Here is a 72,089-nt window from a genome sequence, read left to right on the forward strand (position 1 = left end):
TTTCCAATATGTCGAAACATAACTTAGGCCTATTCTCCGGACTCTTTACCCGTAAGGGCGGAAATCACTTTTAAAACACGGGGGGACACAATTGCCTGGCGGCCCGATGACAAGTTTGCATGACAACTAACAATTTTATCTCCTCCCATCAAAAGTTTCTTTATTTATGTATTTGTTAGTTTGTGAAAAGTTTACGTGCAGTGTTTTCCCTCTCTCTCACCTCCAAGGATAGTGCTTCTGTTTACCTTTATTTGCTTCAGTTTTTTCCAGTGTTATTTATCATGTTGTAGCTATTGAAAGATTTAAACGGCTAACCTAGAGAGAGAGAGAGAGAGAGAGAGAGAGAGAAAACAACACACATAGACTTTTCACAAACAAACAAAAACATACATAAATAAACTTTTAATAAACTAACAAAAATAAATATAAACATACTTAATTTTTTTAAATTTCATATAACATCCCTAAATTGTGGGTAAAAATAACTGAATAACATGTGTGAATGAGGGGCTACACCTGCAAACCATCTCGACCGCCGGGTCCCTTAATGATCCTCCAATATCTGTTTAAATCTTTCCCATCCACCAATACATCAAAAGTTCACAAAGGGTCTGAAGGAGGGTCGAGACCCGAAACATCCCATTTTCCTTCTTTACATAGATGCTGTGTTCCTCCAGCATTTTTTGTCTGCTTCCAAAGCTCAAATAGTAATTATACCCGCATCAGACAGTTTTAAGAAATTCTCCCGTGAATTTTATTCAAAGGAATGCGTCAGGAATACTTGAAGGTCAAAACACAATTATATTTACTGAGGAATGCATATCGATGTATTGGTTGGTGACACATCAAACTAACAGTGTTAATACGACAGTTAACACATCGTTTTTGTCTCAGAGAAATGAAGTGATAAACGACTCCAATCGTTCTTCAGTACTCATTAAACCCGAGAGCTTTTTATAAATGTAAAATTCCAAGGCGGTTTTGGTTTTGCTGCAATCTATTTTGTGTATTGTATGAGGAATGGATGAGCGTTTATCATTACCAAAGGATGACATTTAATTGTTTTCAGATTCTGAGCCAGCTGACCATGCATGCGGCCCCGACTCCGCAGAGCCCGGTCGGATGGGAACTGATTGCAAAATACATGTTTCACAAAACATGGGGGGGAATGTCCCCCACCTCTCAAAACATGGAGGGTATATGTCCCCCCCCCTGTCGCCCACCCTGGGATTTCCGTCCATGCTTCCCGCCCACCACGGAAGGAAGCTAGCACTACACTCTTCCCAATTACGGCAGAGCTAACTGTAATTACCGTATCATGCGTACGTACGTATGCGTTCATCAGGGGTCTCCAAAATATGGCCCGTGGGCCACATATGGCCCACCATGAGATTTTATCCGGACCGCGGCAAACTCAGCACAGAACGGAGCATGTGTCAGTTAGGCGTCGAGTCGATTCGAGTCGGGAGCGCGGCGGCCCAGAGCTGCTCATAGTGTTGTTACCGGATAGGTCCCTTTAATTGTCAGAACCAAGACATCTGCAGGGCTGCCGTGAAGAAAGGTGTAATGTTGGGGGACGGGGGGTTGTTCAGCGGTGGCAAAATTGGTCGACGGCACGTTATAACGTGCGATTGATCCTCTCTGCCCTATCTGCCCTCTCTCTCTGCCCTATCTCTCTGCCCTCTCTCTCTACCCTCACTCTCTGCCCTCTCTCTCCGCCCTCTCTCTCCCCTCTGTGCCCTCTCCCTTTGTGTCCCCCCCATGTTTTAAAAGCGATTTCTACCCATGCTTAGTACGGGTGTCAGAGATGATGGGGAAAAGGCAGGAGAACACTTATGATCGGAGCAGAATTAGGCCATTTAGCCCATCAAGGCTACTCCGCCATTCAATCATGGCTGATCTATCTCTTCCTCTCAACCCCAATTCTCCTGCCTTCTCCCCATCACCTCTGACACCCGGACTAGAGCCAGGATTAGGCACTAAAAAACACTAAAATAGGCTGGCAAAAAGTAATAATAAAATTACAAAAAGGCATGAAAAAGGCATTTATTGACAATAGCCATAAAAAGGCATGTATTTCCGCCACCAAAATATGGTTAAAATTGATAATATAAAGGTATACTATATTAAATTACCGAAGTTGCCTAGTTGCACATAATTACCAGCATTGTTTTCAAATTATCTGGTGTTAAACTATCTTCTGTCAGACAGAATGTGCTTCAGTTGTGAAAAACGTCTTTCTACCTCAGCTGAGGTCACTAGTGCATACCAGAAACAAGCTACAGACTCTATATTCATGTTGATATCTTGTGCATTACAACTACCTTTGAGAACTTAAGCTATGTTTTGTATTTCTTCAAGATCATTGTTAGCTAAAATCACTCTCTCACATTTTCCTTGTATGTCTCTACCTACATCGCCAGGAATTTTACCAAAATCGTCAGTTATTTTGTTGAAAACCTGCAAGTTATTCACTAATGTTTCGCAACGTTTCTCAAGGGAAGTGATAGCTTGTGGGAAGTTTGCAAAATTGGAAGCAATAAACACAAGATCGCGATGGAGGGAATTTTTCTGCATGATTTCACTGACAATCCGGACTGGAGCAGATTCTTCTTCTTCAAAACAGTTGACAATTTCTTTTATCTTTTCAAAATTTGCAGCATAGTAGAGTACAGCAGAGAGCCATGTACTCCACCTAGTAAAAATGGGCTGAAGAGGTAGCGGAATCTCAGGTGCCATTTCCTTGAACAACTGCACATGTGATGGTGCTTTGAGGAAGATTTTCTTGACATTGAAAACTAGGCAATCGACATTTGGAAACAAGCTATTTATGTGCTTTGCAATTCTATGAAGTCCTTGAGCTAAACATGTCAAATGCAACATTTTGGGAATAAAACTTTAAGAGCATGAACAGCTTTTTTCATGTACAGAGCTGCATCAGTCACAAACAGAAGAACATTCTTGTGTTTTATACCTTCTGCCCAAAGTACAGCAAGTGAAGAGGTAAACAACTGAGCAATAGTTGAGCTGATTGACTTCTCCAATACTTCCTATGTCAACAAATACTCCTTTGATGGTTGACCTGCCTCCAGTGTACCGATGACCACATTGGCAACATATCTCCCCACAGGTAGACAAATATGCTGGAGAAACTCATCTAAGGCAGCATCTATGGAGTGAAGGAAATAGGCGATGTTTTGTGTCGAGACCTTTCTTCAGACTCCATAGATGCTGCCTCACCCATTGCGTTTCTCCAGCATTTTTGTCTACCTTTGATTTTCCGGCATCTGCAGTTCCTTCTTAAATATCTCCCCACAGCATCAGTTGTCTCATCTATTGAGATCCAGATTTTGTTGCATGCAACTTCATCTCTAATTTTCTGCACAACAATGTTGAAGTTGCTGTTAACATAATTTTTTGTAATGATGACTCGCTTGGTATAAGTTCCTCTGTGTATTTCTCGAAAAAACCTCTGAGAGATTTGTTTTCCAATTTCCACAATGGAATTCCAGCATCAATGAATGCCCTGCACAAATCACTCGAAAACTCAGATTTGAGACTGGAGCCAGCAGTAAATGTAGTGAGGAGACAAGCTTTGGTATTTCGCTTGGGTAGCCTACACCCCAACATTGACTTCTCTAATTTTAGATAGTCCTTGTCTTCTCCCTCCTCCCCCTCCGCCTTCTCAGCTCTCCTTCTAGTCCTACTGTCTTCGCCTCTTCCTTTCCTTTTCCCGCCCCACCCCCCACATCAGTTTGAAGAAGGGTCTCGACCCGAAATGCCACCTATTCCTTCTCTCCATAGATTCTTCCTCACCCGCTGTTTCTCCAGCATTTGTCGTCTACTTCTGATTTTTCCAGCATCTGCAGTTCTTTTTTAAATAGATCTTGGAGAAGACTGAACCAGCGGGCAGCGGCATGAATGAATGAACGACCAACGGTGGCGCCCCTGGTTTTGCCCGGTGATAGAAGTTTTCATATGTTATACTATGTTAACACGTTAAAAAAACATTAATATTAATGTGTTAACATAGAAAACATCATTGTAATCACGGTACAACTAGAGAAAATAGTTCAACCTTTTAGCAAAAAGGCTGATTTAGGCACTCGTTCGTGAAAAAGGCATTATCCTGGTGAAATCATCAAAAAAGGCATAAAAAGGCAACGGCATTTATGGCAAAATCCTGGTTCTAAACATCACAAATCCACTTCTGGGATCTGCACGCAGAGTTGCTTGACTACAACACCATAGACTGGTTAGAATACTCAGAGTATTTTTTTCCAGAGTAGAAATGTCAAATATTAGATGTCAAGGCTTTAAGATGAGAGTGGGAAAGTTTAAAGAATATATATGAGGCAAGTTCTTGTTTTCACAGAGTGTTAGGTTCCTGGAACACATAGCCGGGGGAAGTGGTGGAGGCAGATCTGAGTGGTAGTTAATAGTCATTTAGACAAAGACATTAACAAGTAGAGAATGGTGAGACCATGTGCAGGCAGATGGGAATAGTTTAAATTGGCATCATGTTCGACACAGATATGGTGGGTTAAAGAACCTTTCCCTCTGCTGTACTGTTCTATGCTTGTGTGAAACACTTGATCAGAGTACAACGTTTTAAGAAAGGAGGAGATAGGATGAGAGCTTGGACAGGGGGTGGGAGGGGGGAGTGGTGGAAAGAGTGGGGAGGGCGAAAGTGGGGGTAATGAGAGGTGCTTGTTAAAGGCATGACCATCAATAGCTGACTGAAAGCAATGAGGAATGTACGAGAGGCCAGCATGTAAGTGTTTTCAGACAATTTTTAGGATGATCAATCCAACGAGGAATGAATCTTCATAAGTTATAGGAGCAAAATTCGGCCATTCGGCCCATCAGGTCCACTTGGCCATTCAATCATGGCTGATATATCTTTCCCTCTCAACCCCATTCTCCTGCCTTCTCCCATAATCCCTGACACCCGTAGTAATCAAGAATCTGTCAATCTCCGCCTTCAAAATATCCATTGACTTGGCCTCCACAGCCTTTTGGGGCAATGAATTCCACAGATTCACCACACTCTGACTAAATAAATTCCTCCTCATCTCTTTTCTAAAGGTACTACGGCCTCTGGTCCTAGACTCTCTCATTGGTGGAAACACCCTCTCCACATCCACTCTATCCAGGCCTTTCAACATTAGAATGGGAAGTTTTATATGAAGCGACCGTATGTCGGGCAGAGAGGAGATGTGTAGCGAGTAACCAAATTTTGCAAGCAACAATATCATCCTGAAATCTGAATTTATTCATATTGGTAAATGTATTTCTAACAAGCAGTGGAAGAGGAAGCCAACTCTAAAGAAAACCACATCTGCTTATTTTGGAGGGATTATTTTTAATTGCTAACTCTTGAGTCTTTCTTGATGCATGTGAGTTAAGTACTATTGACAAAAAGGCAGGTGAACTACATTTATGATGAGAGTGCAGAAATTTAAGGATGCCTCTGAACAAGAAATTGTGCAATCTGTCGAGTAACATATTTCAGAAGAGGGAGATTACAATATAAATGTCGGTACGAATTTCTGTTTTATCCTGTACACTTTTGCATTTTCACTGAAAAGGAAGTAATGAGGTTATAAACTAGCATTCTCAATTTTCCACTTTTGCCAGAAAGTTTCTCTCTGCCCCGTCCAAAACCGGTTACAAGTTTGACCACGGTCCGCAGGTTTTCAGTTTAGTTTAGTTTATAGATACAGCATGGTAACAGGCCCTTCGGCCAACCGAATCCGTGCCGACCATCAATCCCCCAAACACTGGGTGGCCCGGTGGCACAGCGGTAGAGTTGCTGCCTTACAGCACAAAAAAACTCAGGTTCAACCCTGACTAAAGTTGGTGTCTGTACATAGTTTGTACGTTCTCCCTGTGACCAAATGGGCTTTTTCCGGGTGCTCCGGTTTCCTCCCACACTCCAAAGACGTACAGGATTGTAGGTTAATTGTCTTTGGTAAAAATGATAACAAATTTCCCCAGTATGTAGGTTAGTGCTGGTGTACGGGATGATCACTGATCGGCTTGGAATCAGTTGTCCGAAGGGCCCGTTTTCACACTATATCGCGAAAGGCTAAAGAAAAAGATTAAAGACTGGTTCTATCCTACATACTTGGGATAATTTGCAGCAGCCAATTAACCCGGATATTTTTATAGTTTCCTGTAATCAGTATATATATTTGTTCTTCTATTTCCTACTGGTTTTTGGAGGGCCCATTATATCATCCCGTCAGCATGATCGTGCCTTTGTTTATTGTGAACTCTACCCGCTGTGAATAAACTACCCACAGTGGATTAATCCTCTAGTACGTCCTCTCTAAGTGTCACTGTGAACTTCTCCCTAATCAGTAATGCATTTCCTCCACCTCATAGCCAAACTTCCTGCTTGATCAGGAACCATCAGCACAGGAGCACCTCAAGGCTGGGTGTTCAGCCCCGTACTCTGTACCCATTAATGTGTGGCCGGACACAGTTCCAATTCCATCTTCAAATCTGCCGACGACACCACCGTAGTTGAACCAATTATGGATGATGATGAGTCAGAGTATTGGGGAAGATCGATCAACTGGCCAAATGGTGCCAAGAAACAGACCCGCATCACCGTGGCCATACTCTCATCTCCCTGTACCATCAGGAAGAAAGTACAGGAGCCTGAAGGCTGTTACCTCCAAGTTGAAGAACAGCCTCTTTCCATCAACCATCAAGTTCTTGAACCACCCTGTACAACCCTACTTCAGCATCAGGGGTGACTACAATGATTTGCCCTCAGTACGTCTGAAACTTGCATCTGTGACCATCGTCGATGCATCCAGAGAGAATGGTGAAAACTACTCTGGTGGTTTGCCTACAGTTTGAGAGTAAATTTTCAGTGGTTTCCACTGCCCACTTTCCCCATGACTTCCTCTTTACACTCCACGCATTTGTGATGAAACAATCTTGTGGGGAAGTTGTAGAGGTCAGTCGCTTCTAAAACAGCAACGGGAACATCGGGTCTGAATGAACAAAAGTCTAATCCTTGCAAACCAAGTTTGCAACATGTTTGCACTGATATTCTCCACCTTGACTCTGTTCCTCTGTGCAGTGGGTAAGTACAGTCCCAGGATGGGTCGCCCAGTCTGGGTTAGTTTCATCTGCTTTCAAGTTCAATTTGCATATTGCAGTGATGTGTATCTACTATTTTACAGTTGAATATTTCTGTTTAAAATTGAGATGTTTTGTGTTCTCGGTTGCCTGTGAGAAGGACACTGAAGTGTACTGCTCTGGGATTCATACCAAGCATGGATATCAATAGGTTTCACTGCTTTGCTAATCAAGGTTTAGAAGTCATCTGAGGCTGTTCTGATTCATTTCTGAGCAAATTATTTATATGAAATGTCAGAAGATAGGAAGCACATGTACATTCGCAACCCATATCTAAACAAAATGCATTAAACAAATGCAAGAAAGAGTGCAAGAATTAAACAGCCAGATGTAATGGAGGGAAGAAAAGTAATGAGATGTGTGAATGGGGATATGATAACGAGACGAGAATGTTTATTTTTCATATGCGGCGGAAGTGGACTGGAGCAATTAAACCCTTACTTACTCGCCTTAGGCACATTAATCTTTTCGGAGTTTGTACGTTCTCTGTGTGACGATGTGGGATTTCTCCAAGTGCTTTGTTTTCTTCCTACACTCCAAAAACATACACGTTTGTACATTAATTGGATTTGGTAAAATTGTAAATTGTTTCTAGTGTGCGGGATAATGCAGAGGATGCAATAGATGAGGATGGAGGAGGTGCAGGTGAACCTCTGTCGCACCTGGAACGACTGCTGGGTCCTTGAATGGAATCGAGGGGGTAGGTAAAGCGACAAGTGTAGCATCTCTTGCGGTTGGTGCAGGAGTGAAGGGAAGAATTGACCAGGGAGTTACGGAGGGAGTGGTCTTTGTGTAAAGCAGACAGGGGTGGAGACGGGAAGATGTGGCTGGTGATGGGGTCACGTTGGAGGTGGCGAAAATGATGGAGGACTGTTTGTTGTATGTGATGGCTTGTGGGGTGAAAGGTTAGGACTAGGGGGACTCTGCCCTTGTTGCGAGTGGGGGGATGGGGAGAGAGAGCCATGTTACGGGGTATTGAAGACACCCTAGTGAGAGCCTCATCTATAGTAGGGAAGAGGAACCCCAGTTCCCTGAAGAATGAGGACATTTCCGATGCCGTGGTGTGGAACACCTCATCCTGGGAGCAGATGAGGCGTAGACAGAGGAATTGGTAGTAGGGGATGGAGTCCTTACAGGAAGCAGGGTGGGAAGAAGTGCAGTCCAGATAGCCATGGGAGTCAGTATGTTTATAGTGGATGGCGGTCAGAAGTCTATCATCTGCGATGGAGATAGTGAGGTCAAGAAATGGTACGGAAGTGTCAGAAATGGTCCAGGTGTATTTGAGTGCCGGATGGAAGTTAGTGGTGAAGCGGATGAAGTCAGTGAGTTGTGTGTGGGTGCAGGAGGTAGCACCAATGCAATCGTTGATGTAGCGGAGGTAGAGGTCGGGGATGGGGCCCGGGTACACCTCGAACAAGGATTGTTCGACGTACCCTACAAAGAGGCAGGCATAGCTGGGGCCCATGCGCGTGCCCATAGCTATGCCTTGTATTTGGAGGAAATGGGAGGAGTTAAACGAAAAGTTAGTAAGGGTAAGGACCAGCTCCGCTATGCGGAGGAGAGTGTCTGTAGACGGGGATTGATTGGTTCTCTGGTCGAGGAAGAACCGGAGGGCTTTGAGACCATCCTGGTGGGGGATGGAGGTATGGAGTGACTGGACATCCATGGTGAAGATGAGGGGATGGGGGCCTAGAAAATGGAATGCCCGGAGACGACGGAGAGTGCCTGAGGTGGCTTGAACATAGGTAGGGAGGGATTTAACCAGGGGGGATATGATGAAGTCGAGGTATGTTCCTTTTTCTTGCTGATGCTGAGAGCAAAATTCTTGTTCTGACACCACTCAACTAAATTATCGATCTCCCTCCATTACCCTGACTCAGCATTAGACATTACTCATCCAAGGATGGTGGTATCATCATAGAATTTAAAGATGGCTTTGTAGCTGCAGCTGGCTACACAGTCACGGGTATACAGAGGGTAGAGCAGGGGTTTGAACACACAGCCTTGAGGTGCCCCTGTGCTGATGGAGCAGAGACCCAGATCCCTCAGTTTGGACAGGATAATGGTGTTGAACGCTGTGCCTCAGTCAATGAACAATAACCTGACGTATATATTTACATTAAATCCAGTGTGAAGAATATCAGATCCAATGACAAAAAAAATTATAAATCTATTAGGAGAGAGAATATTGCCCAGGGAGAAATGTTGTCCCAATAAAGAGATACAGGCAAAAGACTGCAGAGGCAGGATGGATAATAACACAAAAGCCAGGAACACTCAGCAGCTCAGAGCTGCGGGTGGGGAGAGAAACCGAGTTAGTTTCAGGCAGATTATCATTCATCATCATTCAATAAGGTTAAACCCAGGCAAGATTTTCAAATAGATCATGAGAAGAAATTCTGTATTCCACAACAAAAACTGACAGATTTTAACATAATCATCATCATCATCATCGGCAGTCACTCAAAACGAGAATGACTGGCCTCTCCTCTCCACAGGGTCGTCTACATGTGGGTCTGCAGATGTCTGTAGAGGCCGATCCGCGATCCACACGCCTTGGTGCAACGTAGGGCAGTGGAGACTGGCGGTGGTTGGTAGTCGTCGAGCCCCCTTCTCTCTCTCCTTACGGTGCTGTCACTTTGTCTCTGCGACACGGCGTAGTTCCATTTCGTGCAGCTCCTTCAAGCATGGATTTCCTCCTGGAACGCCTGCCAGGGCCGGCCTTAAGCCAATTGGGCCAATTGCTCCCAATTGTGCCCCGCGCCTAAGGGGGCCCCGCACTTACGTAATCTACTCTCGGCTTGGGTAGATCTACCCTGGGTGGAGGGGGGAGAGAGGGGTGGAGAGAGAATAGAGGGGTGGAGGAGGAAGAAAGGGGTAGATGGGGAGGGGGGCATGAGGGGGAATGGTAAAGGGGGAGAGGGGGAGATGGGTCGTTCCCTCACGGTCCCAAGGCAGTTCTCCCGTCCCTCCAGTCGCCGTGCTTCATACACACAGCCCCGGCTTCACCCTTCTCTCTCCCCGGAAAGACGCAGTGAACAATACAGGGAAGGCTGGGCCGGGGGTTGGAGCAACATTTACAAACCTCGGCCTCAGCTCACACCCGTTCGCCCGGACCCCGGCATCCACTCCCGCCACCGGCCCTCTCCCTCCCTTCTCTCCTTCGCTTCCCTCCCTCCCTTCCATATAACCATATAACCATACTAGACTAAGTGGGACCCGTTGGGGCGCTAGTATGAACCATTTTAGAACCAATAGACACTTTTTTTTTTGCAAGCTTTAGAACCAATAGATATTTTTTTGCAAGCATTTTAGAACCAATAGACATTTTTGAGTAGACATGTGTTCGGTGTTATTCACAGCTCAGAGAAACTTGACCCTCTGCCTTCCTCCATCTTGAAGAGACTGTGAGGCACACCACTTCCTGGTTTTATAGTCCCTCCCCCCTGCCGCCAGCAGGGGCAGCAGAGAAATGGGGAATTTTGTAAAAACATTAATATGTCTGTCATGTTTCATCGACGGGAAAAATCCTCGGCACACATGTGGCGGAGGGTGGCTCTGAGCGAGGTGGCCAAAAATGACGGCCGTAGGTGGCGGCGTTCTCTCGGAAATCGCAGCACAGATGGCCAAAACCGGTCAAGAACAGAGATTTAGTAATATAGATAACAATTACAGCACGGAAACAGGCCATCTCGTCCCTTCAAGTGCGTGCTGAACACTTATTTTCCCCTAGTCCCATCTACCTGCAATCAGACCATAACCCTCCATTCATTTCCCATCAATATACCTGTCCAATTTATTTTTAAATGATAAAATCGAACCTGCCTCCACCACTTCCACTGGAAGCTCATTCCACACAGCTACCACTCTCTGAGTAAAGAAGTTCCCCCTTGTATTACCCCTAAACTTCTGTCCCTTAATTCTCAAGTCATGACCTCTTCCCTTCTTCCTTCCCTCCCTTCTCTCCTTCCCTTCCCTCCCTCCGTTCCCTTTTTCCCTCCCTCCCTCCTTCCTCTCCCTCTTTTTCCTTCTCTCCTTCCATCCCTCCCTTCTCCTTCCCTCCCTCTCTCCCTTCTTTCTCTCCTTTCCTCCCTCCCTTCTCTCCTTCCACCCTTCTCTCCCTCACTCCCTTCTCTCCTTCCCTCCCACACACACACATAACGCACGGACAACTAACACACACACATCACACACAGACACACACACACACACACACACACACACACACACACACACACACACACACACACACACACACACACACACACACACACATCACGCACAGACACACAGACACACACACACACACACACACACACACACACACACACACACACACACACACACACACACACACACACACTCACACACACACACACACACACACACACACACACACACACACACACACACACACACACACACACACACACACACACACCTGCTAGGATGGGGTAGAAGCCCAAAGGGTAGAATGGGGCTGAAGCCCAAAATGTAATGCCTGGACTGGTTTTTCGCCAATAGTTATTGGTTTTCCAGGATCGAGTTAATTACATTACTTTTTTTTTCATTTCACAGTTAATAAAACAAGTGGTATTGTAACTATGTACTTTGCAGAGGTGATCTACACATTTTGTTTGTTACTTGTAGGCTTACATGTATGCAATTTTACATTAAAATGTAGCTTAGATCTGTTTGGTCCATTAATTCGCATGCACTTTTTATGCACCCTTTTGATTACTTTCCATTCTACCATAGAGATATAAAGTCTATAATAGACTGTATTTATATTTCTATGATTCTACAGACCTTGGCTGGGAACCTGGGGCTCACCAAAATAGTTCCCAATTGGGCCCCGCACCTCCTAAGGCCGGCCCTGACGCCTGTCCAGTGCAATATGCTCCTAGTTGCTCTGAATTTCTTCAGACTGTTCTTGATGACTTCCTCAGACTGTTCTAGAACATACAGAGTAATGAGTCATAGAGCCATACAGCACGGGAACAGGGCGTGTAGGGAGGAACTGCAGATGCTGGTTTAAACTGAAGATAGACACAACATGCTGGAGTAACTCAACGGGTCAGGCAACATCTCTGGAGAAAAATAATAGGTGAAGTTTTGGGTCGAGACCCTTCTTCAGATTGAGAGTTAGGGGAATGGGAAATTAGGGATATAGATGGTGATATGGAGAGATGTAGAACTAGGATCAGTCTAACCCATCTGTGCTGACCAAGATGCCTTATCTAAGCTAGTCACATTTGGCCATGTTTGCTCACATCCGTCAAACCCTTTCCTATATGTGTTTGTCCAAATGCCTTATAAATGTTGAATTGCACATGACTCAACCACTTCCTCTGTCAGCATGTTCCATGTACAAAACACCACCTACAGGCCCTCTAAACCTATCCTCTCTTGTTTTTGATTACCCTCCCCTGGGAAAAAAAGACTGTGTGCTTTCATCCTATCTATGTCCCTCATGATTCTGTACACGTCAATAAGATCACCCCTCAGGAATAAGGAAATCCCCATGTGGAATAAAGTCCTTGTTTACCCGACCTCTCCTTATAACACAGTCTCTCGAGTCCTGGCGACCTCCTTGTAAATAATTTCTTTACTTTTTCCAGCTTAACATAAGTTATACAAAATAAATTATTTAGAAGAAACATTGATGGACAAACAATTACCCAAGACCTGATCCTTTCCTGCCCAGGATATGAAAATAAATAAGCAAGCCAGTTGCAGACACATTATAATTTTCCAAACTTTTCTACATTCGGTAATTATACTCCTGGGTTGGAAAATTAAAATGGCCCTGTGTAAATGTTGTGTTATCCTTGTACTTGTACTGAAGCCCTATAACAAAACAGTTACCACACCGTACGTGCGTGTTTGCTTTCAGTAACTGATGTTTAGATGCATCAAAGATCCTTTCTAATCAGCATTTCCCAATCCAAGACAACTAAGAAATTGACGATTCTGCAAACGTGCAATAAAACCACCAAATGCTGGAAACCCTCAGCAGGTCTGTCTGCATCTGTGGAAAGAGAGACAGTACACATTTCAAGCTGCGATCTTTGCTCAGAACTGGGAAAGATAAAATGTAATAATAAGGAACCGCAGATGCTGGTTTATACCAAATATAGACACAAGATGCCGTAGTAACTCGAGTAGGCCAGGCAGAATCTCGGGGAAAAATTGGAAAGGTGACATTTCAGGTCAGAAGAAGGGTCCTGACCCAAGACCACCTGAGATGCTCCAGCAATTTGTTCTATCTTAAGAGAAAAAAAAGTTTGTTTTATGTCGTAGAGAATGCGAGGGTGGGATGGAAAGGCCAAAGAGAATATCTCTGATGTGGAAAGACCAAATTGGTTGATGCAACAAGTTGGAAAGAGATGGTGCTTCCTTGTCTATATATGTGTTGCTGATAGCTGGGCAGGCTGTGCTAATGGAGAGAGAAAAAACTAAGACAAAGTCACAATTGGATGATGGCAGAAATGGAGGGCACTTGCAGAACTTGCTGCTTACCCTGACTGATTCTACACCTTGCTTTTCTAAGCAAATGTCCTTCATCATAATTGCTCCGTGGGAAAGCTCATTAATAATATGGGGCTGACGGGGATGGGAGATGAGGACAAGAGGAACCCTATCCTTGTTCTGGGAGGATGGAGATGGAAAGAGAGCAGAAGTGTGAGACTTGTCAGCAGTCACAGTCTTTTTCACAAACTGAGAGGAAAGCGATAGAGAGCTTGGTAATATGGTGTGAAGAACGCAACTTCCCCCTCATGATCTGTAATGGTGATTAAACATTTGTCGATATTGCCTCCATTTAATTTACAGGAAGGATTTCATCAGGTTCCGAATATGTGAGCTCACAAAATATGAGGTGACTTTGAAAGATAAGAGACAGAGAGGTTGCATAATTGGCAGGGCGTGTCAATCCTTAGGGGCCTGCACTTTTAACCTGATGGGGGAATTCAGAGTTATATATAAAAGCAGAATCAGCTGCTGTAGACTGAATGAATAGCCCAATATTCTGAAAACATTTGTCAGTGAGACTGCGACAGAAATGAGAGAAATTAGTCAATAGATCAGACAGTGACCTGATGAAGTACAGCCATGTTCACAGACACTACTGAATTAGGCAGTGGTGCAAGTTACCAAGACACAAACAGAGTCATTGAGTGCCAGACTGTGGAAGATGGAATTTATTGAGGGAAAATCTAATTTAGATCCATCAACATCAATGCATTTTATCAAAAGGCTATTTTATGACATTGTTAGCTGGTATATACTTATTAATTATTTAGGTGTCCCTATATCATGCCACTGTTGCCTTTACTCACGGCCAACCTCAAACAGCTGACTTACTTTACTGAATCTTCCAGTGTTTATTCCACAACTCCTTAGCTTCCTTGACTTCCTCCACAGTAAGTACCGATGAGAAATATTAATTTAGGACCTCATACACCGCTTAAGAATCCAAGTATAGATGACTACATTGCTCCTTAAATGGACATATTCTCTCCCTCTTTACTCTTTTGCTCTACATTTACTGTACTTACAGAATCTTTTAGGATTCTCATTTACTTACCTGCCAAAGCTATCCCACGTCCTTTTCTTGAACTCTAAATTCCCCTCTTGTGTACTAGTCCTTAAACTCATCAAGGGATTTGCTTAATCCCAAACTAACCACAATTCATGCACATTGTAGGTGTCCCTCTATTCCCTGCCTGTTGATGTGTCTTTCTGAATTCCTCTGAAACATTCTCTCATATCTACTTTCACCATTTACCTCAGCAGTACCACCCAGCAGTACCACCCTGTGTAAAAAAAAATTACCTTGTAAATCTCCTTTGAACTTTTGCCCTCCCACCCTTAAAGCTTTGTCCTCTAATATTTGATGTTTTCATTCTCGAAAAGGGCTGTTCATCTACTCTATCTACACTTCTCATCATTTTATAAACTATCAGGTCAACCCTCAGCCCCCAATGCCCCAGAGAAAACAAAACATGATGTCCTCCTTATAGCTGATACACAGACAGATCCAGGTGAACCTTTCCTGCTCCTTGACCAAAGCCTCCTCGTCTGTCCTGTAATAGAGCGACCTGAAGTACACACAATACTAAATGAGGCCTCACTGGCTTTATAAAGCTGCAACATGACTTGTCAACTTTCATACTCAACACTACCACCAATGAAGGCAAGTCGGTATGGGTTTAGTATTGTCATGTGTGCTGAGATATAGTGAAAAGCTTTGTTTCCAGACAAATCACAATTTCCATGAGTATAAGTAAGTAAGTAAGTTTATTGGCCAAGTTTTCACATACAAGGAATTTGCCTTGGTGCTCCGCCCACGTAACAACATGACATACAGTGACAGTTACGAATGACTCAGAAAACACTAAACATTAATAATTGATGATATATTAATTATAAAACACCATTGATCAAGCATGTGAACCAACAAAATACCAGATCAAAGGGAGGCCACAGATTTTTGGCTGTTGAGTAGAGCTCATGGATAAAATCTGTTTTTATGTTAGTGTAGAAATAGCAGGGGCTATGACAGAAATATTTCAAATGTCATTAGAGACGGGAATAGTGCCGGTGGATTGGCGTACTGCGCATGTTGTTCCATTGTTTAAAAAGGGGTTAAGAGTAAACCTAGCAATTATAGACCTGTTAGTTTGACGTCAGTGGTGGGTAAATTAATGGAAAGGATACTTAGAGATAATATATATAAGCATCTGGATAAACAGGGTCTGATTAGGAACAGTCAACATGGATTTGTGCCTGGAGGGTCATGTTTGACTAATCTTCTTGAATTTTTTGAAGAGGTTACTCGGGAAATTGATGAGGGTAAAGCAGTGGATGTTGTATATATGGACTTCAGTAAGGCCTTTGACAAGGTTCCTCATGGAAGGTTGGTTATGAAGGTTCAATGGTTGGGTATTAATGGTGGAGTAGCAAGATGGATTCAACAGTGGCTGAATGGGAGATGCCAGAGAGTAATGGTGGATGGTTGTTTGTCAGGTTGGAGGCCAGTGACTAGTCGGGTGCCACAGGGATCTGTGTTGGGTCCACTGTTGTTTGTCATGTACATCAATGATCTGGATGATGGTGTGGTACATTGGATTAGTAAGTATGCAGATGATACTAAGATAGGTGGGGTTGTGGATAATGAAGTAGATTTTCAAAGTCTACAGAGAGATTTATGCCAGTTGGAAGAGTGAGCTGAAGAACTCAGAGAGTGGTGGCTGTGTGGAATGAGCTTCCAGTGAAGGTGGTGGAGGCAGGTTCGTTTTTATCATTTAAAAATAAATTGTATAGTTATATGGACGGGAAAGGAATGGAGGGTTATGGTCTGAGCGCAGGTATATGGGACTAGGGGAGAATACGTGTTCGGCACGTACTAGAAGGGTCGAGATGGCCTGTTTCCGTGCTGTAATTGTTATATGGTTATATGGTTATATGTCTGGCTGTGGCAGCTTTGACAGTCCGGAGTCACCTTCCAGAGGGAAGTGATTCAAAGAGTTTGTGGCCAGGGTGAGATCAATGGGTCAGAGATGATCTTGCCCGCTCGCTTCCTGGCTCTTGCAGTGTACAGTTCATCAATGGAGGGAAGGTTGCAGCCAATAACCTTCTCAGCTGACGGGACGATTCGCCGCAGCCTCCAGGTGTCATGCTTGGTGGCTGAGCCAATCCAGACCATGATGGAGAAGGTGAGACCAGACTCTACGATGGCCGTGTAGAATTGGACCTTCGTTGCCTGTGGCAGATTGTGCTTCCTCAGCTGCCGTAGGAAGTACATCATGTTGTGCCTTTTTGAATGTGGAGTCGATGGTAGCCCAGTCATACACAAGTACAACAGGTAGTGTAAAGAGAAAATTACCAGAGAACAGAATATAATGTTACAGCATGATAGCATTACAGTTATGGAGTCATACCGACCAACTTGCCCATGCCAACCAACATGCCCCGTCTAAACTAGTCCCACCTGCCTCTGTTTGGCCCATATTCCTCTATACATCCTATTCAAGTGCTTGTCCAAATAATTTTGAAACATTGTGATAAAGACAGCTACCTCCTCTGGCAGCTCCTTCCATACACCTACCACCCTTTGTGAAAAAACATTGCCCCTCGGGTTCCTGGTAAATCTTTCCCACCTCACCTTAAATCTATGTCCTCTGATTCTTGAAGTTACAGAGAAAAAAAATCTTAAAATCGGCAATGAGATAATTTGGAAGATTGGGCCGACACCCCAGCTTAAGGGAGATCTCTTCAGTAGTCTGATAACAGTGGTGAAGAGCTTGTTCCTGAATCTGGTGGTATGTAGTTTCAAGCTTTTATATCTTCTGCCCGAAGAGAGAGGGAAGAAGAGGGAATAACTGAGGTAAAAAAGATCCTTGACTATGTTAGCTGCCTTCCCAAGGCAGCATGAAGTGTAGTTGTAGTCAATGGGAGAGGGTGGCTGAATTGTAATAAACTGTAATCCACAACTCCACAATATCTTGCCATCTTGGGTAGACGATGCCAAACCAAGCTGTGATGCATCTTGCTAGGATGCTTTCCACAATTCCAGCAAATCTTTAATGCAGTGCCTAATATTTGTGTCTCAATGGACACAAAAAGCTGGAGTTACTCAGCGGGTCATGCAGCATCTCTGGAGAAAAGGAATAGGTGATGTTTTTTAGGATTGAGACGCTTCTTTGGTCTGAAGATATGTCTCAACCCAAAATGGCACCAAATTTTCCAAAGATACTGCCTGACCTGCTGAGTTACTACAGCTTCATAAAGACACAAGTGTGCAGATGCTGGTTTACACCAAAGATAGACACAAAAAGCTGTGGAATTCTCTGCCTCAGAGGTCGGTGGAGGCCGGTTCTCTGGATACGTTCAAGAGAGAGCTTGATAGGACTCTAGAAGATAGCGGAGTCAGGGGATACGGAGAGAAGGCAGGAACCCGGGTACTGATTGGGGATGATAAGCCCAGATCACATTGAATGGCGGTGCTGGCTCGATGGGCTGAATGGCCTCCTCCTGCACCTATTGTCTATTGCTTTTTTGAGGCAGTGATTCCTGTAACTTCCTTTGATGGTGGGGAGGTCAGAACCCACGATGGACTGGGCAGCAGTCACCAGTTTATGCAATCTTCTTCACTCCTGGGTGTTTGAGTGGCCGAACCCTGATGCAACCAGTCAATATGTTCTCAACTGTATATCTGTAGAAGTTCAAGAGTTAAAATGGACTTGCAAGTTACTTTTTCTAACTATTAAGCAATGAGGAACACTTGAAAAATGTTTCAAAATATGAATTGTAAAAGGCAGGTCTCTTTCTTTCGGTAACTCGGGTGCTAGGAAAAGTTTAAACATTCTCTAAGTGTGGGGGAAATTCAGGAGAAATCGTGGCAGAATGTCCACATTTGTGCCCATCAACCAGATTGTTTATAGGAGTGCAGGATAGATGTCAAGAGTCAAGAGTGTTTTATTGTCACATGTCCCAGATAGAACAACATTCTTTATTTCATCAGCACAACAGAATATGTAAACATAGTATACTGTAAACAACATAATAAACGAGAAAAAGGGTTCAGTGTGTGTATATATACATATATATCTGAAGAAAGATCTCGACCTGAAAAATCACCCATTCCTTCTCTCCACGGATGCTGCCTGCCCCACTGAGTTACTGCAGCTTTTTGTGTATATAATGCCATGCAATGCGTTCGCTTATGTTCTCGGCTGGTTTCGACAAGATACTGTAAATACTAGCCTGTTGGATCCTGCACTCTTTGCAGAGCACAATGAAGTCGGCTGACTAATTGACTGTGCGGATTGCTACTCAATTGCCAACAGTATGGGATGGGGGGATTTTGCCCATCTAAATAGTGGTCGATTAGGAAAAGGGGAGATGCAATGAGACCTGGGTGTCATGGTACACCAGTCATTGAAAGTAGGCATGCAGGTGCAGCAGGCAGTGAAGAAAGGGAATGGTATGTTAGCATTCATAGCAAAAGGATTTGAGTATAAGAGCAGGGAGGTTCTACTGCAGTTGTACAGAATCATGGTGAGACCACACCTGGAGTATTGCGTACAGTTTTGGTCTCCTAATCTGAGGAAAGACATTCTTGCCTCAGAGGGAGTACAGAGAAGGTTCACCAGAGTGATTCCTGAGATGGTAGGACTTTCATATGAAGAAAGACTGGATAGACTCGGCTTGTACTCGTTAGAAATTAGAAGTTTGAGGGGGGATATTATAGAGTCTTACAAAAGAGGTTGGACTGGCTAGATGCAGGAAGATTATTCCCGATGTTGAGGAAGTCCAGAACAAGGGGTCACAGTTTAAGGATAAGGGGATGTCTTTTAGAACCAAGATGAGAAATCATTTTTTACACAGAGCGGTGAATCTGTGGAATTCTTTGCCACAGAAGATAGTTGAGGCCTGTTCATTGGCTATATTTAAGAGGGAGTTAGATGTGGCCCTTAATGAATTTCTGAAATTGGGCGGCATGGTGGTGCAGCGGTGGAGTTGCTGCCTTACAGCGCTTGCAGCGCCAGAGACCCGGGTTTGATCCCGAGAGCGGGTACTGCCTGTACAGAGTTTGTACGTTCTCCACATTACTGTGTGGGTTTTCTCAGAGATCTTCGATTTCCTCCCACACTCCAAAGGTGTACAGGTTTGTAGGTTAATTGGCTTGGTTTAAGTGTTTATTTAGGATAGTGTTAATGTGCAGGGATCGCTGGTCGGTGCGGACTCAGTGGGCTGAAGGGACTGTTTCCGCTCTGTATCTCTAAACTACACTAAACTCTGCCTCAGGGAGTTGTAGAAGCTAGACCATTTAAAGTACTTAAGGTGGAGGTAGACAACCTTTTGAGGGATCGGGAGGATCGAGGTCGATTGTGCACAGAGGATGAGATGACTTCTGGGCAGATCAGCCATGATCATATTGAATGGTGATAGAAGCTTGAGGGGCCTGGTTAGGAATTACCTATTTCTCTTTGTTGAGGGATCAAAACACAGTGAACCAAAATTAAAAATAATTGTAGAAGCATTAGAGGCATGATGTGGGTAAATAATTAGCAGAGAGTGGGAGGGGTTGAGAACTAGCTGCTTGAGTGAAACAGGATGACGGATGCTGAGAGGTTTTCTGAATGAAAGGCTCTGTGGATTGGTTGTCCCCAGCCTCTTGCTTCTTGTGAGCTTTAGAAATGATTCTTTTGATTTGAACATAAAATACCAAATTTATGAATCTTGCAGATAATATCAAAAATTGGCAGTGTTACTGATAGTGAAAAAGAATGTTTGCTGCCACTGGAGGGCAGCACTAGATTGTCCATTGATTGGGTGGCATGTGGAATTCAATCCAGAGAAGTGTGAAGTGATCAATGGACACAGCATGCTGCAGTAACTCAGTGGGTCAGGCAGCATCTCTGGAGAAAAGGATAGGTGCCATTTTGGGTCGAGACCCTTCTTCAGACCAACTTCAGACCTTCTTCGTGTCTGAAGAAGGGTCTCGACCCAAAATGACATCTGTTCCTTTTCTCCAGAGATGATTCCTGACCTGCTGAGTTACCACAACATTTTGTGTCTATCTTTAGTGTAAACCAGCTTATGCAGCTCCTTCTTACACTCTTTATCTGTTCCACTGCGAAATCTCCTCAAGGTAGGCCTATTTCGAAGAGGTTCTCCTCTGATGGGAGTTCTGCAACACCCTTTCCCGCTGCTACTCCTCTGTGGCTGAAGAAGGGTCTCGACCTGAAACGTCACCTATTCCTTTTTTCCAGAGTTGCTGGGTTACTCCAGTATTTTGTGTCTACCTTCGGTGTAAACCAGCATTTACAGTTCCCTCCTATACACAGTGAAGTGAGAGATTTTGGGCAGGTCCAACTTGGTTAGCTCCTTGTAGCTGAACCCCCTGATGGCATCTGGGCATTCTGGATCAGAGCACACCACCACTCCTTTGGGATTGGCATTAGAGAGCAAGTGGAAGGTCCTGAAAAGATAAAACTATTGTTTAAAATCAGTGGTGAGTAAAGGTAACTCTGGCATGAATGATAGATTGGGATACATGAATAATTAATTTACATATACCATCAAACGATGTTCAAAATAACTGGGATGACGCGTTAAGAAGATACAGTGGTTTGATATTGATGGATCTAAAATATATGGCGACATATTTTCCCTCAATAAATTCCATCTTCCATAGTCTGGCCACTCAATGCCTCTGCCTGTATCTTTGTAATTTGCACGACATCCTCTGCTTCCTAATTCAGTCGTGTCTGTAAACATGGAACATCACGTGAACAAGTGTGAAAATCATCCGGTCACTGTCTAAACTATGAACTGAGTTTCACTCGCCACTTTGCTGTCTGACCCGCTAAATGCTTCCAGGATTTTCCTTCAGATCTGATTTTGCTTTTATATATAACTCTGAATTCTCCCATTTGGTTAAAAGTGCAGATCCCTAAGGATTACCAAGGATTGCCATTTGACACACTCAGCGAATCATGGAACTTCTCTGTCTCTTGTTTTACAAAATTACCTCATATTTTGTGTGCTCACATTGTTGGAACCTAATGAAATCCTTTCTGCAAATTAAATGGAGGCAATATCCACAAAAGTTTCCTCATCATCACTGACAATGAGGGAGGAGTTGTCGTCTTCAAGCCATATTACTGAGCTCTCTATCTCCTTCCCCTATGTCCGTGAAAAAGACTGTGATTGCTGACAAGACTCTCAACTGTTCATGTGCCAAGTCTCACAATTCTGCTCTCAATCCCTCTCCGTCCACCCAGAACAAGGATAGGGTTCCCCTTGTCCTCATCTCCCACCTCTGTCAGTTCCACATTGTTAATGAGGGTTTTCCCACAGAGCAGTTGTGGCAAAGGACATTGGGTTAGAATAGCAATGTCCCACTAGTCACAGACCTCCAGCCAGTATATCTTCCTTCCACACCCCTGTGTCTTCTATGATTAAGCCATTTCTGAATGCATATGACCAAGTCATCGTGAATTCCAGACATCTTACATTTCTGGATCAGCTTACCATGCGAGAACTTATCAAAAGCCTTACTAAAATCCATGTCTACAACATCCACTGCCTAACCTTCATCAATTAATAGTGCAACTCCTCCAGTACATTTACCTCCCTCTCTACCACAGGTGAAACATCAAAAACCTGGAACATTAAGCTGCAAGTTATGACCTGTTTGATAGCTTGATATAAATAAATATCATATCATAAGTGATAGGAGCAGAATTAGGTCATTCAGCCCATCAAGTCTACTCCACCACACAATCATGGCTGATCTATCTCTCCCTCCCAACCCCATTCTCCTGCCTTCTCCCCATAACATCTGACACCCGTACTAATCAATATTGTTATCTGGATGAGAAAACAGGAGAGACACTTGGTTATAAAGAGAGCAAAAGACTACTTTAAATATAAATTAGGAGAGGAAAGGGGCAAGAAAAAATATCACTGACAGTCAAAATTAAGAAGCATCCCAAGGATTGAACAATTGTATTAGAGTAAGAGGGTAACCAGGGAAAGAGTAGGAGCCAAGGAAAGTGAGGGCTGTTGCAAAGAACAATGGAGACCCGGCATGGGTGGATTGCATTGAGGGACAGTGGGCGAACAATGTGGGAACTTTAATTTTAAAATCCTCTTCTGCGTTTGTTTGTTTTGTTTGTTCGTTCGTTCTGGTTAAGGCGCTGTGCACACGGCAGCCAGCCAACAGTTGCTTGTCTTTTTCTTTTTTTCACTTTTAATTTCAAGTATTTGTGTACCTTGTGTGTTGTGACTGTTGGCAGAACAATTTCCCTCCGGGGATGAATAAAATGTTATCGTTTCGTATCGTAAAACTGCTGCCAGATGCTGAGAAGTTTTGTATCATCTGACCGACAGGAGAGGGGACAAGTAGGAATGACAGGGGAGTGAATGGTCTTTCTCTATGTTGGTTGCTTTCCCGAGGCAGCGTGGAGTGTAGGGTAGAGTAATTGTCAAACTAGGCTGTGATGTAATCAACAGGATGCTTTATGCGGTCCATGTGTAGACATTTGTAAGAGCTGTTGGAAGCATGTTGAATTTCCTTAGTCTTCTTTATCTGACTCTGCAACAGAATCTTACATATACTAGATGAATGGTACTAGAACTGCCAGCTTTGTTCCTGATTTACTGCTCAGTTTAACACAGTGTGTACAGTCAACAAGCACTTACATGGAGCAGGATTTAACCTTTGATATTCAGTGTTTGTACTTTTGAGCTGTTGCTTTTACCAAAGGTATTGTTTGTCATTTCAGTGCAGAGTGAAAGAGCGAAGCTCAGGAGAAAACAAAAGAGTTTACAAATTGAGGATACATGTGCAGAACATTCATGAATATCCAAGAGCTTTCATGCTGCCTTTTGTTTCAAATTATTTTTGTGGTCATCATCTGTTCTGATCTTTGGTTGTTATTACCCACAGGTCTAACGGCAAACAGATCCCTGATCCAATCCCCATGAGCTCTGGTGGTGCGTGAAGGTGAAACAGTGGAGATACGGTGTGTCCTGAACAGCACCAATGTGAATGACATTGTGAAATCATTCCACGTTCACTGGTACAACTCACGTAATGGAAGAATCAAACTTAGTCTTTATGACAATGGCGTCACTTACAGGTCACCGGGCTTCTCCGATCGATTTCAGCTTTCCAGGAACAACACCAGTAACAGCTACTCACTGACCATCAGAGAGGTGAAGATTGCCGACTCTGCTAATTACATCTGTGGCCTTTGGGGGACTTTATTTGGAAATGGAACCAAGCTGAATGTAACCAGTGAGTATTTAAATTGGTTCTATTTCCAATCCTAACATCGTGAGGAATCTTGATGTCATGTTGTCAGTTTTACAGAGACAGACATCATTAGAAGTTCACACTGCAAAATGGAGAATGAAAATAGGCCAAAAATATTTTTTAACTGAATAATGCAGATCACTCATCACTGCGTTCTGAGATCAGGATGGAGAATGTAATCCGGCATTGCCAGAGACGTACACATAGTGTGAACAGATGAATGTAAAGAAATTACAGTATAGGTAGGTTAGTTTCTTCATTTATAATCACTTTGCTTGAGTTTACTTTATTGTCACGTCTACCGAGGTACAGTGAAAAGCTTTTGTTGCCTGCTAACCAGTCAGCGGAAAGACAATGCATGATTACAATCGAGCCATTCACAGTTTATGCACAGGCACTATTAGTTGCACCATCTGCCACACTGAGATCAATAACTCGATGATCAACATGGGCTCAGTGAGTGAAGGACCTGTCTCCATGCTGCATCTCTACACTAAAGTAAACTAAACATTACCACCTCAATGATCTATCTCCATACCCTCTTATTCCTCCAATATACAGAGATCTGCTTATCTCCGTGTAGCAACAAAGGACTAAATAAACGACTAAACAAAGCTAAATGAAAAATGAAATCCCCATTGTGAGGCAACACCTCCCAACACTGGAGAGAGAGAGTGAAAGATAATCGTGAACAGGGAGAAAGTTGCAATCAGCTGCAATCATGATTTTAATATCAGATACTAACCAAGTTAGCATCACTTTTACATGAGGTTATCTAATGACAAAGGATGAATGTATTTTAAGTTGAAACACATAAAGTATTTAGCAACTCCAACATTATTGTTCATCTGTTGATATTTTCCCTTTCAAGTTGCAAATCCTCCGATCCTGATCCAATTCCCGAGGCTGGAGCGTGTCACTGAGGGTCACACGGCACGGTTACATTGCTCCATGGAGAACGCTGAAGTGGGAAACACTGATGTTCACTGGTACCGAGAACTACCCGGGCAGGACATGGAGTGGGTTTTAACACACGAGGCAGGAGGCAGCGTACGAAGGAGACCAGGCTTCACTGAGCGGTTCCAGCCGTTCAAAGACGCCTCCAACAGCAGCTTCATCCTGACGGTCACAAACGTGACGCTCAATGACTCTGCCGTCTATTACTGCACAGTGTGGGGAGATATCAGAGGGAACGGAACCCAGCTCAGCGTAGCCAGTGAGTACAAATTATATTTGGTTTTATTCACCTATGTGTAACTATATTGGGTGTAATTCACTTTCCTTTAATTGGCACATGTGCAGGAATTACTGAAAGATTAAGGAGATCATACTGGAGCCCTGATTCTGGAGACCAATACATTGTGGTCCCTCACGAATGGTGTGAGCACTGATATGGTAACTGATGTCAGATCTGGGTTGTGGGAAATAAATTTCAATGTGCAGTGTGTTCTTCATTGTAGAGAAAACTAGAAATAGTGTTCAGTGCTCAGTGTAATAGCAGGGCACTGCTCACAGCTGTTTGAGTTAAGGCACAGGAGAGCAGTACTACAACTTGTCATGGCTTTAGATTAACCAATGCTGCCTCCTTATTCCAATGGTTCAATGGTTCTTTATTTGTCACATGTGCAACTGAGCAGTGAAATTCTTTTTGCATATATTACACATGCTGCGCAACCATGTTTTGGCGTCATGATTATTCAAAGTGCAACGTCCGGTCAGCCCACAGCTCGTTGTACTGGAGTAGTTCCCACAAACCAACGTCGCCATTCCTCTCCTTGCCCGGCCATCTTTGTGTCCCGGGGGTGCCTCCAGCAGCCTATCTGGGGGAAATGGAGACATTTCCCTGGTTCAACCTCGCACCGGCCCTTGCTCCTTGTGTCTGACGTCTCCAGCTCTCTCCCGGTCATGCCAACCGATGAGCCTTTTGACAGGTTCCCAGTCCCGCCGACTGGCGAACCTTCGGGCTTGTTTTCAACCAACCAGGAATCACTGATACTTGTACCACTCACAGCGCAGAGGCAGCAATAACAACAACGCTGTCACTTGAGCCAAGGCCAGGGGTCTGGGACTGGCTGAGAAGAAACAGGTTACACGTTGATCACCTGTGTTCATGCCCTCCCTCAGGCTGACAGTTCATTGTTGTCTGGATCTGAGTCTTTGCTCATCTGCATTGTGTTGATGCGAGCCCCTAATCCATGTTAAATAGAGTGAAGCACGGTTGAAATTCCCCCTCAATATAATTTCCATGTTCCAGTAAAGTAGATAACTCATTGCACCATCGGCAGTAAAGGAAAGATAAGAATCCGACACAAAGGCAGAAGAATAGGGTCGTTGTAAGAACGGAGTCAACGTGGATGTATGAAATGGACATCATGGGTGAGAAATATTTTAAAGCTCACGTTGTTAGATGTTTGTAACTACCAAAGTAGAGTTGTGTTTGTCAATGAGCCATATGGAGATGGTAGCTGTAGACAAGATCGACCATTATTCATCACAAGCAGACACATAGATGGGAGAATCTCTTGGTTAAATCTCCTGGAGAAACTGGAATGAACAGCAGGTATTCAAGCTGAGAGGATGTGACTAGTGAGAGGTGGTGCAGGGTTTGGTGCTGGGACCCTCACTGTTCACAATCGAGGATGAGGAGACCAAGTATAACATATCCAGGTTAGTTAGTAGGTGATGCAACATGTGAGGAGGCTGCAGGGGGCACAGACAAGTATAAAGAGTAGGACAAGCCAGATGGGCTATAACTTGGAAAAATATAATCATTCACTTCTATAAGAAAAACAGACATGCAAAGTATTTTTTTGAATGTTGTGAGACTGTAATGTCAGAAGAATCTGGGTGTTCCCATACACAAAATAACTTAAAATCAACATGTAGATAGAATGAGCAGTTTAGAAGGCAAACAATATATTGAATTACAAAAGGCACAAGCTGTTGGAGTAACTTAAAAGGTCAGCCAGAAAGTCCGGAGAACATAGATAAATCTGACATCCTCAATAATCTTACTCTTCAATTATCCTGAGCCTCCCTGGGAAGTATGTGATGGTATTCAAATTTTAGAAACTGTTACACACTAAATGCTGGAGAAATATGATGCTTTCCATTGAGCTCCATGTATACTCACACAGTGTGAAAGATACATCTTCTAGATGCACTGGGACGCATCCTCAGTGATGTGACCTGGGGTCATTGGGTGTTTCAGGTCTCACAACATCAGGCACCCTTGGCCAGGCGTCCCAGCCGGGGTTGATCAGGCCTCGACTTGCGTCCAAGCAGCAACCACCGACGGATCAGCCCTCTTAATCCAAAGCCACCTAGTGGCTTTCTCTGCGGCTTCGCTTGCGGATTGAATGTCCCTCTTTTTTGCCAGCCCCGTAAAGCCCAACTGGTTGAGGACTTTGCAGAGTGAGCGTCCTGCAAAGCCTCTACAGCCCACATCTATGGGCTCATAGTATGTCTTCCAGCAACTGTCCTGGCACATCTCCACCAGTTCCTGGTACTTTGCGCATTTCCTCTCATTAGCCTCTTCAATACACTCTTCCCAGGGCACTGACAGCTCCAGAATGATCAGCTGTTTTGTCACTTCGGAGGTGATGATCACGTCTGGCCGGAGTGATGTTGCTGTGATGTGCTGTGGAAATTTCAGCTGTTTGCCCTGATCGACGTGCAGCTCCCAGTCAGTGGCTGTGTAGAGGAGGCCCGTCCTTGTTTTTGGTTGTGGTCGAGGCTTTTCTCCAGCCTTGACAAAACTGATTGATTTCTTCGGGGTGTGGTGGTGTTTGCAGTTACCAATGGCAGTGGCAATTTTCTCAGCAACCACCTTGAGCACCTGCTCATGGCGCCACCGATAGCGACCTTCCCCAAGGGACTTTGGGCAGCTGCTGAGGAGATGTTCTAATGATCCTCTTCCAGAGCAACATGGGCAGGAATGTGTCTCGCTCTTGCCCCAGACGTGGAGGTTTGCTGGGCTTGGTAGGGCATCATAGACAGCTTAGACAAGGAACTGGACACGCTGGAAGTCTGCCTGCATGGTGTTTGACCAGGTAATCCTGCGCTGCGGTAAGCTCTCCCACCCTGTCCACGCTCACTGCTGCCTGAGCCCCACCGTCCTGCTCACACGCTCTTCGTCCACACCTGCTCGAACCTCTTCCTGAGCCATGAGCAACAGTTACATTCTGACCATCACCAATGTCTCCATCAATGACACTGCTGTCTACAACTGCAGTGTGTGGAGTTACATCTATGGAGCAGGATCCCAGCTCAATGTGACTGGTAAGTCATTGTTTGCCTACACTGACGATAACAGCAGCTCACACTTCAACCTTCACCGTATCAACTCACCGACACATGGGAATTCTGTGACCACTCCCAGTAAAACAGAGAGTGGGGAAGTTATCCATGGCGCGTAAAGTGCAAAAGCTAGGAAATAGAAAAGTGTGTGAAAGTACAAGGGAACAAAAATCAAAAGTGTAAATAGCCTCTGCAAATGGTTTGTGGATGAAAAAGGATTACCCTTAGGGTTTGAGTTGTCAGAGATGGAAGATATTACCAACTAATAGCATAAAGTCAAATAGTCATAGAGCGTGGAAACAGGCTCTTCTGCCCAACTTGCCCACACCGGCCAACATGTCCCAGCTACACTAGAATAGAATAGAATAGAATTGAATGCCTTTTATTGTCATTCAAACAGCTTGGATTGAACAAAATTGCAGTCCCACCTGCCTGTGTTTGGCCCATATCCCTCCTGAAACAAATCAGAATAAGGAGAGAAAGAGGATAACTTGAGTTTTTAAAAGGAATAGGTTAGCCCATGAAATGCAAAAGATGTATAAGCACATGGGAGAAGAAATATTATGAAATGCTTGGGAAAAAACCATGCTTGAGTTTTAGAGTTTGAGTTTAGTTTATTGTCACGTGTACCAAGGTACAGTAAAAGGCTTTTGCGGGCTAACCAGTCAGTGGAAAGACAATACATAATAACAATAGAGCCATCCACAGATACACGATAAAGGGAGTAACGTGAGTGACGTTTAGTGTTAGATAAAGCCAGTGAAGTCCGATCAAAGATAGTCCACTGATCTGCAATGTAGATATTAGTTCCAGAGGAACTCAGCAGGTCAGCCAACATCTGGGAAAGTAAATGGACAGTGTTACAGGTCAAGACCTCTTCAGACTGATGGAGTAGCATAGAGCTGGTGGAAAGACGGGAGGGAGTAGGGGTGGGGCAAGAGCTTGCAAGTGACAGGTAGACTCAGATATGGAAGGGTTGATTGTTAGATGAATGATGTGCAGGAGGGATAGGGGAAGATATTAACGAAAACTGGAGGTGATCAGCAGAGAAGACAAAAAATTACAAATAATTAATTCTGATAAGAAAAGATGTGAAATAAAATGTAGAACCCGAGTGCGGATGGTGAGGTAGTTCTGAACCGGAAGGTGGAGGAGATGTGGCAGATATAGGAACCCAGAGGGGCTAGTGGTGGGTAATGAATAGCAAGTGGAAAGACAGGTATGTGTGAGAGTTTATTTTTTATCTGCACCTTCTTTGTAGCTTGTGCCTTCTGAAAGTCCAAATGCACATCAGCTAGTTTTCCCTTATCTGTGCTGCTAACTACAATCTCAAAAAATTAGCTGATTTGTTGAATATGATTTCCTTTAGAAAAACCTTTTGACTCCACCCAATCCTGATATATTCCAAAAGCTCCACTTACTTAATAATAAATTAATAATAGATTACAGCTCTTCCCTCATCCACGCTTCTACACATGAGTCCGCTGTCATTCTGGGTCCCAACCCCATGTCTCACTAGTTTAAAATCTCTTGAGTAGCACGAGCAAATCTCTCCACAAACCCATTCAGAACTTTGTTTAGCCCCATGCACAGGTTATATAATATTGCAGGATCACTGAACTCAGTAACATTGCTCTGGTTTTAAGTATCACAAGGGCCCATTCCTGTGCTGTGCACACATATGGCCCTAATCAAAATGACTCAATTTTGCATGATTTAGTATGACTAATTCAATTCTACAAATTTAGTGTTAGATTCTGTGCGCTCTTCAAGCATGGTTGTGCTGAGTGTTTTTTTTTAAGAAGACATATTTTCCCATTAAAGATGCAAATCCTTCGATCCTGATCCAATTCCCGAGGCTGGAGCGTGTCACTGAGGATGACACGGCACGGTTACGGTGTCCCATGGAGAACATAGGAAATAGGTGCAGGAGGAGGCCATTTGGCCCTTCGAGCCTGCACCGCCATTCATTGGGACCTTGGCTGAACATCCACAATCAATAACCCGTGCCTGTCTTTTCCCCATATCCCTTGATTCCGCTAGCCCCTAGAGATCTAACTCTCTTTTAAATTAATCCAGTGAATTGGCCTCTACTGCCTTCTGTGGCAGAGAATTCCACAAATTCACAACTCTCTGGGTGAAAAAACTTTTTCTCATCTCAGTTATAAATGGCCTCCCCATTATTATTAGACTGTGGCCCCTGGTTCTGGACTCCCCCAACATTGGGAACATTTTTTCCCGCATCCAGTCGTTTAGTAAATCTAGTAAATTTTATCCAGTCCTTTTATAATTTTATACGTTTCTAATAGCAAGGATGTCCTTCCTCAAATTAGTAGACCAAAACTACACACAATATTTCAGATGTGGTCTCACCAGGGCCCTATACAACTGCAGAAGGACCTCTACTGAAGTGGGAAACACTGACGTCCACTGGTACCGATAACTACCCGGGCAGGACATGGAGTGGGTTTTAACACACGAGGCTGGAGGCAGCGTACGAAGGAGACCAGGCTTCACTGAGCGGTTCCAGCTGTTCAAAGACGCCTCCAACAACAGCTTCATCCTGACGGTCACAAACGTGACGCTCAATGACTCTGCCGTCTATTACTGCACAGTGTGGGGAGATATCAGTGGGAACGGGATCCAGATGATTGTCATTAGTAAGTTCAGTTTACACAATACTAAACGATCTCCGTTAGTGTAGATATAGAGCATGCCAGGGGTGGGGTAGCGGTTTTGAGCATTTATTTTCATTTCAGTTTACAATATTTACAATATTAAAAACTTTAAAGTATTGAATCTTGTAATTTTCATAGTCATACAGCGTGAAAACAGGCCCTTCGGCCCAACTTGCCCATACCGATTCATTTTCATGTATTTATTTATGCTTTTTAATGAATTGGATAGACAAATACACATCTGATGGCTATTTGTGGAACATCACGTTTCTGCCCGAGCTCCTAACTCCAAACTTACAGTCACACTTCACCTTATTGTGTTTGCCTGAATCTGACCCCACCATTTTTTGCTCTGGAACATGGCCCCATCTTTCAACCAAGCACATTATAACCTTCCAGGGACAAAAATTAATTAAATAATTTCCTATTGAAGTTGCTCCTCCCACACCCTTTTTTCAGTTACACCACTACACCTTCTAGTAAAACTGTCAACATTCCTTCATTGGTAGCGGCATCTATCTATCTATATCACCTACCTACCTACCTACCTACTCTACCTACCTACATACCTACTTACCTCTCTCTAAAACTCTCATCTTCTTTGTTTGTTTGTTCCCGAAATACAGACAAAACAGTACACGACAGCGCGACAATTTTGGGCCCACCTTACTCACCGTTGACCTGCGGTGTGCAGCAGCATGTTTTGTTCAGATTTATGTAATATTTTAAAAGTTTTGATTTATTAAACTTTAATAAACCTGGCATTTGCGCTCCCATTTGCCGGCCGCGCCTGCGTAGTTGGGGGAGGGTCACCGTGACTCGCGTCACAACAGGGATCTCTGACGTCACAACGGGAACCCATCAGCCATGCCGCTGCAGTTGGGGGCTGTGGGTGAGTGGTGGAATATTGCGTTGGGGGATGGGGACCCAACAGGTCCGCGCTTGGTCTAGTATGTAGTAGTATAACTCTCGTCTTGTATGTATGTATATTTGTTTGTTTGTATGTTTTGTTGTATGTATGTATCTATCAAAACATGGGGGACACACAATTTCTTGGTGGCCGCACGCCAGCTCACATGCGCGAGGCTTCGGCCGTTGGCCCTGTGCACGATAACATCGGGAGCTGACCTGGTTGGTGACCAACTCCAAACTCCAGCAACAGCAGCTTCATCAGCCCCGAATCGTGGGGCTTGAATCGGCCCGTTCGCGGGGCCTTTCATCGCCCGAGGCCGATTTCAATCCGCGCCGGGTGATGAAAGGCACCGCGAACGGGCCGATTAATGCTCCGCTCTATGATCTTTGCTCCACGAGGACGTCTCCCTCCTCCAATCACCGCGCTTTATACTCAGCCCCACCCCCCTACTTCCGCCTATGACCAACACCTCCTCCTCCAATCATCGCGCTGAATCATCATGCCCCCCCCCCCCCCATTGCCTGCTGACCGGCATCTCTCTAGTCCAATCGGCGCCCTCGAACATCAGTCCCACCCCCTCTGTCTTGCGGAAAGCGGAGATTTTTAGTAGATTTTTTTTTAAACTGAATTTCAAAATCTGGATTACAAACCATGTCCCCCACCTCTCAAAACATGGAGGGGGCGTGTGTCCCCACGTCTCCCCGGGATTTCCACCCATGAAAACAGTACACAATAGCACAACAATTTTAGGCCCAACTTACTCACTATTCGCCGGGAGTGTGTTGTAGCGATTTACGTTTGATTTGACAAAGTATTTCCCTTTAAAAACTTACATTTTCTTTCTACCGCTCAGGCCCGCTACACTCCCACTTGCCGGCCCCGTTAGCCATATGCTTCCTATTTTCTCTTTATCCAACCCTCTGCATCCTTGGTTCCCTATTCTTGTTACTCTTGACAATCGCCCTTACACAAATATGTTGACCTTGAGTTCTTGTTTTTTCTCCTTTGAATGCAGATTTGGACTTACAGATAAGTAAATTTGCCAGGTCCTGGCTTAATGTTGTGAAATTGGCCCTCCCCCAAAGTAAACCCCCTATTCCAATCTATCTCTGTCATTTTATGTAACCATTTAAAAAATATACAGATTTTTGGTCAATGGGGCAGCACAGTGGCGCAGCGGTAGAGTTCCTGCCTTATCGTGCCAGAGACCCCTGTTCAATCCTGACTAGGGGTGCTGTCTGTACATAGTTTATGTGTTTACCCTGTGACCACCAGAAGGCCAGGCAGCATCTGTGGAGAAAGAAAAACAGAATTAAAACATTTCTGTGAGAAGGAAGGAATGGGTAGTACAAAGGAAATATCTCTGATTGAATTCAATGCGTTGAATTGTAAGCATATTAGGCTTCCTTGACTATGAGATGGGTTGTTAACAGTGTGCTCAAGGCCACATCTAGCAGGACAAACTGAGCTAAAATGATGATGGGAAGAAACAATAAGTTACCCTAAGAGATGCCACTGAAATGTCTTCCTTCATCCTGAACAATGGCTTCTCCTCTACTGGAGTGGACAAAGTCCTTAAAGTCATCTTATTGATTTTCCCGTATCTATGCTCTCACTCCTCCTCTTTCCAGGAATGGATAAGAACATAGTTCCCTTGCTCCTTACCTTCCACCCAGGAACCTGCCATATTTATCCGATCATTCTTTGCATTTTTCACCAGATCCACCGTCCCCACGTCGTCCGTCCCCAGCAACCACTCGCACTCATACGCTGTGTGTCTCCATGCAAAAACACAGGAGAAGCAACACTTGACTTTTCACCTCTTCCCTTCCCACCGTCCAGGGACACAAATAGCCTTTCCAGGTTAAGCAGTGAATGACTTGCACTTTTTCCAAACGGATGTACTGCATTTGGTGTTCTCCGCGTGGTCTCTTCCACACGGAGGAAATTAAACATAGTTGACACAAAGTGCTGGAGTAACTCAGCGGGTCAGGCAGCATTTCTGGTGAAAAAATATGGGTGACGTTTCAGGTCAGAAACGTTTTTCAGACAATGTAACACTGCAGGGTGTAAACATGGGTTCTAACCCGATACATCACCCATCCTTTTTATCCAGAGATGCTGCCTGACCCGCTGAGTAACTCCAGCACTTTGTGCCTGTCTTCAGCATAAACCAGCATCTGCAGTTCCTTTCTACACAGATGGAGTGAATGCTTTATGGAGTATTTCCACTCCATCTACAGGAGTGACCTTGAGCTTCCTGTTGTCACCACTTTAATCCCCCTCCACTGCTACCCTGACCTCTCTAGGTGTCACCTCCGCACTGTTACAACGGGACCCAATTCAAGCTTGCTGACATTTAATGATTTCTAAATTAATGCTTATTTGGTTCTTTAGGAAGTATTCCAATAATTGGCCAGGTAAACTCACTGGCTTGTGAACACTCGGTGCTCCCCTTCCTTCATTTATCACAGTACATTTATATCAGAATGGTCAATGAAGGTTGAAGGAACAGGGTGCCTCAGGGGACTGTGCTTCATTCAGTGGCCAGTTGGGTCAGCTGGTAGACGTGAGTTGAATAGCAACATTCCATTAGTAATTGGATAAATTCCAGTGAGAACCTATTGCAGGACGGGGAAATAAGTGAGTTAGGATCAGTGGACCACTTTTTCAAAGAGGTGGCACAGAACGATGGGCCAAGTGGCTTCCTTCTGCACTGACATTACTTTTCCCTGATGTTTACCCAATGATGTGATTTCTTTGCAGTTTCTCAAATGAAGGAGAATCAAGTTGTGGTGATGTATCTTGCCTGGATCATTCTACCTTTGGTGCTGGGAGTTCTTGCTGTTACTGGAGCCATTTGCCTCATCAGACGCAGAGCTTCTGGAAGCCACCAGTCCTGTATGTTTAACTAAATAATTCAGTCTGATCTGATTGCTGTGTGGTTAGTGAAATCGTAAGGGCTGGTCATTGTCAAAAAGTCGTAATTATGCTGTTGGGTAGCAAAGTGGGATTCACAGCTCCGGGGCTGCTCATTGTGAGACCTTGTTCTCTATTTCACAGCCCAGTCCGGAGCGGATGATGATCAGACTCCAGGAGCAGATTATGAAAACATATCTGTGGCAAGAAATGTCCCGGTGAGTTCTGATAGTTTTCTGGGATAAGCAGACCTGTGCTGGGATCCCTCTCCCTGATGGTGTGCTATTAACTTCCCATCAGGTATTTACTCCACTAGCTTTGTGGATCATTGTAGGCTGTGGGCTGAGCATAAAAAAAGATGTCCAGAAATCAACTTTCGTGACCCATGTCTCGGAACTACATGAAATTTTGCACAGATTTAGATAAAATATATTTGAGAAGTCATAACTCGTCAGTGCCAAAAGTTGCACATTAATTAATTAAACTAATTAGAAAATGAGATCAAAAAGTATATATATATACTATACTAAGTGGTATCTATTGGGTCCCATGTTCACACGAGGGGGCTGGTCCCCCGATGCAATATTCCACCTCTCCACCAATTCCAATATTGGTGGCCAGTGAAGGGGGGATCTGGAGAGCTGGTATGGGTGTTGTTTTCTGCAGGGACTACTGGTCTCCAGAGGGCTAGTATGGACATTGTGGGCCAAATGTATCCTTGGGGTGGCAGCTCAGTCCCTCAAGCCTGATGTGCTGGCAGCTCACTCATGGCTGGTGGGCTGGCAGTTGACTCGCGGCTATTCCTTGAAATTCCATTTCAAGCAGAGTGCAAGGCCACCAAATTCAAATCCATATTCCTACCATTTCAAGCAGGGTGCAAGGCCACCAAATTCAAGTGCAGTTTCTTACCACTTCAAGCAGGATGCAAGGCCACCAAATTCATGTTCAGTTTCCTACTTCTTCAAGCAGGGTGCAAGGCCACCGAATTCAAGTGCAGTTTCCAACCACTTCAAGCAGGGTGCAAGGCCACCAAATTCAAGTGCAGTTTCATACCATTCAAGGAGGGTGCAAGGCCACCAAATTCAAATGCAGTTTCATACCTTCATGCAGGGTGCAACAACACCACATTCAAATGCCGTTTCATACCATTTCAAGCTAGATGAAACCACCATAAAAACACCTTAAAACACCACACAGTTCAGTAGACATTCAGTGTGTTCAGTTGATTCACAGCTCAGACAGATATGTGACCTCTCCCTCCCCATCTTGCAGAGACTGAGCCACACCCACACTTCCGGGTTTTATAATCCCTCCCCCCAGTGTGGGTGTGGCCTTCATGGCGTGAATAGCGTTTTACCTAAAATCAATATAGTGCAAACAGGAAGTTGTCAAGTTTAGACAAACAACCCTTTGCAGTGCCTTTTCACTTCAACCCAAAACCCGCCCAAACAACCATTAGCAGTGCATTTTCACTTCAACCAAAACAACCATTTGCAGTGCATTTTTACTTCAACCCAAACAACCATTTGCAGTGCATTTTTACTTCAACCCAAACCCATTTGCAGTGCATTTTTACTTCAACCCAAACAACCATTTGCAGTGCATTTTTACTTCAACCCAACCCACCCCACCCCCCCCCCAAACAACCCTTTGCAGTGTCTTTTCACTTCAACCCAAAACCCCCCCAAACAACCATTAGCAGTGCATTTTCACTTCAACCCAAACAACCATTAGCAGTGCATTTTTTACTTCAACCCAAACAACCATTAGCAGTGCATTTTTACTTCAACCCAAACAACTATTAGCAGTGCAATTTTTACTTCAACCCAAACAACCATTAGCAGTGCATTTTTACTTCAACCCAAACAACCATTTGCAGTGCATTTTTACTTCAACCCAAACAACCATTAGCAGTGCATTTTTACTTCAACCCAAACAACCATTAGCAGTGCATTTTTACTTCAACCCAAACAACCATTAGCAGTGCATTTTTACTTCAAACCAACCATATTTTCATTTTCAAACCACATTAAGGGCACTCACAGTTGGGTAACATGTGTTATTCAGAGTTCAGAGAGACGTGACCCACTGGCTTCCTCCATCTTGCAGAGACTGAGTGAGGCACACCACTTCCTGATTTTATAGTCCCTCCCTCCAGCAGGGGCAGCAGAAAGAATGGCTAATTTTTTTTAACATTAATATCTCTCTGATTTTTCATCGGTGGGAAAAATCCTCTGGTCCTGGATATATATATACACGGTTCCCCCATTTACTGAACCCCACTGACTGCCAGTGTGCAGAGTGTGGGTCATGGTCATAGTGGGATTGGGGCAGAGCCAGGCTGGTGGAAGGCTAAGGTAGCTTCCACTGAGGAAAATGCTAAACCCTAACCCTAACTCGCCCCCCTTCCAGAGCTGCCCACGGCTGGAGCTGGAGCCACTTTGGGACTGGCTGGGGGCTCCGTACGTGTGGCCGCTCAGCGAGTCCACCTCAGCCAGCATGCCCTTCTCGATCGTCGTGGTGATAATGGTGGGGAGCACACCACCCGGCCGCCTTCAGCACCCCCATAGCTCCGGCTCCGTCAGTCCGCCCGCTCGCTCGCTGCAATACTGGCCGGCCGACAGCCTGACCGAACCCTCGCAGCACTCACCGGCCTATCAACTGCCTGACCGAAGCCTCGCAGCATCCACTAGCTGGCCGGCAGCCCAACTGACCCTTCGCAGCATCCACTAGTGGTCCGACAGCCCGACCAATCCTCCACAGAATCCATCGGCCTACCGACAAGCCCGACCGACCCTGACCTTGACCCTAATCCTAACCCAAGCTGTACATTTGTTATTTATAATTTTTATTTAACAGTTCACATCCAAACTTTATATAGATAAATCAATTGAAAAACAAAATTATCAACAAGGTTAACATTACCTTTATCCTTGGAAACCTTGTTATTGCTGTTGATGTAATGAGGAGGCAGCCATGATCCCAGAGTCCTCGCTACCTAGCGACCATAAAACAAAGCGCGGGATTGGTCAATTTGCATCCGACCTCAATGACAAACGTGCATTGATTGGATAATTTCTACTCGGAAAATTGGAAGTTTTTGTCATATTTAAACAAAATGTGCAGGTTTTGTTCTTGACGAGTTTCAATATAATTTATATAATATTTTTACACATGGTGACTGCAGTGAATTCTGAAGCCAGCTTTTTGACCAAAGTAACTGTTCGATTATGTTGTGTTGCAGAACTCAGGAGATCACCAGGCAGATCCAAACGCCATCTACATGGTAAGAAAAGTCACATTTAAGACGTTGAAGCGTTTCGATGAGCACGAGTTGCTAAGCAGCTGTTTCCAACATTTCTTTGTTTTCTGCTAGGATTTGCAAAGACCCACTCAGTCCATCTACGGTCACCTCGGAGGTACGTTCCAGTAACTGTTGACAATGGCGCATCTGCACCATGTGATATCTGTCAACTACTGCAGAATGGTTGAGGATTCAGACAGGAACGACAAGCGTGGAGTTGGGCCGACAGGAGTTCAGTCTGACTACATGTTTGGTTCAGAGAATAAATGAACACCCATCACCGAGTCGGATTATCTGGCTATGAACACGCATCCTTGTAATCCTGGTAACACTTTATTTAATCCGGGTGAAAGGATCCAGAGCAAGTTCCATTTCTAATTCATTATCCCACCTTGGTTTCAGATATTGTCTCTGACATTTCCAACAAAAGCTATTCCATGAATTGTTGGGGATTGGACGATAGTGATCAAGATGAAACTCACATTCCCTGACCACATCCTTCAGTGATTGGTCACTATGATATCAGAGAGAGGGCATCTGTCACTAAGCAAGAACTCAACCTCATTCTTACCTTAATTACCGTCAGGGTGAAGCAGAGTTAATTTTTTCGGCAAAAGTCACAAAATGAATTAAGTTGCCTTCAGTTTGGGTGGTGAAAGTGGGGTCTTACTGAAGTGTTTTCGTTTTTTAATGGGTTCTCTATAGAAACATAGAACATAGAAACATAGAACATAGAAACATACAGTGCATTCAGAAAGTATTCAGAACCCTTCACTTTTTCCACATTTTGTTATGTGACAGCCTTATTCTAAAGTGGATTAAATTCATTTATTTATCATCAATCTACACACAATATCCCATAATAAAAAAGCGAAAACAGGTTAGAAATTTTTGCAAAGTAATGAAAAAGAAATAACTGAATTATCACATTTACATAAGTATTCAGACCGTTTAGTAATTTGTTGAGGCACGTTTTGGCAGCGATTACAGCCATGTCTTCTTGGCTTTGACGCTACAAGTTTGGCACACCTGTATTTGGGTAATTTCTTCCATTCTTCTCTGCAGATCCTCTCAAGCTCTGTCTGGTTGGATGGGGAGCGTCGATGCGCAGCTATTTTCAGGTCCCTCCAGAGATGTTCGATCGGGTTCAAGTCCGGGATCTGGCTGGGCCACTCAAGGACATTCACAGATTTGTCACGAAGCCACTCCTGCGTTGTCTTGGCTGTGTGCTTAGGGTTGTTGTCCTGTTGGAAGGTAAACATCCGCCCTAGTCTGAGGTCCAGAACACTCTGGAGCAGGTTTTCATCAAGGATCTCTCTGTACTTTGTTCCGTTCATCTTTTATACCATCCTTACTATTCACCCAGTTCCTGCCACTGAAAAATATCTCCACAGCATGATGCTGCCACCACCATGCTTCACAGTAGGTATGGTATTGGGCAGGTGATGAGCGGTGCCTGCTTTCATCCAGACGTGACGCTTGGCATTCAGGCCAAAGAGTTCAATCTTGGTTTCATCGGACCAGTGAATCTTGTTTCTCATGCCTTTTGGCAAACTCCAAGCGGGCTGTCATGTGCCTTTTACTGAGGAGTGGCTTCCGTCTGGCCAATCTACCATATTGGTGGAGTGCTGCAGATATAGTTGTCCTTCTGGAAGGTTCTTCCATCTCCACAGAGGAACTCTGGGGATCTGTCAGAGTGACCATCGGGTTCTTGGTCACCTCCCTGACCAAGGCCCTTCTCCCCGATTGCTCAGTTTGGCCGGGTGGCCAGCTCTATGAAGAGTCCTGGTGGTTCCAAAGTTAAGAATGACGGAGGCCACTTTGCTCTTCGGGACCTGCAATGCTGCAGAGATTGTTTTATACCCTTCCCAGATATTTAAGAATAAGGTGTAAGCCATTTAGAACGGAGACGAGAATTTTTTTTCTCACAGACAGTGGTGAGTCTGTGGAATTCTCTGCCTCGGAGGGTGGTGGAGGCAGGTTCTCTGGATGCTTTCAAGACAGAGCTAGATAGGGCTCTTAAAAATAGCGGAGTAAGGGGATGTGGGGAGAAGGCAGGAACGAGGTACTGATTGGGGATGATCAGCCATGATCACATTAAATGGCGGTGCTGGCTCGAAGGGCCGAATTGCCTACTCCTGCACCTATTGTCTATTGTCTATTGGCTATATTTAAGAGGGAGTTAGATGTGGCCCTTGTGGCTAGAGGGATCAGGGGGTATGGAGAGAAGGCAGGTACGGGATACTGAGTTGGATGATCAGCCATGAACATATTGAATGGCGATGCAAGCTCGAAGGGCCGAATAGCCTACTCCTGCACCTATTTTCTATGTTTCTATGTTTCTATCATGTCTCGACACAATCCTGTCTCGGAGGACTACGGACAATTCCTTCGTCTTCATGGCTTGGATTTTGCTCTGACATGTACTGTCATCTGGGGGACTTTATATAGACAGGTGTGTGCCTTTCCAAATCATGTCCAATCAACTTAATTTACCACTGGTGGACTCTAATCAAGTTGTAGAAACGTCTCAAAGATAATCAATCAATCAATCAATCAATGGAAACAGGATGAACCTAAGCTCAATTTTGAGTGTCATAACAAAGGGTCTTATGTAAATGTGATATTTCAGTTATTTCTTTTTAATTACTTTGCAAAAATTTCTAAACACCTGTTTTCGCTTCTTCATTCTGGGGTATCGTGTGTAGATTGATGATAAAATAAATGAATTTAATCAATTTTAAAATAAAGCTGTAACATAACAAAATGTGGAAAAAGTGAATGGATCTGAATACTTTCGGAATGCGCTGTAGAAAATAGGTGCAGGAGTAGGCCATTCAGCCCTTTGAGCCAGCAACGCCATTCAATATGATCATGGTTGATCATCCAAAATCAATACCCCGTTCCACATTTCTCCCCATATCCCTTGATTCCATTAGACCTAAGAGCTATATCTAACTCTCTCTTGAATACATCCAGTGAATTTGCCTCCACTGCCTTCTGTGGCAGAGATTTCCACAGATTCACAACTCTCTGGGTGAAAATGTTTTTCCTGATATCAGTCTTCTTCTTACGCATAGCGTGCACAGCCAAAGTTGTAGGACAACTTGTTCTTATTTGATCTTATTTGATTGGGCATGCCGGGTTGATTGCATTTGTCGAAACAGGGCGGACCACGTGAAGGTTGCAGTCTTCCACCCCCTCAGATCAGTCCTAAATGGCCTACCCCTTATTCTTAAACTGTGACCCCTGGATCTGGACTCCCCCAACATCGGGAACATGTTTCCTGCATCTAGCCTGTCCAATCCCTTAAGAATTTCATATGTTTCTATAAGATCCCCTCACATCCTTCGAGATTGCGTGAATATAAGCCCAGTCGATCCATTCTTTCATCATATGTCAGTCCCACCATCCTAGGAATTAACCTGACTATTCTGGACAGAGAGAAGCAACTTGGACTGGTGGGGAATCTCGAAGGAGCGTAGGAGTCTGAGGGGTGGTCGGTCTTATTGTGGTGTTCAAGATGATGAGGGACATGGATAAAGTGAATGCTCATAGTCTTTTTCCATGGTAGAGGATTGTAAAACTAAAGGGTATATGTGTGAGGTGAGAGGTGAGAACTTTTTGAGGGACCTTTAGAGGCAACTTTTTCATGCAGACAGTAGTCCATTTCCAAAATGTGTTGCCTGAGAAAGCTATAGAATCCGATACAATTACGACTTTCAAAGAACATTTGAACAGATGTTTGAACAGGAAGGGTCAAGAGGGCCAAATGCAGGTAAGTGGAATTAGCCCAGAATGACAACTTGGTTGGCATGGACAAGGTGGGCTTAAGGGCCTGTTTCATGCTATATAGCTCTGTGACCATGACTTTAAGATCCCATGGGGTTCAACATTATTCAAGAACAGAGATACATGCTATAGATTGGGCCTGTGTTCAGACACTCAACGGAACAGTTCGGGCAATGTCTGGAACTGATTTGAACTCATGCATTGAAGCACAGAAAGTGCTGTATTATCACAAGGGGTCAGGCAGCATCTCTGGAGAACATGAACAGATAGATGACCATTCAGACATGCATTCTTCATCATTTTGCTTTGTGTAACTGGATTCTGTTTAATTTTCTTTAAACAGGCAGCAAACAAGCGTCCCACAGCTGAACTGTCTCGGTGTCCTCGTTTAGATGAAGGAAGATTGGATGATATCTGCACAGGCAGACACGTCAGACATGTAAAGGTATAAGTCCCAGAGGTTCCATTCGCTTTATGTATGACACAAGAGACGTTTATTACAGGGCCGCTTTAACGCTTGGGCACGCTGGGCAGTTGCCCGGGGCCCCACGAGCATAGGGGCCCCATGCTAATCTATGTATTGTAGAATGTTATTGTAGAACATGAAAACGGAGAAGAACATCGCAAGGGCATGACGGCATATTTGATTCGGAATAAAGAAACTGGAAATGTAGAGGCCCCAGTGCACTGCTTTGCCCGGGGGCCTATATTGCTGTTAAAACAGCCCTGGTTTATTCGAAGGAACATTTGGGATTTGTGCATCAAGATAAAACATCCCTTTCCACATCATTCTCCCATTGATAGAAGTATGGGAAAAATAAGTGACATCTACATTGGAGCTGGTTGATGGCATGTATCAGCTAGCTAGTTACTTCCCAAAGTAAGATAAGAATTTAAAGACAATCAAGTATATGGAGACTTTGCAATAGTTGTATAGACTTCCTCAAGTTATTGTTTACTGCTTTAAAATATTCAAATATTTCAAATTGTTCAACTGCTTGTACATAGATGTTGCAGCTTTCTAATAAACACGCAGCTTAAACTGTGAAGCTATTTTTAAGATAATACTAGAGGGCTGAGTGAAAATGTTGCATTGTGGTCTCTCTTAAATATCGCCCCTTTCACCTTAAGCCAATGTTCTCCAGTTTTACAATCAGTACCATGGGGAAATAAACTGTGTGTTCACTTTATCCATGCCTCTTGTCATTTTACATACTTCAGAAATCTCACCCTTCAGCTTCCAATGCTCCGAAGGAAAAAGGTCACAGTCAATCCAGCTTCTCTGATCTTAATGATCTGGATGGGGGAATTGAATGCAACATCTCCAAGTTTGCGGATGACACGAAGCTGGGGGGCAGTGTTAGCTGTGAGGAGGATGCTAGGAGGCTGCAAGGTGACTTGGATAGGTTGGGTGAGTGGGCAAATGCATGGCAGATGCAGTATAATGTGGATAAATGTGAGGTTGTCCACTTTGGTGGCAAAAACAGGAAAGTTGACTATTACCTGAATGGTGGCCGATTAGGAAAAGGGGAGATGCAACGAGACCTGGGTGTCATGGTACACCAGTCATTGAAAGTAGGCATACAGGTACATCAGGCAGTGAAGAAAGCAAATGGTATGTTAGCATTCATAGCAAAAGCAGTTGTACAGGGTCTTGGTGAGACCACACCTGGAGTATTGCGTACAGTTTTGGTCTCCTAATCTGAGGAAAGATATTCTTGCCATAGAGGGAGTACAGAGAAGGTTCACCAGACTGATTCCTGGGATGTCAGGACTTTCATATGAAGAAAGACTGGATAGACTCGGCTTGTACACGCTAGACTTTTGATGATTGAGGGGGGGATCTTATAGAAATTTACAAAATTCTTATGGGGTTGGACAGGCTAGATGCAGGAAGATTATTCCCAATGTTGGGGAAGTCCAGAACTAGGGGTCACAGTTTAAGGATAAGAGGGAAGTCTTTTAGGACCGAGATGAGAAAATCATTTTTTACACAGAGAGTGGTGAATCTGTGGAATTCTCTGCCACAGAAGGTAGTTGAGGCCAGTTCATTGGCTATATTTAAGAGTTAGATGTGGCCCTTGTGGCTAAAGGGATCAGGGGGTACGGAGAGAAGGCAGGGATGGGATACTGAGTTGGATGATCAGCCATGATCATATTGAATGGCGGTGCAGGCCGAATGGCCTACTCCTGCATCTATTTTCTATGTTTCTATGTTTCTCTTTATAACTTGGGCCTTCAAGGATCAGTGAAATCCTGGTGAAACTTCTGCACCTTCAATGTAGTGACATCTTTCCAATAACTAGCGATTATTTGTACAAAAATATCATGATGTCCCAATTTTTGTATATGGTCAAGAGTACTTTTGTAATGGTCAAGAGTTTGAAGAAAAAGGCATTGGACAGGTATAGGCAGCTGGGATCAAGTGTATCCCTGGAGGAGTTTCGGGAACTAAGCTAAAAAGGGAAATCAGAAGGGCAAAAAGGGGACAGGGGATGGCTCTGGTAGATAGCATTAAGGATAATCCCAAGAGATATTAAAAACACATAAAAGGGAAAAGGGTAACCAGTGAAAGTGTGGGACCCCTCAGGAATCAAAGTGGTCAAATCTGCGTGGAGCCACAGATGGGCAAGGTCTTCAACTGGTGTTTTTACCATGGAGAAAGATGGGAGGATGGGGGATCGGGGTAGTCACTGGAAGTGGCTTGAGAGCAGTCAGTATTATGGTCAATAGGCAATAGACATTAGACAATAGACAACAGACAATAGGTGCAGGAGTAGGCCATTTGGCCCTTCGAACCTGCACCGCCATTCAATGTGTTCATGGCTGATCATCCTCAATCAGTATTCGTTCCTGCCTTCTCCCCATATCCCCTGACTCCGCTACCTTTAAGAGCCCTATCTAGCTCTATCTTGAAAGTATCCAGAGAACCAGCCTCCACCACCCTCTGAGGCAGAGAATTCCACAGACTCACAACTCTCTGTGAGAAAAAGTGTTTCCTCGTCTCTGTTCTATGAGGCCCCTGGTTCTGGACTCCCCCAACATTGGGAACATGTCGCAGAGATGCTGAAGGTACCTGAAGCGTATGAAGATGGACAAATTTCTCGGGCCTGATCAGTTATATCATCCTCGGACACTGTGGGAAATGAGGATCCCTTGCAGAGACTTATGAATCATTGTTCAATACAGACGAGTTGCCGGAAGAGTAGAGGGAGGCAAATGCTGTGCCTCTATTCAAGAAGGGCTGCAGGGAAAAGGAGATAAACTACAGGCCAGTGAGCTTAACATTTGTGGTTGGAAAGTTACTGGGGAGTATTCTGGGGGATACGATACGATATATATATCTGCATTTAGATGGACAGGGTTTGATTAGTGATAGTCAATATGGTTTTGTACATGGGAGGTCGTGTCTCCCGAAACTGTTTGAGTTATTTGAGGATGTGACCAAAAAGGTCAATGAAGGTAGAGCTGTGGACATTGTATACATGTATTTTAGTAAGTCATTTGACATGGTACCGCATGGTAGGCTGCTCTAGAAGATTAGATCCAATGGGATTCATGGAGATATCGATGAATGGATGGATAATTGACGTCATTGAAAGAAGCAGAGGGTGATGGTGGAGGGTTGTTTTTTCAGACTGGAGGCCTGTGACTGGTGGTGTGCCTCAGCGTTTGCTGCTGGGCCTAATGCAGTTTGTCACCTATCAATGATTGTGTACGAGAACGTGCATGGCATGGTGAGCTAGCTTGCAGATGACACAAAAGTGGGTGGTATTGTAGATAGTGAACATGGTTATCAAAAGTTGCAGCAGGATCATGTTGATTGGGCAGGTGGGCTGAGGATTTGTTGATAGAATTTAATACAGAGAAATGTGAGGTGTTGCATTTGGGAACACTAACATGGGCAGAATCTATACAGTAAATCGTAGAGCAGAGGGATTTAGGAGCACAGGTATATAGGTAATTGAAAATGACATTACAGGTAGATAGGATGGGCAAAAAGGCTTGTGGGCAGGTGGGCTGAGGATTTGTTGATGTGACCACCCACCCCATTTTTTGAGAGGAGGGGGAAAATCCTCCCCATGTTTTCCAGTATGTCGAAACATAACTTAGGCCTATTCTCCGGCCTCTTTACCCGTAAGGGCGGAAATCGCTTTAAAAACACGGGGGGACACAATTGCGTGGCGGCCCGATGACAAGTTTGCATGACAACTAACAATTTTATCTCCTCCCATCAAAAGTTTCTTTATCTATGTTTTTGTTAGTTTGTGAAAAGTTTACGTGCATTGTTTTCCCTCTCACTCTCCTCCAAGGATAGTTCTTCTGTTTACCTTTATTTGCTTCAGTTTTATTCAGTGCTATTTATCATGTTGTAGCTTTTGAAAGATTTAAACGGGAGAGTGAGAGAGAGAGGAGAGAGAAGAAGACAGAGAGAGAGAGAGAGAAGAGAGCGAGATGAGAAGAGTAGAGAGAATGAGAGGAGAGAGAGAACTCGCCAGCGGATTTTCACAATAAAAAAACACATGAAAGAGCTTTTATAAACTACAATAAAGTACACATAATTTTTTAATTCATAGAACATCCTAAAGGGAGAAATACGAATAAAGTGGTGAATGAGGCTATATGCACACAAGCCGGGTCCTTAATGATCCTCCGATATCCGTTTAAATCTTTCCCATCCACCAATACATCCAAAGTTCACAAATGGTCTGAAGAAGGGACGAGACCTGAAACATCCCATTTTCTTTCTCTACATAGATGCCGCCTCACCCGCTGTGTTCCTCCAGCATTTTTTGTCTGCTTCCAAAGCTAAAATGGTAATTATACCCGCATCAGACAGTTTTATGAAATATGCGTCAGGAATACTTGAAGGTCAAAACACAATTATATTTACTGAGGAATGCCTATCGATGTATTGGTTGGTGACACATCAAAAATAACAGTGTTAATACGACAGTTAACACATCGTTTTTGTCTCAGAAAAAAGAAGCGATAAACAACTCCAATCTTTCTTCAGTACTCATTAAACCCGAGAGCTTTTTATAAATGTAAAATTCCAAGGCGGTTTAGCTGTGGCTGCAATCTATTTTGTGAATTGTATGAGGAATGGATGAGCGTTTATCATTACCAAAGGATGACATTAAATTATTTTCAGAGTCTGAGCCAGCTGACCATGCATGCGGCCCCGAGTCCGCAGAGCCCGGTCGGATGGGAACTGATTGCAAAATACATGTTTCACAAAACATGGGGGGGATTGTACCCCACCTCTCAAAACATGGAGGGGACATGTCCCCCCCCTCCCCACTCCCATGTTTTACGTCCATGCCTCCAGCCCACCAGGGAAGGAAGCTAGCGATACTCTTCCCAATTACGCCAGTGCTAACTGTAATTAACGTATCATGCGTACGTATGTACACGTTCATCAGGGGCCTCCAAACTATGGCCCGTGGGCCACATATGGCCCGCCGCGAGCTCAGCACAGAATGGAGCATGTGTCAGTTACGCGTCGAGTCGAGTCAATTCGAGTCGGGAGCGCGGCGGCCCAGAGCTGCTCATAGTGTTGTTATCGGGTAGGTCCCTTTAATTGTCAGAACTGAGACATCTGCAGGGCTGCCGTGAAGAAGGGTGCAATGTTGGGGGACAGGAGGGTTGTTCAGCGGTGGCAAAATGGGTCGACGGCACGTTATAACGTGCGATTGTTCCTCTCTGCCCTATCTGCCCTCTCTCTCTGCCCTCTCTCTCTGCCCTCTCTCTCTTCCCTCTCTCTCTGCCCTCTCTCTCTGCCCTCTCTCTCTGCCCTCTCTCTCTGCCCTCTCACTTCCCTCTGTGCCCTCTCCCATTGTGTCCCCCCCCCCCCCCCATGTTTTAAAAGCGATTTCTACTCATGCTTAGTACAGGTGTCAGAGGTGATGGGGAGAAGGCAGGAGAATTGGGGTTGAGAGGAAGAGATAGATCAGCCATGATCTATGGCAGATGGCAATAGCAACAAATGGCAGAGTAGCCTTGATGGGCTAAATGGCCTAATTCTGCTCCGATCACTTATGACTAGAGCCTGGATGTTTTGGCACAAAAAAACACTAAAATAGGCAGGCAAAAGCAATAATAAAATCACAAAAAGGCATGAAAAAGGCATTTAATGACAATAGGCATAAAAAGGCATGTATTTCCGCCACCAAAATATTGTTAAAATTGATAATATAAAGGTATATTATATTAAATGACCAAAGTTGCCTGGTTGCACATAATTACCAGCATTGTTTTCAACTTATCTGGTGTTAAACCATGCCTTCTGTCAGACAGAATGTGCTTCAGTTGTGAAAAACGTCTTTCTACCTCAGCTGAGGTCACTGGTGCATACCAGAAACAAGCTAGAGACTCTATATTCATGTCGATATCTTGTGCACTACAACTACCTTTGAGAACTTTAGCTATGTTTTATATTTCTTCAAGATCTTTGTTAGCTAAAATCACTCTCTCATATTTTCCTTGTATGTCTCTACCTACATCGCCAGGAACTTTACCGAAATCGTCCGTTATTTTGTTGAAAACCTGCAAGTTATTCACTAATGTTTCGCAACGTTTCTCAAGGGAAGTGATAGCTTGTGGGAAGTTTGCAAAATTGGAAGCAATAAACACAAGATCGCGATGGAGGGAATTTTTCTGCATGATTTCACTGACAATCCGGACTGGAGCAGATTCTTCTTCTTCAAAACAGTTGACGATTTATTTTATCTTTTCAAAATTTGCAGCATAGTAGAGTACAGCAGAGAGCCATGTACACAACCTAGTCAAAATGGGCTGATGAGGTAGCGGAATCTCAGGTGCCATTTCCTTGAACAACTGCACATGTGATGGTGCTTTGAGGAAGATTTTCTTGACATTGAAAACTAGGCAATCGACATTTGAAAACAAGCTATTTATGTGCTTTGCAATTCTATGAAGTCCTTGAGCTAAACATGTCAAATGCAACATTTTGGGAATAAAACTTTAAGAGCACGAGCAGCTTTTTTCATGTACTGAGCTGCATCAGTCACAAACAGAAGAACATTCTTGTGTTTTATACCTTCTGCCCAAAGTACAGCAAGTGAAGATGTAAACAACTGAGCAATAGTTGAGCTGTTTGACTTCTACAATACTTCCAATGTCAACAAATACTCCTTTGATGGTTGACCTGCCTCCAGTGTACCGATGACCAAATTGGCAACATATCTCCCCACAGGTAGACAAATATGCTGGAGAAATTCAGCATCTATGGAGTGAAGGAAATAGGCGACATTTCATGTCGAGACCCTTCTTTAGACTCCATAGATGCTGCCTCACCCATTGAGTTTCTCCAGCATTTTTGTCTACCTTTGATTTTCCGGCATCTGCAGTTCCTTCTTAAATATCTCCCCACAGCATCAGTTGTCTCATCTATTGAGATCCAGATTTTGTTGCATGCAACTTCATCTCTAATTTTCTGCACAACAATGTTGAAGTTGCTGAGAACATAATTTTTTGTAATGATGACTCGCTTGGTATAAGTTCCTTTGTGTATTTCTCGAAAAAACCTCTGAGAGATTTGTTTTCCAATTTCCACAATGGAATTCCAGCATTAATGAATGCCCTGCACAAATCACTCGAAAACTCAGATTTGAGACTGGAGCCAGCAGTAAATGTAGTGAGGAGACAAGCTTTGGTATTTTGCTTGGGTAGCCTACACCCCACCATTGACTTCTCTAATATTAGATAGCCCTTGTCTTCTCCCTCCTCCCCCTCCACCTTCCCAGATCTCCTTCTAGTCCTACTGTCTTCGCCTCTTCCTTTCCTTTTCCCGCCCCACCCCGCACATCAGTCTGAAGAAGGGTCTCGACCCGAAATGCCACCTATTCCTTCTCTCCATAGATTCTTCCTCACCCGCTGTTTCTCCAGCATTTTTTGTCTACTTCCGATTTTTCCAGCATCTGCAGTTCTTTCTTAAATAGATCTTGGAGAAGACTGAACCAGCGGGCAGCGGCACGAACGAATGAACGACCAACGGTGGCGCCCCTGGTTTTGCCCGGTGATGGCAGTTTTCTTGTAAGTTATACTATGTTAACACGTTAAAAAAACATTAATATTAATGTGTTAACATAGAAAACATCATTGTGATCACGGTACAACTAGAGAAAATATCTCGACCTTTTGGCAATACGGCAAAAAAAAGTTGATTTAGGCACTTGTGAAAAGCATTATCCTGGTGAAATCATCAAAAAAGGCATAAAAAGGCAACGGCATTTATGGCAAAATCCTGGCTCTAATGATCACAAATCCACTTTCAGGACCTGCACGCAGAGTCGCCTGACTACAGCACCATAGACCGGTTAGAATACTCAGAGTCTTTTTTTCCAGGGTAGAAATGTCAAATATTAGATATCAAGGCTTTAAGATGAGAGTAGGAAAGTTTAAAGAATATACAGTGGCTTGCAAAAGTATTCATACCCCTTGAACTTTTCCACATTTTGTCACGTTACAACCACAAACGTAAATGTATTTTATTGGGATTTTATGTGATAGACCAACACAAAGTGGCGCATAATTGTGAAGTGGAAGGAAAATGATACATGGTTTTCAAATTTTTTTACGTGACAAAATGTGGAAAAGTTCTAGGGGTATGAAAACTTTTGCAAGTCACTGTATATGAGGCAAGTTCTTGTTTTCACAGAGTGTTAGGTTCCTGGAACACATTGCCGGGGGAAGTGGTGGAGGCAGATCTGAGTGGTAGTTTGTCATTTAGACAAAGACATTAACAAGTAGAGAATGGTGAGACCATGTGCAGGCAGATGGGAATAGTTTAAATTGGCATCATGTTCGACACAGATATGGTGGGTCAAAGAACCTTTCCCTCTGCTGTACTGTTCTATGCTTGTGTGAAACACTTGATCAGAGTGCTACATTTTAAGAAAGGAGGAGATAGGAAGAGAGCTTGGACAGGGGGTGGGAGGGGGGAGTGGTGGAAAGAGTGGGGAGGGCGAAAGTGGGGGTAATGAGAGGTGCATGTTAAAGTCATGACCATCAATAGCTGACTGAAAGCAATGAGGAATGTACGAGAGGCCAGCATGTAAGTGTTTTCAGACAATTTTTAGGATGATCAATCCAATGAGGAATGAATCTTCATAAGTTGTAGGAGCAGAATTAGGCCATTCGGCCTATCAGGTCATTTATAACTCTTGAGTCTTTCTTGATGCACGTGAGTTAAGTACTATTGACAAAAAGGCAGGTGAACTACATTTATGATAAGAGTGCTGAAATTTAAGGGTGCCTCTGAACAAGAAATTGTGCAATCTGTCGAGTAACATATTTCAGAAGAGGGAGATTACAATATAAATGTCGGTACGAATTTCTGTTTTATCCTGTACACTTTTGCATTTTCACTGAAAAGGAAGTAATGAGGTTATAAACTAGCATTCTCAATTTTCCACTTTTGCCAGAAAGTTTCTCTCTGCCCTGTCCAAAACCTGTTACAAGTTTGACCACGCTCCGCAGGTTTTCAGTTTAGTTTAGTTTATAGATACAGCATGGTAACAGGCCCTTCGGCCAATCTGCGCCGACCAGCAATCACCCATACACTGGGTGGCCCGGTGGCACAGCAGTAGAGTTGCTGCCTTACAGCGCAAAAAAACTCAGGTTCAACCCTGACTACAGTTGGTGTCTGTACATAGTTTGTACGTTCTTTCTATGACCAAGTGGGCTTTCTCCGGGTGCTCCGGTTTCCTCCCACACTCCAAAGACGTACAGGATTGTAGGTTAATTGTCTTTGGTAAAAATGATAAAAAAAATTCCTCAGTATGTAGGTTAGTGCTGGTGTACGGGATGATCACTGGACGGCTTGGAATCAGTTGTCCGAAGGGCCCGTTTTCACACTATATCGCGAAAGGCTAAAGAAAAAGATTAAAGACTGTTTCTATCCTACATACTTGGGATAATTTGCAGCAGCCAATTAACCCGGATAGTTTTATAGTTTCCTGTAATCAGGTTATATATTTGTTCTTCTATTTCCTGCTGGTTTTTGGAGGGCCCATTATATCATCCCGTCAACATGATCGTGCCTTTGTTTATTGTGAACTCTACCCGCTGTGAATAAACTACCCACAGTGGATTAATCCTCTAGTACGTCCTCTCCAAGTGCCACTGTGAACTTCTCCCGAATCAGTAATGCATTTCCTCCACCTCATAGCCAAACTTCCTGCTTGATCAGGAACCATCAGCACAGGAGCACCTCAAGGCTGGGTGCTCAACCCCGTACTCTGTACCCATTAATGTGTGGCCGGACACAGTTCCTACTTCATCTTCAAATCTGCCGACGACACCACCGTAGTTGAACCAATTATGGATGATGATGAGTCAGAGTATTGGGGAAGATCGATCAACTGGCCAAATGGTGCCAAGAAACAGACCCGCATCACCGTGGCCATACTCTTATCTCCCTGTACCATCAGGAAGAAAGAACAGGAGCCTGAAGGCTGTTACCTCCAAGTTGAAGAACAGCCTCTTTCCATCAACCATCAAGTTCTTGAAACACCCTGTACAACTCTACTTCAGCATCAGGGGTGACTACAATGATTTGCCCTCAGTACGTCTGAAACTTGCATCTGTGACCATCGTCGATGCATCCAGAGAGAATGGTGAAAACTACTCTGGTGGTCTGCCTACAGTTTGAGAGTAAATTTTCAGTGGTTTCCACTGCCCACTTTCCCCATGACTTCCTCTTTACACTCCACACATTTGTGATGAAACAATCTTGTGGGGAAGTTGAAGAGGTCAGTCGCTTCTAAAACAGCAACGGGAACATCGGGTCTGAATGAACAGAAGTCTAATCGTTGCAAACCAAATTTGCAACATGTTTGCACTGATATTCTCCACCTTGACTCTGTTCCTCTGTGCAGTGGGTAAGTACAGTCTCAGGATGGGTCGCCCAGTCTGGGTTAGTTTCATCTGCTTTCAAGTTCAATTTACATATTGCAGTGATGTGTATCTACTATTTTACAGTTGAATATTTCAGTTTAAAATTGAGATGTTTTGTGTTCTTGGTTAGTTGTGAGAAGGACACTGAAGTGTACTGCTCTGGGATTCCGACCAAGCATGGATAACAATAGGTTTCACTGCTTTGGTAATCAAGGTTTAGAAGTAATTTGAGGCTGTTCTGATTCATCTCTGAGAAAATTATTTATATGAAATATCAGAAGATAGGAATCACGTACACATTCACAACCCATACTGTATCTATAAGAAATGCATTAAACAAATGCAAGAAAGAGTGGAGATTAAACAGGCAGATGTAATGGAGGGAATAAAAGTAATGAGATGTGTGAAGGGGATATAATAACGGGAAGAGTGTTTATTTTTCATATGCGGCGGAAGTGGATTGGAGCAATTAAATTCTTACTTACTTGCCTTCGGCACATTAATCTTTTCGGAGTTTGTACGTTCTCTGTGTGACCATGTGGGATTTCTCCAAGTAGGTATGTTGCAAAGCCTACCTGAAGCGTCGTTGAAGATCTGCTGCTGAGGGTGTGCGCGATTTTGGCGCCGTTTAGAGGGGGCGGGTTTAAAACACGATTTTCTCTAAGCTGTTCCAATCGAAAATGTTCAGCCTAGTTAATTATTAACGAAAAATCGCTGGAAGACCCCGTCGCAAAAGCTATTATTAGGTTTAAAGGCCTTGAATAATAGTTATAGTAGTTTAAAAATCAATCTCTAAACCCGCGACCGCCAGCAACCGCAGGGTCTCATAAAGCAAATAGCAGAAGTTAGGTTGTATATTTTTACATTAAAAAGGGCTTCTAAAGATCCCTTTATACTAAGTTTAATATTGCGAGTAGCTCAATTTGGGCCCATTATATCGCGCAGTATTTTTCTCGGCATTTGGGGCACAAATCTACCGCAATGTGAACGTTCTAAACCAGCGCGTTCCACAGGGACCCACTGGAAAGCTGATTTAAATGGGCATTTATTTACAGCAATTAAACACTAAATTCCTTCCATTTGGCCTATAAATTAATGTAAATGAGATTTAAAAATCATGTTTTATTGTGAATTATTTGTGAATATTATTTGGACATTTAGGCTATTTAAAAATGTTAATCATTTATTAAGAAATGGATAGATGTTTAGATCTAGTAATTGAAGTCTGAAATTAGCTACAATTAGGTAACTAACTAATTATATGCTTTAATTTCAGGTCATCCAAGTAAGATTATTTTATATTTGTTTCAGAATGCTTCAATCTATGATAACTGAAAATTTCATTCAGTTCTCTTAATTTTTAAGAAAGTTATGGGCTTTTGACTGTTCACGATCACAGCTTTTTTGTTATGTCCATAGAAAATCAATAGGGAACAAGATGCTCATTTCCCAGTATGAAAATGGCCATAACTTTTTAAATACTTGAGATATGAAAGTGAATTAGGTGTCAAATTAAACTTATTTTTATGCTTTATCTGATGGGATAAATTACAGACTTGATTTTTAAAATCTCAAAATTTTGTAACATTGCTACTCCAAGTGCTTTGTTTTCTTCCTACACTCCAAAAACATACACGTTTGTACATGAATTGGATTTGGTAAAATTGTAAATTGTCTCTAGTGTGCGGGATAATGCAGAGGATGCAATAGATGAGGATGGAGGAGGTGCAGGTGAACCTCTGTCACACCTGGAATGACTGCTGGGTCCTTGAATGGAATCGAGGGGTAGGTAAAGCGACAAGTGTAGCATCTCTTGCGGTTGGTGCAGGAGTGAAGGGAAGAATTGACCAGGGAGTTACGGAGGGAGTGGTCTTTGCGGAAAGCAGACAGGGGGTGGAGACGGGAAGCTGTGGCGAGTGGTGGGGTCACGTTGGAGGTGGCGAAAATGACGGAGGACTATTTGTTGTATGTGACGGCTAGTGGGGTGAAAGGTGAGGACTAGGGGGACTCTGCCCTTGTTGCGAGTCGGGGGATGGGGAGAGAGAGCCATGTTACGGGGTATTGAAGACACCCTAGTGAGAGCCTCATCTATAGTAGGGGAGAGGAACCCCCGTTCCCTGAAGAATGAGGACATTTCCGATGCCGTGGTGTGGAACACCTCATCCTGGGAGCAGATGAGGCGTAGACAGAGGAATTGGGAGTAGGGGATGGAGTCCTTACAGGAAGCAGGGTGGGAAGAAGTGCAGTCCAGATAGCCATGGGAGTCAGTATGTTTATAGTGGATGGCGGTCAGAAGTCTATCACCTGCGATGGAGATAGTGAGGTCAAGAAATGGTACGGAAGTGTCAGAAATGGTCCAGGTGTATTTGAGTGCCGGATGGAAGTTAGTGGTGAAGCGGATGAAGTCAGTGAGTTGTGTGTGGGTGCAGGAGGTAGCACCAATGCAATCGTTGATGTAGCGGAGGTAGAGATCGGGGATGGGGCCCGGGTACATCTCGAACAAGGATTGTTCGACGTACCCTACAAAGAGGCAGGCATAGCTGGGACCCATGCACGTGCCCATAGCTATGCCTTGTATTTGGAGGAAATGGGAGGGGTTAAACAAAAAGTTATTAAGGGTAAGGACCAGCTCCGCTAGGCGGAGGAGAGTATCTGTAGACGGGGATTGATTGGTTCTCCGGTCGAGGAAGAACCGGAGGGCTTTGAGACCATCCTGGTGGGGGATGGAGGTATGGAGTGACAGGACATCCATGGTGAAGATGAGGGGATGGGGGCCTAGAGAATGGAATGCCCGGAGACGACGGAGAGTGCCTGAGGTGTCTTGAACATAGGTAGGGAGGGATTTAACCAGGGGGGATATGATGAAGTCGAGGTATGTTCCTTTTTCTTGCTGATGCTGAGAACAAAATTCTTGTTCTGACACCACTCAACTAAATTATCGATCTCCCTCCATTACCCTGACTCAGCATTAGACATTACTCATCCAAGGATGGTGGTATCATCATAGAATTTAAAGATGGCTTTGTAGCTGCAGCTGGCTACACAGTCACGGGTATACAGAGGGTAGAGCAGGGGTTTGAACACACAACCTTGAGGTGCCCCTGTGCTGATGGAGCAGAGACCCAGATCCCTCAGTTTGGACAGGATAATGGTGTTGAACGCTGTGCCTCAGTCAATGAACAATAGCCTGACGTATATGTTTGCATTAAATCCAGTGTGAAGAATATCAGATCTAATGACAAAATATTTTATAAATCTATTAGGAGAGAGAATATTGCCCAGGGAGAAATTTTGGCCCAATAACGAGATACAGGCAAAAGACTGCAGAGGCAGGATGGATAATAACACAAAAGCCAGGAACACTCAGCCGCTCAAAGCTGCGGGTGGGGAGAGAAACCGAGTTAGTTTCAGGCAGATTAACATTCATCATCATTCAATAAGTTCAAACCCAGGCAAGATTTTCAAAGAGATCATGAGAAGAAATTCTGTATTCCACAACAAAAACTGACAGATTTTAACATAATCATCATCATCATCATCGGCAGTCACTCAAAACGAGAATGACTGGCCTCTCCTCTCCACAGGGTCGTCTACATGTGGGTCTGCAGACGTCTGTAGAGGCCGATCCGCGATCCACACGCCTTGGTGCAACGTAGGCAGTGGAGACTGGCGATGGTTGGTAGTCCTCGAGCCCCCTTCTCTCTCTCCTTACGGTGCTGTCACTTTGTCTCTGCGACACGGCGTAGTTCCATTTCGTGCAGCTCCTTCAAGCATGGATTTCCTCCTGGAACGCCTGCCAGGGCCGGCCTTAAGCCAATTGGACCAATTGCTCCCAATTGGTCCCCGCGCCTAAGAGGGCCCCGCACTTCAGTAGTCTACTCTCTGCTTGGGTAGATCTACCCTGGGTGGAGGGGGGAGAGAGGGGTGGAGAGAGAGTAGAGGGGTAGAGGAGGAAGAAAGGGGTAGAAGGGGAGGGGGGCATGAGGGGGAATGGAGAAGGGGGAGAGGGGGAGAGGGGGAGAGGGGGAGAGGGGGAGATGGGTCGTTCCCTCACAGTCCCAAGGCAGTGCTCCCGCCCCTCCTGTCGCCGTGCTTCACACACACAGCCCTGGCTCCACCCTTCTCTCTCCCCAGAGAGATGCGGTGAACAATACAAGGAAGGCTGGGCCTGGGGTTGGAGCAATATTTACAAACCTCGGCCTCAGCTCACAGCCATTCGCCCGGACCCCGGCATCCACTCCCGCCACCGGCCCTCTCCCTCCCTTCTCTCCTTCCCTTCCCTCCCTCCCTTCCATATAACCATATAACCATATAACAATTAATGCACGGAAACAGGCCATCTCGTCCCTTCAAGTGCGTGCTGAACACTAATTTTCCCCTAGTCCCATCTACCTGCACTCAGACCATAACCCTCCATTCCTTTCCCATCCATATACCTGTCCAATTTATTTTTAAATGATAAAATCGAACCTGCCTCCACCACTTCCACTGGAAGCTCATTCTCTGAGTAAAGAAGTTCCCCCTCGTATTACCCCTAAACCTCTGTCCCTTAATTCTCAAGTCATGTCCTCTTCCCTTCTTCCTTCCCTCCCTTCTCTCCTTCCCTTCCCTCCCTCCCTTCCCTTTTTCCCTCCCTCCCTCCTTCCTCTCTCTCTTTTTCCTTCTCTCCTTCCATCCCTCCCTTCTTTCTCTCCTTCCCTCCCTCTCTCCCTTCTTTCTCTCCTTTCCTCCCTCCCTTCTCTCCTTCCACCCTTCTCTCCCTCACTCCCTTCTTTCCTTCCCTCCCACACGCACACATAACGCACAGACAACTAACACACACACACACACACACATACACACACACACACACACACACACACATATACACACACACACACACACACACACACACACACACACACACACACACACACACACACACACACACACACACACACACACACACACACACACACACACACACACACACACCTGCTAGGATGGGGGTAGAAGCCCAAAGGGTAAAATGGGGCTGAAGCCCAAAATTTAATGCCTGGACTGGTTTTTCGCCAATAGTTATTGGTTTTCCAGGATCTAGTTAATTACATTACTTTTTTTTCATTTCACAGTCACTAAAACGAGTGGTATTGTAATGGGGCTTTTTCACGGGGCGACTTGACGCAAGAGTTAACCAGAGTTTAACATCGTGGGAACCTCGTGCGATAACAGTACGGCATTCGTGGACCACCGTGGACCACCGTGGCGCTAACGGCAGGTAATCGTGTAATTTGGTGACTCGGGAGAAAATTCAAGCAAGTTTGAATTTCTCCAAGAGTGACTTGTACACTTGTGGTTGAGCATTGCAACATTATATGAACGTAGTGGCCAGTGCGATATCCGTGCGATATCCGTAATAACTCTTGCGGTTACCGTGGGAACTCCTGCGAACGGTGAACCCGGAAGCTGGACAGAGGGGACAGAAGGTGAGTAATAATTGTCTTCTGTGGGATTGAATTTAAAAAATAAAGATTTGCATCCGCATATGGACATCAACTTATACATGAGTTATGTTAATGAGATTCAAAATCTTTAAAAGGGACTTTACTGAAAGGTCCCGCATTTTTAGGGTCCATGAGAAATTTTTCACATGTACTTCTTTGAGAGATACAGCTCGGAGCCTCGCCAACTAGCGATCGATGCCTTTCCGAAGCAGGGACCGGAACGCTACCAATCAATGTTCTCCAGAGACCCGTGTAAGGAGTGAACTGCACATGCTGGTTTAAATCGAAGACAGACACAAAAAGCTGGAGTAACTCAGCGAGTCAAGCAGCATCTCTGGAGAAAAATAGGTGGTGTTCTTGTGCATGTGTCAGAAGGAACAGCAGATGCCGGTTTAAAGAGAATGCTGGAGTAACTCGACGGCAGGCAGCATCTCTGGGGAGAAGGAATGGGTGACATTTCGGGTCGAGACCCTTCTGATATGCTGCTTGTCCCGCTGAGCTACACGTTGTGTCTATCTTCGTTTTAATCCAGCATCTGCAGTTCCTTCCTGGCCGAACCCGATTGAAAGATGAGAGGCTGGGCGATAGAGCACTGGGTCTGACAAGGATCAGGCTTCAGTAAGCAAAGTAAAGAGAGGTGGCAACGTTATGGAAATGAAGCGGGTAATCCGAGTGATGGCGAGACGGTATCCTCTAATGTGTCGGGAAGAACTGTAGATGTTGGTTTGCGCCGATGATAGACACAGTAATACTGGAGACAGACATAACATCATGGACGGGCAGCATCTGGATAAAAGGAATGGGTGACGTTTCGGGACGAGACTCTGAAGAAGGGTCTCGAACCGAAACGTCACACATTCCTTCTCTCCAGAGATGCTGCCCGTCCTGCTGTGTTACTCCAGCATTTCGTGTCTATTTTCCGTATGCTCTGTGATGGTCATCTCGGAATCAAGTGGCAACTCTGGTCTGTAGACACGAGGAACTGCAGATGCAGGAATCACGAGCAAAACACAGAGCGTTGGACGAGCCTGACCCTTTGAGTTCCTCCATCACTTTGTGTTGAATTCAGGTCTGGACATTGCTTGGCTCAGTCTCAGGCGCCGGCTAACTAGGAAGGTCGAGTCAAAGTCCAGCACTAACACTCAAGAAATAACGTTTGCGGCCTGATGTTCCCAATATTTAATTGAAATCATCAATAAAGTAAATAAATAGATACCGGTCTAATCAGTATCTACGGGATTGGACAGGCTAGATGCAGGAAGAATGTTCCGGATGTTGGGGGAGTCCAGAACCAGGGTCCCAGTTTTACAGTCTTCATTTACTGGCGGCGGGTGTCTGTCACTGAAACAGGCAGGTGAGATTTCACATCCACCTTGTGTGTGCCTCTCTCTCTCTCTCCCTCCCTCCCTCTTACACAGGCAGAGAGACTCTGCCTCTGTGAGTGTACGTCTCTTTCTCCCCCTCTCCCACACACAGTAAGACCGAGGTACTGTGCTCAGTCCATCTGTGTCTCCCACATACACAGTAAAACATGTCTCCAAATGAGCCAATTCAACCAAGGGAGGATATTTATAGTGTGTGAAAAAAAAGTGACATCATTTGTGCCACGTGATGATTTAACAACACTTCACAATGTTCATTCAAGATTTAACGGGAAAGCTCGGGAGACGGACAAGTCACTCGCACAAATAACAGAAATGCCGAGTACCGTGGGAACTCTTTATCTACCCCCCGTTATATCGTGTGATATCGTGCTAGACCACGACCACTTCACTCTGGTTACATCTTGCGTCAAGTCGCCCCGTGAAAAAGCCGCATAACTATGTACTTTGCAGAGGTGATCTACACATTTTGTTTGTTACTTGTAGGCTTACATATATACAATTTTACATAAAAATGTAGCTTAGATCTGTTTGGTCCATTAATTCACATGCACTTTTTATGCACCAATTTTGATTACTTTCCATTCTACCATAGAGATATAAAGTCCATAATAGACTTAATTTATATTTCTATGATTCTACAGACCTTGGCTGGGAACCTGGGGCTCACCAACATTGTTCCCAATTGGGCCCCGCACCTCCTAAGGCCGGCCCTGACGCCTGTCCAGTGCAATGTGCTCCTAGTTGCGCAGAATTTCTTCAGACTGTTCTTGATGATTTCTTCAGACTGTTCTAGAACATACAGAGTAATGAGTCATAGAGTCATACAGCACGGAAACAGGGCGTGTAGGAAAGAACTGCAGATGCTGGTTTAAACCGAAGATAGACACAAAATGCTGGAGTAACTCAACGGGTCAGGCAACATCTCTGGAGAAAAAGAATAAGTGACGTTTTGGGTCGAGACCCTTCTTCATATTGAGAGTTATGGGAATGGGAAATGAGGAATATAGATGGTGATATGGAGAGATGTAGAACTAGGATCAGTCTAACCCATCTGTGCTGACCAAGATGCCTTATCTAAGCTGGTCACATTTGGCCATGTTTGCTCACATCCGTCAAACCCTTTCCTAAATGTGTTTGTCCAAATGCCTTATAAATGTTGAATTGCACATGACTCAACCACTTCCTCTGTCAGCATGTTCCATGTACAAAACACCACCTACAGGCCCTCTAAACCTATGCTCTCTTGTTTTTGATTACCCTCCCCTGGGAAAAAAGACTGTGTGCTTTCATCCTATCTATGTCCCTCATGATTTTGTACACGTCAATAAGATCACCCCTCAGGAATAAGGAAATCCCCATATGGAATAAAGCCCTTGTTTACCCGACCTCTCCTTATAACACAGTCTCTCGAGTCCTGGCGACCTCCTTGTAAATAATTTCTTTACTTTTTCCAGCTTAACATAAGTTATACAAAATAAATTATTTAGAAGAAACATTGATGGACAAACAATTACCCAAGACCTGATCCTTTCCTGCCCAGGATATGAAAAGAAATAAGCAAGCCAGTTGCAGACACATTATAATTTTCCAAACTTTTCTACATTCGGTAATTATACTCCTGGGTTGGAAAATTAAAATGGCCCTGTGTAAATGTTGTGTTATCCTTGTACTTGTACTGAAGCCCTATAACAAAACAGTTACCACACCGTACGGGCGTGTTTGCTTTCAGTAACTGATGTTTAGATGCATCAAAGATCCTTTCTAATCAGCATTTCCCAATCTATGACAACTAAGAAATTGACGATTCTGCAAACATGCAATAAAACCACCAAATGCTGGAAACCCTCAGCAGGTCTGTCTGCATCTGTGGAAAGAGAGACAGTACACATTTCAAGCTGCGATCTTTGCTCAGAACTGGGAAAGATAAAATGTAATAATAAGGAACCGCAGATGCTGGTTTAAACCAAATATAGACAAGATGCCGAAGTAACTCAAGTAGGCCAGGCAGAATCTCGGGGAATAATTGGAAAGGTGACATTTCAGGTCAGAAGAAGGGTCCTGACCCAAGACCTCCTGAGATGCTCCAGCAATTTGTTCTATTTTAAGAGAAAAAAAAGTTTGTTTTATGTTGTAGAGAATGCGAGGGTGGGATGGAAAGGCCAAAGAGAATATCTCTGATATGGAAAGACCAAATTGGTTGATGCAACAAGTTGGAAAGAGATGGTGCTTCCTTGTCTATATATGTGTTGCTGATAGCTGGGCAGGCTGTGCTAATGGAGAGAGAAAAAACTAAGGCAAAGTCACAATTGGATGACTGGCAGAAATGGAGGGCACTTGCAGAACTTGCTGCTTCTAAGCTACAACCCTGACTGATTCTACACCTTGCTTTTCTAAGCAAATGTCCTTCATCATAATTGCTCCGTGGGAAAGCTCATTAATAATATGGGGCTGATGGGGATGGGAGATAAGGACAAGAGGAACCCTATCCTTGTTCTGGGAGGATGGAGAGAGAAAGAGAGCAGTAGTGTGAGACTTGTCAGCAGTCACAGTCTTTTTCACATACTGAGAGGAAAGAGATAGAGAGTTCGGTAATATGGTGTGAAGACCGCAACTTCTCCCTCATGATCTGTAATGGTGATTAAACTTTTGTCGATATTGACTCCATTTAATTTACAGGAAGGTTTTCATCAGGTTCCTAATATGTGAGCTCACAAAATATGAGGTGACTTTGAAAGATAGGAGACAGAGAGGTTGCATAATTGGCAGGGCGTGCACTTTTAACCTGATGGGGGAATTCAGAGTTATATATAAAAGCAGAATCAGCTGCTGTAGACTGAATGAATAGCCCAATATTCTGAAAACATTTGTCAGTGAGACTGCGACAGAAATGAGAGAAACTGAGTCAATAGATCAGACAGTGACCTGATGAAGTTTAGCCATGTTCACGGACACTACTGAATTAGGCAGTGGTGCAAGTTACCAAGACACAAACAGTCATTGAGTGGCCAGACTGTGGAAGATGGAATTTATTGAGGGAAAATCTAATTTAGATCCATCAACATCAATGCATTTTATCAAAAGGCTATTTTATAACATTGTTAGCTGGTATATACTTATTAATTATTTAGGTGTCCCTATATCATGCCACTGTTGCCTTTACTCACGACCAACCTCAAACAGCTGACTTACTTTACTGAATCTTCCAGTGTTTATTCCACAACTCCTTAGCTTCCTTGACTTCCTCCACAGTAAGTACAGATGAGAAATATTAAATTAGGATCTCATACACTGCTTAAGAATCCAAGCATAGATGACTACATTGCTCCTTAAATGGGCATATTCTCTCCCTCTTTACTATTTTGCTCTCCATTTACTGTACTTACAGAATCTTTTAGGATTCTCATTTACTTACCTGCCAAAGCTATCTCATGTCCTTTTCTTGAACTCTAAATTCCCCTCTTGTGTACTAGAGTCCTTAAACTCATCAAGGGATTTGCTTAATTCCAAACTAACCACAATTCATGCACATTGTAGGTGACCCTCTATTCCCTGCCTGTTGATGTGTCTTTCTGAATTCCTCTGAAACATTCTCTCATATCTACTTTCACCATTTACCTCAGCAGTACCACCCTTTGTAAAAAAAAAATTACCTTGTAAATCTCCTTTGAACTTTCGCCCTCTCACCCTTAAAGCTTTGTCCTCTAATATTTGATGTTTTCATTCTCGAAAAGGGCTGTTCATCAACTCTATCTACACTTCTCATCATTTTATAAACTATCAGGTCAACCCTCAGCCCCCAATGCCCCAGAGAAAACAAAACATGATGTCCTCCTTATAGCTGATACACAGACAGATCCAGGTGAACCTTTCCTGCTCCTTCACCAAAGCCTCCTCATCTGTCCTGTAATAGAGCGACCTGAAGTACACACACTACTAAATGAGGCCTCACTGGCTTTATAAAGCTGCAACATGACTTGTCAACTTTCATACTCAACACTACCACCAATGAAGGCAAGTCGGTGTGGGTTTAGTATTGTCATGTGTGCTGAGATATAGTGAAAAGCTTTGTTTCCAGACAAATCACAATTTCCATGAGTATAAGTAAGTAAGTAAGTAAGTAAGTAAGTTTATTGGCCAAGTATTCACATACAAGGAATTTGCCTTGGTGTTCCGCCCACGTAACAACATGAAATACAGTGACAGTTACGAATGACTCAGAAAACACTAAACATTAATAATTGATGAAATATTAATTATAAAACACCATTGATCAAGCATGTGAACCAACAAAATACCAGATCAAAGAGAGGCCACAGATTTTTGGCTGTTGAGTAGAGCTCATGGATAAAATCTGTTTTTATGTTAGTGTAGAAATAGCAGGGGCTATGACAGAAATATTTCAAATGTCATTAGAAACGGGAACAGTGCTGGAGGATTGGCGTACTGCGCATGTTGTTCCATTGTTTAAAAAGGGGTCTAAGAGTAAACCTAGCAATTATAGACCTGTTAGTTTGACGTCAGTGGTGGGTAAATTAATGGAAAGGATACTTAGAGATAATATATATAAGCATCTGGATAAACAGGGTCTGATTAGGAACAGTCAACATGGATTTGTGCCTGGAAAATCATGTTTGACTAAACTTCTTGAATTTTTTGAAGCGGTTACTCGGGAAATTGATGAGGGTAAAGCAGTGGATGTTGTATATATGGACTTCAGTAAGGCCTTTGACAAGGTTCCTCATGGAAGGTTGGTTAAGAAGGTTCAATGGTTGGGTATTAATGGTGGAGTAGCAAGATGGATTCAACAGTGGCTGAATGGGAGATGCCAGAGAGTAATGGTGGATGGTTGTTTGTCAGTTTGGAGGCCAGTGACTAGTGGGGTGCCACAGGGATCTTTGTTGGGTCCACTGTTGTTTGTCATGTACATCAATGATCTGGATGATGGTGTGGTAAATTTGATTAGTAAGTATGCAGATGATACTAAGATAGGTGGGGTTGTGGATAATGAAGTAGATTTTCAAAGTCTACAGAGAGATTTATGCCAGTTGGAAGAGTGGGCTGAAAGATGGCAGATGGAGTTTAATGCTGATAAGTGTGAGGTGCTACATCTTGGCAGGACAAATCAAAATAGGACGTACATGGTAAATGGTAGGGAATTGAAGAATGCAGGTGAACAGAAGGATCTGGGAATAACTGCACAGTTCCCTGAAAGTGGAATCTCATGTAGATAGGGTGGTAAAGAAAGCTTTTGGTGTGCTGGCCTTTATAAATCAGAGCATTGAGTATAGAAGTTGGGATGTAATGTTAAAATTGTACAAGGCATTGGTGAGGCCAATTCTGGAGTATGGTGTACAATTTTGGTCGCCTAATTATAGGAAGGACGTCAACAAAATAGAGAGAGTACAGAGGATATTTACTAGAATATTGCTTGGGTTTCAGCAACTAAGTTACAGAGAAAGGTTGAACAAGTTAGGGCTTTATTCTTTGGAGCACAGAAGGTTAAGGGGGGACTTGATAGAGGTCTTTAAAATGATGAGAGTTGACATGGATAAGCTTTTCCCACTGAGAGTAGGGAAGATTCAAACAAGGGGACATGACTTGAGAATTAAGGGACAGAAGTTTAGGGGTAACATGAGGGGGAACTTCTTTACTCAGAGAGTGGTGGCTGTGTGGAATGAGCTTCCAGTGAAGGTGGTGGAGGCAGGTTCGTTTTTATCATTTAAAAATAAATTGGATAGTTATATGGACGGGAAAGGAATGGAGGGTTATGGTCTGAGCGCAGGTATATGGGACTAGGGGAGAATACGTGTTCGGCACGGACTAGAAGGGTCGAGATGGCCTGTTTCCGTGCTGTAATTGTTATATGGTTATATGGTTATATGTCTGGCTGTGGCAGCTTTGACAGTCCGGAGTCACCTTCCAGAGGGAAGTGATTCAAAGAGTTTGTGGCCAGGGTGAGATCAATGGGTCAGAGATGATCTTGCCCGCTCGCTTCCTGGCTCTTGCAGTGTACAGTTCATCAATGGAGGGAAGGTTGCAGCCAATAACCTTCTCAGCTGACGGGACGATTCGCCGCAGCCTCCAGGTGTCATGCTTGGTGGCTGAGCCAAACCAGACCATGATGGAAAAGGTGAGACCAGACTCTACGATGGCATGTAGAATTGGACCATCATTGCCTGTGGCAGATTGTGCTTCCTCAGCTGCCGTAGGAAGTACATCATGTTGTGCCTTTTTGACTGTGGAGTCGATGGTAGCCAAGTCATACACAAGTACAACAGGTAGTGTAAAGAGAAAATTACCAGAGCACAGAATATAATGTTACAGCATGATAGCATTACAGTTATGGAGTCATACCGACCAACTTGCCCACGCCAACCAACATGCCCCGTCTAAACTAGTCCCACCTACCTCTGTTTGGCCCATATCCCTCTATACATCCTTTTCAAATTCCTGTCCAAATATTTTTGAAACATTGTGATAAAGACAGCTACCTCCTCTGGCAGCTCCTTCCATACACCTACCACCCTTTGTGAAAAAACATTGCCCCTCAGGTTCCTGGTAAATCTTTCCCACCTCACCTTAAATCTATGTCCTCTGATTCTTGAAGTTACAGAGAAAAAAATCTTAAAATCGGCAATGAGATAATTTGGAAGATTGGGCCGACACCCCAGTTTAAGGGAGATCTCTTCAGTAGTCTGATAACAGTGGTGAAGAGCTTGTTCCTGAATCTGGTGGTATGTAGTTTCAAGCTTTTATATCTTCTGCCCGAAGAGAGAGGGAAGAAGAGGGAATAACTGAGGTAAAAAAGATCTTTGACTATGTTAGCTGCGTTCCCAAGGCAGCATGAAGTGTAGTTGTAGTCGATGGGAGAGGGTGGCTGAATTGTAATAAACTGTAATCCACAACTCCACAATATCTTGCCATCTTGGGTAGACGATGCCAAACCAAGCTGTGATGCATCTTGCTAGGATGCTTTCCACAATTCCAGCAAATCTTTATGCAGTGCCTAATATTTGTGTCTCAACAGACACAAAAAGCTGGAGTTACTCAGCGGGTCATGCAGCATCTCTTGAGAAAAGGAATAGGTGATGTTTTTTAGGATTGAGACACTTCTTTGGTCTGAAGATAGGTCTCAACCCAAAATGTCACCTAATTTTCCAAAGATACTGCCTGACCTGCTGAGATACTACAGCTTCATAAAGACATAAGTGTGCAGATGCTGGTTTACACCAAAGATAGACACAAAAAGCTGTGGAATTCTCTGCCTCAGAGGTCGGTGGAGGCCGGTTCTCTGGATACGTTCAAGAGAGAGCTTGATAGGACTATAGAAGATAGCGGAGTCAGGGGATACGGTGAGAAGGCAGGAACCCGGGTACTGATTGATGATGATAAGCCCAGATCACATTGAATGGCGGTGCTGGCTTGATGGGCTGAATGGCCTCCTCCTGCACCTATTGTCTATTGCCTTTTTGAGGCAGTGATTCCTGTAACTTCCTTTGATGGTGGGGAGGTCAGAACCCACTATGGACTGGGCAGCGGTCACCAGTTTTTGCAATCTTCTTCACTCCTGGGTGTTTGAGTGGCCGAACCCTGATGCAACCAGTCAATATGTTCTCAACTGTATATCTGTAGAAGTTCAAGAGTTAAAATGGACTTGCAAGTTACTTTTTCTAACTATTAAGCAATGAGGAACATTTGAAAAATGTTTCAAAATATGAATTGTAAAAGGCAGGTCTCTTTCTTTCGGTAACTCGGGTGCTAGGAAAAGTTTAAACATTCTCTAAGTGTGGGGGAAATTCAGGAGAAATCGTGGCAGAATGTCCACATTTGTGCCCATCAACCAGATTGTTTATAGGAGTGCAGGATAGATGTCAAGAGTCAAGAGTGTTTTATTGTCACATGTCCCAGATAGAACAACATTCTTTATTCCATCAGCACAACAGAATATGTAAACATAGTATACTGTAAACAACATAATAAACGAGAAAAAGGGTTCAGTGTGTGTATATACATATATATCTGAAGAAAGATCTCGACCTGAAAAATCACCCATTCCTTCTCTCCACGGATGCTGCCTGCCCCACTGAGTTACTGCAGCTTTTTGTGTATATAATGCCATGCAATGCGTTCGCTTATGTTCTCGGCTGGTTTCGACAAGATACTGTAAATACTGGCCTGTTGGATCCTGCACTCTTTGCAGAGCACAATGAAGTCGGCTGACCAATTGACTGTACGGATTGCTACTCAATTGCCAACAGTATGGGATGGGGGGATTTTGCCCATCTAAATAGTGGTCGATTAGGAAAAGGGGAGATGCAACGAGGCCTGGGTGTCATGGTACACCATTCATTGAAAGTAGGCATGCAGGTGCAGCAGGCAGTGAAGAAAGGGAATGGTATGTTAGCATTCATAGCAAAAGGATTTGAGTATAAGAGCAGGGAGGTTCTACTGCAGTTGCACAGAATCTTGGTGAGACCACACCTGGAGTATTGCGTACAGTTTTGGCCTCCTAATCTGAGGAAAGACATTCTTGCCTCAGAGGGAGTACAGAGAAGGTTCACCAGAGTGATTCCTGGGATGGTAGGACTTTCATATGAAGAAAGACTGGATAGACTCGGCTTGTACTCGTTAGAAATAAGAAGATTGAGGGGGGATATTATAGAGTTTTACAAAAGAGGTTGGACTGGCTAGATGCAGGAAGATTATTCCCGATGTTGAGGAAGTCCAGAACAAGGGGTCACAGTTTAAGGATAAGGGGATGTCTTTTAGGACCGAGATGAGAAAATCATTTTTTACACAGAGCGGTGAATCTGTGGAATTCTCTGGAGAAAAGGCAGGTACAGGATACTGAGTTGGATGATCAGCCATGATCATATTGAATGGCGGTGCAGGCTCGAAGGGCCAAATGGCCTACTCCTGCACCTATTTTCTATGTTTCTATGCCCTTGTTTTTCCTTATTAAATTGAGCAATTGATGGGTCCGAATTTGAGGTCGTTCCATAAACATACCGCCTGCGGTGCAATAATGGATCGGATTTATATAGCGCCTTTCTAATACTAATGTAATGTAAGACCTCTTCCAGTTTGCACAGAGCCTGTCTTCCCAGTAACATAGAAACATAGAAACATCGAAAATAGGTGCAGGAGTAGGCCATTCGGCCCTTCGAGCCTACACCACCATTCAATATGATCATGGCTGATCATCCAACTCGGTATCCCATCACTGCCTTCTCTCCATACCCCCTGATCCCTTTAGCCACAAGGGCCACATCTAACTCCCTCTTAAATATAGCCAATGAACTGGCCTCAACTACCTTCTGTGGCAGAGAATTCCACAGATTCACCACTCTTTGTGTAAAAAAAGATTTTCTCATCTCGGTCCTAAAAGACTTCCCCCTTATCCTTAAACTGTGACCCCTAGTTCTGGACTTCCCCAACATCGGGAATAATCTTCCTTAACGGCAGTGGGTCTGCTCTAGAGATTATAAAAGTATCAGTGCGGGACTGGATACCATCCCTGTTGGGCGTTCCCTTGCTGTTGCTCCAGAGGGACGGAAGCGTTATTTTGTCCTTTAATCTTAAAGTTACAGCAGTACAACTATAACTAACAACACTACCACCTGCTTTATGTTAGAGATACAGAACCCTTATTTTCCTCTTTGTTTATCACCTGCTTCCCCCTTCTTTGGGGGTTGGTGTATTTTCACTATCTCTATCCATTTCTTCATCAGACATAGCTTAAAGCTTCCCCCATACGGCAAATCTCCGTTTGACCAATCATACAGATCGCTACTAAAAGTTACCACGTACAGTATCGGTCATCTCCGGTCTCTTTTATTCCAACATCAGCTGGTGATCCCGGCGTGATGGGGTAGATGCTTAGATGTTTGCACTTGTGAGTGAATCTTGACTGAGGGAACATATTACAATAAATGCCCGGTCATTTATAACACTAAGGTGTGTAGACATTCTTGCAGAGAGTAGTGAATTTCTGAAATTGGGCGGCATGGTGGTGCAGTGGTGGAGTTGCTGCCTTACAGCGCTTGCAGCGCCAGAGACCCGGGTTTGATCCCGAGAGCGGGTACTGCCTGTACAGAGTTTGTACGTTCTCCACATTACCGTGTGGGTTTTCTCAGAGATCTTCGATTTCCTCCCACACTCCAAAGGTGTACAGGTTTGTAGGTTAATTGGCTTGGTTTAAGTGTTTATTTAGGATAGTGTTAATGTGCAGGGATCGCTGGTCGGTGCGGACTCAGTGGGCTGAAGGGACTGTTTCCGCTCTGTATCTCTAAACTACACTAAACTCTGCCTCAGGGAGTTGTAGAAGCTAGACCATTTAAAGTACTTAAGGTGGAGGTAGACAACCTTTTGAGGGATCGGGAGGATCGAGGTCGATTGTGCACAGAGGATGAGATGACCTGGGCAGATCAGCCATGATCATATTGAATGGTGATAGAAGCTTGAGGGGCCTGGTTAGGAATTACCTACTTCTCTTTGTTGAGGGATCAAAACACAGTGAACCAAAATTAAAAATAATTGTAGAAGCATTAGAGGCATGATGTGGGTAAAAAATTAGCAGAGTGGGAGGGGTTGAGAAGTAGCTGCTTGAGTGAAACAGGATGACGGATGCTGAGAGGTTTTCTGAATGGAAGGCTCTGTGGATTGGTTGTCCCCAGCCTCTTGCTTCTTGTGAGCTTTAGAAATGATTCTTTTGATTTGAACATAAAATACCAAATTTATGAATCTTGCAGATAATATCAAAAATTGGCAGTGTTATGGGGCTTTTTCACGGGGCGAGTTGACGCAAGATGTCACCAGAGTGAAGTGGTCGTGGTCCAGCACGAGTCTCGCACGATATAACGGGGGGTAGATAAAGAATTCCCACGGTACTCGGCATTTCTGTTATTTGTGCGAGTGACTTGTCCGTCTCCCGAGCTTTCGCGTTAAATCTTGAATGTACATCGTGAACTACACGTGACACAAATGATGTAACTTTTTTTTTCACACACTATAAATATCCTCCCTTGGTTGAATTTGCTCATTTGGAGACATGTTTTACTGTGTATGTGGGAGACACAGATGGACTGAGCACAGTACCTCGGTCTTACTGTGTGTGGGAGAGGAGGAGAAAGAGACGTACACTCACAGAGGCAGAGTCTCTCAGCCTGTGTAAGAGGGAGGGAGAGAGAGAGAGAGGCACACACAAGGTGGATGTGAAATCTCACCTGCCTGTTTCAGTGACAGACACCCGCCGCCAGTAAATGAAGACACCCCCATCTTACTCCCCCTCCTCTCCCTCGACTCCCCCACCTTTCCCTCCGAACTCCAGTCCCGTCCCGACCCCCTGGGAAACTGAATAGAGCAACAATATAGATATAGAAACTGAAACAATATAGAAACTGAATAGAGCAACATGGCAAAAACATCTCTGACACGCTTTACCCCCTTACTTTGAGATTGTCTGGGAGCCATCTCTGCAAGTGTTCCTGTTAAAAAGATTATCCAACAATGACAATTAGGTGGGACGTCCTCGAAGGACACATGTTCCCTTGTCGATATTGAGACCACCTTTTTTACTCACCTTCTGTCCCCTCTGTCCAGCTTCCGGGTTTACCGTTCGCAGGAGTTCCCACGCGCTATATCTCTAAAATCTGAAGTTAGGTAATGTCTAAAGGAACTGCAGACGCTGGTTAATGCTGGTTAATACGCACAGAAGGACACAAAATGTTGGTGTAACTCAGCAGGTAAGTCAGATCTGGGAAGAAAAACATAAAAAGCTGGAGTAAGTCAGCGGGTCAGGCAGCATCTCTGGAGAAAAAGAATAGGTGGCGATTCGAATCGGAACCCTTCTTCAGACAGCCTAATCGGAATTGAGTCTGAAGATGTGTCTCGTCCCGAAACATCAGCTATTTATCTCCAGAGATGCTGCTCGACTAGCTGAGTTACTCCTGCTTTTTGTGTCTGTCTTCGGTTTAAACCAGCATGTGCAGTTCACTCCTTACACGGGTCTCTGTACAACATTGATTGGTAGCGTTCCGGACCCTGCTTCGGAAAGGCATCGATCGCTAGTCGGCGAGGACTCCGACCTGTATCTCTCAAAGAAGTACATGTGAAAAAATTCTCACGGACCATAAAAATGCGTAACCTTTCAGTAAAGTCCCTTTTAAAGTCCCTTTTAAAGATTATAGTTATTTTCTTGAATCTCATTAACATAACTCATGAATAAGTTGATGTCCATATGCGGATGCAAATCTTTATTTTTATTTATTTTTTAAATTCAATCCCACAGAAGACAATTTTTACTCACCTTCTGTCCCCTCTGTCCAGCTTCCGGGTTCACCGTTCGCAGGAGTTCCCACGGTACCCGCAAGAGTTATTACGGATATCGCACGGATATCGCA

At 44.0% G+C, this 72,089-nt stretch overlaps 1 protein-coding gene across 1 annotated transcript; it reads left to right on the plus strand.

The window, feature by feature from the left end:
• Nucleotides 1–6,542: 6,542 nt before the first annotated feature.
• Nucleotides 6,543–35,046, plus strand: LOC116976513. Its single transcript, XM_033026405.1, has 5 exons — nt 6,543–6,738; nt 23,663–23,974; nt 24,864–25,208; nt 34,649–34,783; nt 34,946–35,046. The coding sequence occupies exons 1-5, from the start codon at nt 6,543–6,545 to the stop codon at nt 35,044–35,046; spliced, it is 1,089 nt and encodes a 362-aa protein (XP_032882296.1).
• The last annotated feature ends 37,043 nt before the right edge of the window (nt 35,047–72,089 follow it).

The sequence above is a fragment of the Amblyraja radiata genome, chromosome 8, assembly GCF_010909765.2.
Source record: "Amblyraja radiata isolate CabotCenter1 chromosome 8, sAmbRad1.1.pri, whole genome shotgun sequence".
Taxonomy (NCBI): Eukaryota; Metazoa; Chordata; class Chondrichthyes; order Rajiformes; family Rajidae; genus Amblyraja; species Amblyraja radiata.

Bases quoted from the DNA above. Each gene is read 5' to 3' on its own strand.
- LOC116976513 (XM_033026405.1), top strand. From the start codon at position 6,543: ATGGATGATGATGAGTCAGAGTATTGGGGAAGATCGATCAACTGGCCA. The intron at 25,209-34,648 runs GTGAGTACAAAT...ATTTCTTTGCAG, and splicing joins AACCCAGCTCAGCGTAGCCA to TTTCTCAAATGAAGGAGAAT. The intron at 34,784-34,945 runs GTATGTTTAACT...TCTATTTCACAG, and splicing joins TTCTGGAAGCCACCAGTCCT to CCCAGTCCGGAGCGGATGAT.